Source organism: Lissotriton helveticus, chromosome 3_1 (genome assembly GCF_964261635.1).
Source record: "Lissotriton helveticus chromosome 3_1, aLisHel1.1, whole genome shotgun sequence".
Taxonomy (NCBI): domain Eukaryota; kingdom Metazoa; phylum Chordata; class Amphibia; order Caudata; family Salamandridae; genus Lissotriton; species Lissotriton helveticus.
The window spans coordinates 1,996,933,467-1,997,005,555 of record NC_136061.1 but is presented as its reverse complement, the minus strand read 5'-3'; positions in this window follow the sequence as shown (position 1 = coordinate 1,997,005,555).

Below are 72,089 nucleotides of genomic sequence, written 5' to 3'. Positions count from 1 at the left end.
TGAGTTCTGCCTACCCACAATGGCTTGCCTTGCTCCTAACTTCCCTGCACACAGTCCCTCCCTGCCACCACCACTACATCTTCAGGGGAGAGAAGTTGGGCTAATGGCTAGGGCGATTGACCTAAAATCTGGGGAACCGGGTTTGAGTCTCTGCAATGACGTGCAACATCCTGTGATTCTGGGCAAATTACTTAATCTATCCGAGCCTAACAAAAATGAATGTGTCCTCGTGTAATGCAACTGGTGCTTGTGTAAAGTGCCCTGCTACCCGATACCTTCGGGTCAAGTTCGAGCTATATAAAACTCCGTAAAATTAAAAAATGCTAAAAGTTAAATCCTCCTTGACCTCTTGGCGGCAATTGATACTGTACATCATCCCACCCTTCTCAACACTCTCAAAGTTCGATTTGGATTGGAAGGCACTGTACACAAATGGTTCTGCTCATTCCTTCAAAACAGATCACAGCAAATCAAGCTTAGCCACTTCCTTTCTAAACCTCAACCTGTCTCCCTCGGTGTCCCTCAAGGATCTATCCTATCCCCAACCCTCTTCAATCTCTTCATGGAACCACTCACCATCATTCAATTTCAATTTCAAAAACTTTATTCGGAACATGTAAATCATGTCCATAAAAGTACATACAACAATACAAATAAAAGAAAATACACTTGGTCAATCGCAATCAGTTACAAATACGGTAAGATACATATAACAGGCAAATAACACATTTAAAAATTTTCCAATAAATATGATAAAATAAGAATATTGATGAATATATTTAAAAGATCATGCTTTTCCTATAGCTGATGGCCCTGAGTAAAAAGCTAGCCGTATAAAAACAGATGTCAGGGTGATGCAAGTTAAAAAGTAATTTCATTGCCACTTTAACAGTTCTTGCTCCAAATTTAATAAGTAGAGGTTTTAAAAAGAATTTACGACATTCGCTATACAGGTTGCATATAAACAAAAAGTGCTCTGTGCTTTGTTCTGAAATATTGTCGCACCGACATGGACCAGTAGGGCGCTTCTTAATCTCAGGGAATGCAACCAGTAGGTGGACCGTACCCATCCTCATCCTGGTGAGAACAAACCGATGTTGCCCTTTGGTCACCTGGACGAGGTAAGGGTGTAGGCCCACGGATTCATTCAAATGGTTATAACGTATACAAGTAGAAAGTTTAAGATCATCCGTAGCTCGTCTTTCTGCACAATGATTTAAAAAAGTTAATTTCAGACTCTCCTTGGAGAGATCCGAGGCAGAACAGTGATCTAATGTAACGTTAAGCCCAAATACACTAGAGAAAGAATCAATTGTGTACTTAATCCATGGGATTCTAAGAAAATAGTCTAGGCGTAAACAATCCTCAATAATGGCCCTGTTAAATGAGGTTTCGTCTTTCATCCAGACTGAACGCCACAACATCAAAGGTCTCAACAATAATAGATCATTTATATGATGTAGTCCTAGTTCTTTATGGACCAAACTATTAGCAGTAGAAGTCGGGAGACACAACAATTTTTTCAGAAACATATTCTCTTCAACCTGGAGGGATTCGACCCTGGATACCCCCCATACCCCTGCTCCGTAGAGGGCAGCCGAAAGACACCTGGCTTCAAAAATCTTGAGCATTTCTTTAGGCCTTCTACTACCTAACTTACTTGCGAATGCAAATATTCCATTGGCGCTCCTGATCATTTTGTCGCGCACCACCTTGTGCTCGACGTCCCAGCGACCATTTTTGGAAAAATTAACTCCCAGGTAGCAGAAGTTTTCCACAGACTGCACCACTTGGCCGTCAATGAGATACCTATAGGGTTTTTTAATTTTTACCTTGCTAGCTCCGCACTCCATCACAAATGTCTTGCTTTTATTAATGACCAACTTTCTTTTCTCAATAAAGGCCACAAATTTATCAATCAAAAGCTGTAGACCCCGGGGGGTCCTAGAGAGCAGCACAGCGTCGTCCGCATAGAGTAACACAGGGATGGTACTTGTGTTTACTCTAGGTGCGTCGGCTGGCGCCCTCTGTAAGACCGAGTCTATTTCGTTAATGAACAGAGTGAAGAGCAAGGGTGCCAATACACACCCTTGTCTGATACCTCTCCTGACCTTGAATTTGTCTGTGCATTCGCCCGAGGGCCCATACCGGACACACGAGCTAAGCCTCTCATATAAACGGGCCAGAAAATATATGATTTCCCTCGGTGCTCCCATTTCTAACAAGGTGGTCCATAATATGGCGTGATCCACTAGGTCAAAAGCACTGCTCAGATCAGCGAAACAGAGGTAAAGTGAACCCTTTTTCGCACGGGTATATTTCCCAATCAGTAACTCCAGATTTAAGCATTGTTCAATGCAACCCCTCCCTTTCCTGAACCCATATTGGCAGTCTGTCATTATTTTATTAGACTCAGCCCATTCTTCCAATCGAACGAGGAGTACACGACTCATAATCTTAACCGATGAATCCAACAACGAGATTGGCCGGTAGTTTTTGGCGTTTCCTCGGTCCCCTTTTTTATGAATTGGAACTATTATGGATTCGGACCAGGTACACGGAATAGTATAGCGAACAGCGGCATTAAAAACTTTGGCTAGTACTGGCCCCCAAGTCTCGGGCGCAAATTTATATACATCAACTGGGACACCGTCGGGTCCCTGTGCCTTACCGCCCTTGCTAGCCCTGATACTACTTAGGACCTCCTGTAAGGTGATATCTAAATTAAGTACTGGCCAAGAGCAACTTTCTGGCAACGTTACCGTGTCAGGATTAAAAATGGCAGAAAAATGCTGTACCCATGACTCCTTACCCACGTTTGAGGTTAACGTGGGAAGTTTATCATCTCTTAGAAAAGGGCTATTTACTGCTGCCCAAAAAAGCGTACAGTTATTCGATACAGCCGCCAGATCAAATCGCTCCCAAGCTTCCTCACGTAATTCGGCTTTCCTTTGCCTAAGAGCTAAATTATAATCAGATCTAAGCTTAACCACAACTGTTTTATCTCTAGGTTTTGTGGATAATGCTTTTTTTAATGTTTTCAATGCCACAGTGCATGCGTTATCAAACCATCCCCTGGCATTGTAGTTAGAATTTCCAGCAGACCTAGTAAACTTACTGCTAATAAAAACATTGATTTTTGTAAAATGGGAGATACAGGCCATCATATTTGTATTCTCATCAGTAATAGAAATAATATCATTTAAACAACAGGAGATAATGCAATTTGAGGTTACTTCAGCCTTATCCCCTGCCCACCTTATTCTGAATCCATTCGGCCTATGTACTTCAATGTTTGAAATAGCACTACTATCTGGAATTATACAAGCTTTCCAAAACCTTGTTTCAATAACAAGACAGTTGTGGTCACTAACCATATGATCTACAACCTTGACATCGGAACTAAAATCAGCTAATTCGGAAGACATGCAAATAAAATCAATCACAGTGTTCGCCCCTCGCCCTACAAAGGTTGGCAAACTAACGCCCTTCCCATCCTGTTCAATCTCTAAAATCTCTAAGTCATAAGCGAATAGGAAAGAGTTCAGAGTTTCACCATATGTATTATGTTTGAAGTGCATAACTGGCTCTCCAACACGATTCAAATTACCACACAACCTTTGATTAGAGAGAGGGCAAACAGAAGTATTAAAATCACCAACATATATGTATTCAAAAACCGTATTGGAGATTTTCATCAGTTGTTTGATTGCGACATCAAGTTCTACAATAACCGTATATCTACTGGCATCAAAAACGTTATTGTACATATTAATCAACAAAATGTTTTTACCTGCCTCATCCGCTAACCATAGTAATTGAGAATTATTGCCCACTATAATATGTTCCTTCACCCTGATACGCATTTTCACAGAAATCAGAGTTAGCAAACCTCCTTTGGCCCTCCCTGAAGTAGTTGCCACTGCTGGTAGCTCATAGGCTACAAACCCGTCAAGCCCCTGGAAATTTGAACACCAGGTCTCTTGTAAGCATAAGATATCAAATGTTCTAATTAGTTCTAACCACCCTGGTACATTTAATTTGGAAACCAGTCCTGCTATATTCCAACTGGCAATAAAGCAAGTTGTTGATGATGCCCCCACTAGGGTATTGCGGGATATACCCACAGGCTTAGGCAGTATACCACCAATTGTAATTGGGGACTGATGTAAATCTACTCCTGCAACCACTGCGACAGACTCATGTCTGACCTCTTGTCAATCGCAGTTGTTAAGACCAGACAGGGCATCAAATCTATTATGCAATAGCAGACTAGGTACTAAGGGGGATGCCCAGCGATTATGCAGATTCAGATTGTTAATCAAATTGTTATCCCATCCCAATGCAGGCGTTTTCGGTAGGGTTACATTTTGCTGTTCCCCGTGGAAAAATTTTAATGTTAGGGGAACCACCGTACCTCTTCTACGCTGAGGTGGAAAAATATGTGTTAAAACATTGGGAAGTATATTGGGATGAGCAAATGTTATCGCCACGCAATCCCCTTTAAATCTTTTAGGGCGGTTCCCTATCCAGGGAATACGTTTAACTGTTTTGATATCTTGCGCTAATTGCTGTAAACCACCAGGCGCTAACCTCATATTACCAGAGAGCCAGTGAAGGGCCTTACTACTCAGAGAGCTGGCTGACTCGATGATGCCGTCATCCAACTGGGGTACATTAGCTAACACTAATACAACAGGTGAAGCTTCCTCAATAAATTGGAGAGGGTCTGTACCGTGGGCTTGTGCTTGTGGAATATTAACTGACAACGGGCACCCTTCTACTGTAGTAATATTATGATTAGCTTTGGGGGCCAACGTATGGGCTAGATCAGTCAACACGCCAGATATCCCTTCTACGGCATGATCAACACCCTCTATAGTGTTTTTTGCAGATATTAAAGTATTAAGACTACCTATTTCCTCCGTCAGCTTAGTTTGCAAACCTCCAAGCCTTTTAACTTCCGCCTGAAGCTTATCTATTTTTGAGATCAGAGGTTTTACAATTTCGATAAGTTTACCCTCTACAACCTCAAGCAGTTTAGCAAACAATTCATCCTCTCCTTTATTTCTTACAGTCCCGTCCCCTACTGCCTTTGGGGGAACTCTCGCGGAACCTGGAGATAATGTTCTTTTCCTTTTCGCTCTTGGTCTTTGACCTCCCTGTTTCCGTTGGTTCTTCACACAGGCACGCACAGGTCGAGGTGTGTGCTCAATTAGAGGTGAATCGTCCTCTACAGGACCAGTAACAGTGACAGTGTCTGGGTCAGAATCAATAATGCTATCAAAGTCTACATTCAAAATAACAGGGGATACTAACGTGATCAGTGGCTGACTGTCAGACTCAATCATGGGTGAATCATTAGTTGATACCCTCGTATCCACCATCACAAACGGACTATCCTCAGCTGACATAGGCAAGGTAGGACTTAATCTGCGCAAATCTGGTGACTGGCTTAGCCCTAATGATTCTCTCCTTTGTTCGTTAATTTTCTTTACAGTTTGCACAACATAATTATCCATGGTATTAGCGGGAACAACAGCAGGTTTCTTTTTGGTTGCCATATATATAACACGGTATACAACTGGGGGACTGTGTCTTACTTGTGAATATGTCTCTGTAGAAACAGGGGTTCAGGCCCTGCCCCTGCCTCTTCCTGCCGATGAGGGCCGTAGAGGGCCCGCCCTTTGCCCGGGCTTAGCCCCGGGCGTCCCGCTCGCGTCCCGCGACGCGGGTGTCTGCCCGCCTTTTGACTGTGCTCGCGCTCTCCGTGCGCGTCTCTCTACGCGCCGCCGCGAGGCCTGCCGGGTGTTGTAGTTCCCGGAGCGGCGGCGCGGAGTGCTATGCCCAGATGACTCCTGGCGGTGGCGGCTTACTCCCTGTGTGGCGGTATCGGCGGTTACAGCGTCTGCCAGGTAAGGTGCGGTCTCCCCCGCTTGCCGGTGTCTGCCCGCCTTTTGACTGTGCTCGCGCTCTCCGTGCGCGTCTCTCTACGCGCCGCCGCGAGGCCTGCCGGGTGTTGTAGTTCCCGGAGCGGCGGCGCGGAGTGCTATGCCCAGATGACTCCTGGCGGTGGCGGCTTACTCCCTGTGTGGCGGTATCGGCGGTTACAGCGTCTGCCAGGTAAGGTGCGGTCTCCCCCGCTTGCCGGTGTCTGCCCGCCTTTTGACTGTGCTCGCGCTCTCCGTGCGCGTCTCTCTACGCGCCGCCGCGAGGCCTGCCGGGTGTTGTAGTTCCCGGAGCGGCGGCGCGGAGTGCTATGCCCAGATGACTCCTGGCGGTGGCGGCTTACTCCCTGTGTGGCGGTATCGGCGGTTACAGCGTCTGCCAGGTAAGGTGCGGTCTCCCCCGCTTGCCGGTGTCTGCCCGCCTTTTGACTGTGCTCGCGCTCTCCGTGCGCGTCTCTCTACGCGCCGCCGCGAGGCCTGCCGGGTGTTGTAGTTCCCGGAGCGGCGGCGCGGAGTGCTATGCCCAGATGACTCCTGGCGGTGGCGGCTTACTCCCTGTGTGGCGGTATCGGCGGTTACAGCGTCTGCCAGGTAAGGTGCGGTCTCCCCCGCTTGCCGGTGTCTGCCCGCCTTTTGACTGTGCTCGCGCTCTCCGTGCGCGTCTCTCTACGCGCCGCCGCGAGGCCTGCCGGGTGTTGTAGTTCCCGGAGCGGCGGCGCGGAGTGCTATGCCCAGATGACTCCTGGCGGTGGCGGCTTACTCCCTGTGTGGCGGTATCGGCGGTTACAGCGTCTGCCAGGTAAGGTGCGGTCTCCCCCGCTTGCCGGTGTCTGCCCGCCTTTTGACTGTGCTCGCGCTCTCCGTGCGCGTCTCTCTACGCGCCGCCGCGAGGCCTGCCGGGTGTTGTAGTTCCCGGAGCGGCGGCGCGGAGTGCTATGCCCAGATGACTCCTGGCGGTGGCGGCTTACTCCCTGTGTGGCGGTATCGGCGGTTACAGCGTCTGCCAGGTAAGGTGCGGTCTCCCCCGCTTGCCGGTGTCTGCCCGCCTTTTGACTGTGCTCGCGCTCTCCGTGCGCGTCTCTCTACGCGCCGCCGCGAGGCCTGCCGGGTGTTGTAGTTCCCGGAGCGGCGGCGCGGAGTGCTATGCCCAGATGACTCCTGGCGGTGGCGGCTTACTCCCTGTGTGGCGGTATCGGCGGTTACAGCGTCTGCCAGGTAAGGTGCGGTCTCCCCCGCTTGCCGGTGTCTGCCCGCCTTTTGACTGTGCTCGCGCTCTCCGTGCGCGTCTCTCTACGCGCCGCCGCGAGGCCTGCCGGGTGTTGTAGTTCCCGGAGCGGCGGCGCGGAGTGCTATGCCCAGATGACTCCTGGCGGTGGCGGCTTACTCCCTGTGTGGCGGTATCGGCGGTTACAGCGTCTGCCAGGTAAGGTGCGGTCTCCCCCGCTTGCCGGTGTCTGCCCGCCTTTTGACTGTGCTCGCGCTCTCCGTGCGCGTCTCTCTACGCGCCGCCGCGAGGCCTGCCGGGTGTTGTAGTTCCCGGAGCGGCGGCGCGGAGTGCTATGCCCAGATGACTCCTGGCGGTGGCGGCTTACTCCCTGTGTGGCGGTATCGGCGGTTACAGCGTCTGCCAGGTAAGGTGCGGTCTCACCATCATTCTCAAGCAAGCTAAAATAAGTTACCACCTCTATGCAGACGATACCCAATTATACTACAAGATCAAATCCCACAACGACATCCTTCACCTCAATGACACCCTGACTAGAGTACAAGCCTGGTTCCATCTCAACCATCTCAAACTGAACCCCAAAAAAACTGAAATCATTCTTTTCACCCTCAAAAGCAACACCCATCCCATCCAAATCTGGGTCGATGATATCAAAGCTCTCAATTGCTCCCTCTCCACCTCTAATTCTGTTAAATCCCTAGGCATCAGCATCAACCAGAATCTCAATCTCATCCCCCGCATTAAAAACGCAGCCAAAAGTGCTCTTTTCACCCTTCTCCACCTCAAGAAAATCAAACCTTTCATTCCAGCTGATGATTTCAAAATCATTGTCCAATCGCTTGTCCTCTCCAGGATTGACTATGGTAACGCCACTCTTGCCGGCACCCCTAAAACCCATCTTGCACCGATTAAATCTGTCCTCAATCTTGCTGCCCGACTTATCTCTGACTGCAAAAGATTTGACAACATATCCCCCGTCCTCAAAAATCTTAATTGGCTCCCAATTGAAGGAAGATCCGCTTACAAAACTGCCTGTATCACCCATAAAGCTCTTCACCAAAATACCCCCTCCTACCTTGCAACCAAACTAAAAAAAAGCAGGTTGCTCCCCTGAGAAGCACCAACTCCCTTCTCCGGATCCCACCCAGACTAAAATGTCAAAAAACCCAATCCCGTGCATTCTCTGGTAATGCTCCTACCATTTGGCACACTCTCCCCAAAGACCTTCGCTGCAACCCCTCTTACTCCCTTTTCAAAAAAGAACTCAAAGTACTTCTCCACAACAAATATTGGGGTATCTAACAATACTGTCACTGAGCATGTCCACTCTTTTCTCCTCTCGTATCCCCCCCACCACGTCTGAATGCAACACTATATCCCTTGTGAACTGTTTTGCCTATCTGTAATGTACCTTCCTTTTATTCCCCCCCTTGTAAAATACTTATTGCAATACTGTATCCCATTGCTAATTCTGCACATATTGTTATTCTATCTTATGTTGTCTACCTCTGTTGTAAAGCACTCTGATACTCCAGGGTCCAGCAGCACTATATAAAACCCTTTAAATAAATAAATAAATAAATAAATAAATAAATAAATAAATAAATATCATCTAGGTACCATATTGAATATTTGCAGAATTGTATCCTATTCTCGCATCATCACATGCCATGCTTTCAATCTCACTGCTGAATATAGCCACCCAAACAGATTATAGCTTTATTTTCATTGGCTAATGTGTGCAATGCATGTTCTACTAATGTTATTGCTCTTTAATAAAAAATACACATAGCCTGCCAGACCAGATTGATATTGACGTGACAACCCTAAACCATCACTAGGTTGTCCTTTTGCAAGCACCTCCACCCCTGTTGCCCATGGGCCATCACCTTCATTTGCAGGTCCTGAAACCATTCAGTATTAACTATAGAGTGCTGTGCAATTAATCACAGATTTGATTAGATCGCTATATTTCTTCTATCTGCTGGGCCCGGTCCTTAAGCAGACGGGCCTTCTGACACAAATTATCTATTTTGTTAATAAACATGCTGTTCGGGTCAGTCTAATATTCCCTTCCAATATACCCTTTTATAGACAGATAGATATATATCTATTATTTTGTGATGGCGGTCAAGTCCCCAGACAGCGCGGTCAGTTAGCTCATTCCCTCTCTTGAAACTAGTTTTCTGCGGGGCCTCAGTCAGGCGCGACATCACTTCCTGGTTGCACCAATCAGCGCCTCGCGGATCTGCATGCTCATTTCAATAGCGCTGATGAGGCGGCAAGGTCATAGGATATACAAGTGCTTACTTAGGAACAGACACGAGCATGAGATGGAGGTTAGTTAGGTCCATCAGGACTGTCAATCAATTAATGAAAATTATTGAGCAAGGACACAGTGGGGAAGCGAGCAGAAGAAATTGAAACGACCATGAAGAGTCTGCAGAGGGAAATGACGGGAGTGACAGGGTCTGCCCACGTAGGTGCCAAAGGCAGGCGTTTCACCAGTCGATTCAGTGGCCTGAGAAACCTCGTGTCAGAAATGCGTCATTCCGTGTCAAAGCCTGGTGCGATAAGAGATACAGGGCAAAAGCCTGGTGCGATAAGAGATACAGGGCACAAAGGGGACAGATCACTTAGCCATCAAGAGCATGGGATTCGAAATGTGCAATTTTATTATAAATGCCAGGACTGATGAGGAAAAAATTTATCTGAATTCAGCAAATCTAAAGCTGCAGAACAGCCCAGAATAATACAATCCTAACCGTTTATCAAAGTGCATTATTTGCATACTCCCTAATTTGTAAGGTGATGTCCTATTGTAACTTGATTTTATCATTAAAGTTATCGTCAGTCCTGATAAAGAAACACCCCACCACATAAAACGTAGTTATGCTGCTAATAAATAAATGTTTTATCGGTTCCATAATTCTGAATCGTGAGAGTTGTCCACGTACTTTATATAAAGAAAAAAAACATATAGAGACCTAACATTGTTTTTTTGCTCTGCGTTTGTTTTTAAAGAAACCCTGCATATGTTTATAGGTTGCAAACTTCACACCTTTAAAAGTTAATGCAACAATTCAAATGCAAAATAATAAAATACGTATTTAAAGGGAGTCGACATTTAATTTCGGTTAAAGTAGACATATCTATACACATCACATCTACAATTATTCCACATTAAGCATTAATGTATAATATACCTGAACCTGTTGTAGAAATTCCGAAAATAAGTACCTGCTGGGCTAAGTTCTAAACGTTAAAGGAGGACGCAGTCTCAAAATAGCAAATGACAATTTACAGTGGACTCCTTATTTCATTCTGGACAGTACCAAAGCTTTCAGATAAGTTTTTGAAAACATGTGGAGAACTGGAGCACGCTTAACACTCTCTAATTTTCACATGTACTATTTTCTAGTCCACAAATGAGTGCCTAATTTTGGTATTAGACCTGTGGGTTGATACAGTGACAAGTACCTCCTCGCAAAATTATTTTATGAGCGTTATTGTCTAGCTCATTAATTCACATCTGTGCGTCTGAATTTCAAGTGCATAGGCCTGTACTTTTCTATCTGGAATAACCGCTGTTCCTACATGGTGCCATCTTCATGAACGTCCAAGTCTGCACCCCGTGTGAAGTAGCCCTGCTACTTATCAGTGCAGCGTTAGAGGGCGGAGGTAATGAGCAGGTGCCAGGTGGATCTCTTGGCTTCTTCACGCCTTACAGCAGGCTTGAGTCACCACAGTGCTAGTAGTCACTTGCCCTATCTGGGACATACGAGGAACTTCCCTATGCATTCATTGCTCATTCCCACGAAACTCTATCTCAGAACTAAGTCAGTGAAATTACATATAACAACAATTGAAGGTGGAATCTTACCAACTGAAATCTTACCAACCCTTATCCCGGAATTCGGAATTTAGCATCCAACTCAGGGCAGACTAGCGCTGGTGGTGCGGCCCGGTACGACAATCTTTTTGGCACAACCCCCATGATCTCCTTCATCAAAGATGCCCTCACTAATACCCTCCAACTGTGATCCTCATCGCTCCATAGCCCAGTGGCGGATCCTTCACTAAGGCGGAGGAGTGTTGCCCCACTGTTTTTCATCGGTGTAAGGAAAAATGCAATGATAATAAGTCAATGTTATTATTATTTTATTTTTCCTAGTGCAAGCGTGACAGCTTTGCGAGGCGGGGTGGGGCCACCCACGGCCGGTAGTAGGTGTAACTGCAGGGCGGTGACGTGGGGAGGGGGAAGGGCAGGGTGGGGGGTAGTAATGTATGGATTACGGACTTTAACAGGTAAGTAAACATATAAATAAATAAAACGAATTTCGTTGCATGCACTGCATCACCAAATGCGATGCAGTGCGCACAACGAAATTTGTTTTATTTATTTATATGTTTACTTACCTATTAAAGTCCGTAATCCATACATTACTACCCCCAACCATGCCCCTTTCCACGTCACCGCCCTGCAGTTACACCTACTACCGGCCGTGGCTGGGTGGGGCTGCTCCGCTGGTTATCCATACTAGTACGCAGTATATTTTGAGAGTGGTTTGGAGAAGCGCAAACTCGGGATTTAAAACGTGCCACAGTCGTTGGGGTAGGCTTTACTAATAAGAATGTATTTCCACTCAAACTAACCCTTTCTAACAACATTGGGATAATCAAAGTCTGGGGAAAACCATAATGTCCTAACCTATGCCATGCAGTCTGCATGCAGCTCTTTGATCACAGCTCATCGGACACTGTGGTATAGGAGGATTGTAATTTATGAACTGCAAATAACAACATGATCTCTATGCCAAAAGCAGTAACACCTTGGGCTTTCTATATAATCATACAGCTCTGTGACCGGCATGGTACACATTCTTTTCAGCAGGCATATTAACCCTCTGCACTAGTTTATGTTGAGTCAAACCTGCCACTAATCTCTCTCAAGCAGCAACATTAAGCACCATAGTAATCTTGACATTTGTATTGTTTCTGAAAACTGCTGGACACGCAAGGAACTCTGCAGCAAGTGGTTTTAAACCAAAACGTTATTCCTAAACACAGCTCCTACCACAGCTGTGCTCTAGGTCACACTGCCTAAAGCCGGCCCTCATCCAACTTCTGGTGACCTAGTGTTATTAATTTGGTCCAGCAATATCGTTCTTCAGTTTTAGTCATTCATTGTAGAATCTGTGTACACCTCCAACTCGCAGGTTCTAGCCGCACCAAACCCAAGAATCTTTTTACAGAGCATCACTACAAAACTGAGGTCTTGTCATGCAGTGCTGCACTTTATGCTGAACTACACGCATACTTTCATTCATTAGAGACATGTCTGTACAAATACTGCGTGTTTTGCTTTGTCACCTTCATCTATCCATTAGTCTAATACCATTAAATCTGATGATAGTAAAACTTGTAGGTTTTTTTTTTGTTAACTTGGAACCAGCTGGTTTAAAGTGCTGTCTAAAAAAGCAAGGTATTATTATTATTATTATTTATCTATCATTTGTGTAAAACAGTGACGTCGTCAACTAGGCATCAAAAAATGGAATCAAGAAGGGAATATGGACGATATTGATGGCCATGTCATGTATTTATTTGTTCATCCATTCATGAGAGTTCATGTCTTATTAATGCAAGCCACTGAAATCACACACAATACCCAAAACAAAAAAAGAATCAAATTAGCACCAATGTGATGAGTCAGCTTTCCTTCCACTGCCCTGCATTAATGTCATGATGAATGAGCAAGCAGTACTTGATAACTGCCTGTTGAATGAATGAGTGAAGCAACACTCAATAACAAGACTACATTACATCTCATGACGTCCATTTACTGCTTGCTTAATAGTCGAATTTAAAAAGACTCTTGTAAAATGAGTTGACTATCACTGCCGCATAAATACCAGACCATAATGGAGGATGTTCAAGCAAATACAGTGTAGTGCTCTGTGTCGTCATCACTGTGCACCCATACAGCGCATTTCCTGGGCTAAGAGGTTGAGGATAAGTGTTGATGAATCGTACTGCCCTTTTTTTTTTTTTTTACTTGTGATAACGTTTCATAGGCTTGCAGCTGAAAAGTGAGCATTTATTGAAGCCAGCCACATGCAAGCGTTCTCTTGTAGCCCAGTGCGGCGGGGGCAGGCTGCCCACAGAAGGCGCACTTGAAAGGCGCACTATCACCGCGGTACACCATGCACTGGCATGCGACAGGGGTGTGCGGTTTATCAACACACGAAAGGAGCCATTTATGACTCGATCCACCGGGGAGAATGGCGAACTCAAACATAAGACCCGACGAAAATGGAGCGAGGGAAAAGAATGCGCCAGTATGTTTGTGTGAATGAAAGATAGTGCTCGCAAGGTGGGTGGGGCGCCGGGGGGAAATAAAATGGAAGTCAGAGGCAGAGAGATACTGACACGAAAATCGCTGCAAAGCGTTCGAAATTCTCCAGCTGCCATGCTTTTAATTTGCCACCGTTCTAATTAAAATGCAAATTAAATTTATAATTAGCATCCGCGCTTTCTAAAGAAACCTCCTTGTGTGCGGTGCAAACATATGGGATGATGGCGCTGCGGAACCTTGGCGTAGGAAAGCAAAAGGGTGGACATGGACAAAGGGGAAAGTTTTCGAGACAACACAGAGATTTTTATGTTTCTGGGTGGGATGTTGGCTGCTTACAAAGTGGTTAATGCCCCGTGTGACAAAAACGACTGCTGACTATGAAAGATTGGACTTCGAGTTACTGTCCTGCTGAATCAGGGGTCAGAGGTCACGCTGCGTGTCACTGGTGCTGCATAGAGGGTACCAAGAAAGGCGACAGGGGTCATGGCCTCCAATCAGAGAGTCAAGGCAAACATTAACCACCGCTAGCACCGGATCTTTACTTTTCAAATTGATAAATGCATGAACAGTTAAATACATTTCGAATAACTAGAGAGCGTTACAGGTTTTAGTGGTTTCTCTTGTGTTAAGCAGTCAGTTGTGGAGATATCACTGTGAACAAGTTAACACGAGAGTGGATTTCCTGTTTCCCGACTTTAATGATCATTGAGTCAAATGGAGACTATATATTTTAGCTTCAATGACGTTCTTTAATTCATATGTGATCCATATTAGTTTTGTACTGTGAATGCTGCAGTTTGAAGAGCTCAGGTAAAGAGTCCCTCGGATACAGTTCATAGAAACATCACGAGACACCTTTTTGTCTGCCCTCACTATTTTCAGAGCGGGTTAGTTCATTTATAAAGGACACTAAAAGTACCAACTTGCTTTGAAGCACTGGGTACATTTTAATTGGTTGCACTTTTTACTCTGTGCCTATGAAGAACGTTAGTTATCCACTAAACAACCCATAGAAAAACAGGTTAGAAGACCATTCCCAGCTATGCCACGGGCGCCTCGTGTCATCGTCTGCCAATCAAGCTATCCTATGTCTAGTCCTGACTCCCGACCTCCTCCTCAACATGTTGTGGAAGTCCACGCCTGACACCAATGGGCGTGGCTTTCAAAGGGCCTCTTCATGACGACTTTGCTTGGGCAGTGCTGCTGTCTTACCATGGCATAAAAGAGGGCACCGGCAAGCACAGTTTGAACACATTTTGGATGAGGTAATTTTGTATTCTGGCATTTCAAAGACCTGCATTAATTTTTTTATAAATGACCAAACAATAGGAAATAAAATGAAACATGACATTGGTTCAAAGCCAGCATAGAATAGTCATGTGACACCTAAAACCGCAATCTCTCCTCAGACAGACTGAAATGCCAAGTTATTCTGCCAATTTCTGTGCTCACTGTAGTTTTCTTAGTCACCAGCTCTGACATTTCTCTTACAGGGCTGCAAAGTAAGAACGCCTGTTTACCACAAGGGGAAATCTTTGCGGCATGTTCCCGAGACACAGTTTTATTGGTAGTCCTGATTTGTGTTTTGATCATAATAACCGGGGCACTTTAAAGACCACAATGCATTGGAGCAGGAGCTGATTGCAATCGCTATCCCGTTGTCCTTTCCCCTCTCTGTCTTGGAATTCAATACCAATTGTTCATAAAATATCTAATGACAAAGGCAAACATGTAGGCGTGGTCAGCAAACGTTTATTACACCCCGGAATGCTTTGTGTGATCGAAAACATGCCCCCCTTTGCCAATGAATCTGTAAATCATGCTTACAAGAATCGGGATATTTGCAGATCTGTATTATGCCTTTCTCCAGCCGTAATTCTGTGGACGACCTTGCTTGTCAAAAGGCATGCTAAAAAGGTATGCCTGTGATTTTACAGTGGAAAATATTTATACAAAGCATTTTGTATGTATTTGCACATTTTGTCTGTTACTGTGCCTTAGGAAAGAAGCGCTGTGTTCTGTCCAAGGGCAGGCAATTTCATGTCCTTCAGTGTGAGGTACAGGAGGGGTCTTTTTAAGGGGTGTCACTCTGATAGCTGATTGTTTAGATGGCACTTATTACAGGTCTGAGCTTAACCATCTCTATAAATAGCAATCTTCGCTATTTCCCCGACCAAAGGATGCTGATTTCATTGACATAGGACAGGTGATAGAATAAACCAGTCATGTCATGATTTGATCCTCTGTCATACATGTTAACGATTGCAAATCACTGAGTGTAGCTCACTGAGCTATCTTATCTATACAATGAGGCACGAGACGTGTAGCATACATTAACGAAGTGCCACCTCTCTTATCTGTAGATGATACAGGATGTGTTGGTGAGGTGGGTTTGACATTGATATTGTTGATTCAGAACATTCAAAGTCAGGAGCAGGGCCGGCACTAGGCATGGACAGTATGGGCAGCTGCCCAGGGCCTCGCACTCAGCCCACCAGCATGTGGCCCATGCCAGTGCAACACACCACCAAACCTCTTGTGCCCTTGCCAATCCCATCAAAGGAAGGTGTCTGCTTGCAATTGGGCCTACAGGAGGAGGCCCCCTCTCTGGGCCTCTCAGGGATGGTGTGGGGAGGCCTAGGGGAGGGGGACACTTCATCTTGTGCCAGTTGCAAGGAGATGCATTTTGTCCTGCAATTAGGCCTCCTGTCTGGCTGCCCATTGAGAGACACTGGGGGAGACCCTTTGCTAGCAATTTACCGTCTGCACAGTTTTAACTCTATTCTCACACCTTCAGCCCGATATGAGCTGTGAAAGAGGTGCTTGCAGGTGGCAGAGAGGGGAGCTGCTGCCCAGGAGGAGTCTGCACAAAACATCTTCCTGAGACCTGAAGGTGTCACTTATGTAAATTAGCGGGGCCTCGCACATTCCCCTTCACCCAGGGCCCCAAAAATCCTAGAACCGGCCCTGCTCAGTAGTGTTTCACTACGCCTCAATACTGCTACTGCGGCACCGCCACCCTCCAGGTTCCTCTGTCTCCCCATGTCCTGCTCACCCCTACTATGTCTTTCGCATTCCTGCACTGCATCACTTTGTTTTCCAAATCTCTACCTTGTTCCAATCTAGCTTTTCCAGGTCTGCCCCTCTGCCTCTCATTTGTAAGCTCAGGGGCATCCATGCCGGGCTTCCTTTCTTGGTCAGTTGCTCCTCCTCTTCTTGTACATGTCTGGCTGTGGTTGGGGAGGAGCCTCCTGCCACGTGCTTCAGCCAGCTACTTCTCTGTCTCCTCCCAGATACCTGCCTATTTCCTGTGTTTCCCATGGTCCTCTCCTCTTCCCATCAAATTACAGATTTCCCACCCCCATCATTCAGCCTTTTTCTTTTACCCTCCTCACCAAGCACAACACAGAAACCCCTAGGTCAGTTTTCGACCTTTTCACATTTACAGTATGACATTTAGTAGTGATTGTCTGTAGTGATTTGAAAGCAGCAACAGACACAAACCACCCGCACTAAAACAGTGTAAGACCTGCTCTTCATCCACGTTCCTGAGGCCCTTTACCATCAAGGAGTTCTACCTGCTTTACTTAACAAGGAAGTGAACAGTTTGTTGACCCTTTCTTCCCACTTTATTGTTTTAGTGTAATATGGTTTTTAGGGCTCGCCTGCTGATGCGCTTCAGCGCATAGCTGGCGAAGCTCTATAGGGGCTTATCCAGTGTTTATCCACTGGCGATTCCACTGGCGATTCCTTCAAGTGCATGTGCTTTTTAAGTCATTGCGCTTGCGCAAGCCCTAAAAAGCGCGTGCACAATGCCACCAGCCGCCTGCCTGCCTGCCTCGCATTACCACATCAAAGGCAGCCCTCCGAGCGCATTTCTCACCCCCTAATTATTCACGGCCGGCCGGCAGGCACATCAAAGGCTGCTGCTGCCGTGACTCGCATTTCTCCTCCCTCCTCCCCTATCACTGCCCAGGCCGGCCGTACTTTCTCTTTACAAGGGCGCCCATTCCTGAATCACTTGAAATCTCTCCACATTATTTGCATTTTGTTAATTAAAAAAATTAACTTCAACACAGCGTTGCACATTTTTCTCGACTTCGGAAGGATGAGTCCCAATCTCATTTGTACAAAGTGTTGTAATGGGATTATTGGAGAGTTAGAGAAACGTGCTCACAAGTTACATTTTTATGCATATCATCTGAGTAAATAAACAATAGCATGGTGCCGTTTGCGTCCTTGACTTGATCTGGTTTTTATTTTTATTTTGCTATTATTCTCACAAAGGCTAAGAAGGTCTGCCTACTTTAGTATTAAGTGCTATACGTCGCATAAGCAACAGCTAACCATTCACTCACCCACGCAACGCCACTCACCCATGCAACGCCACTCACCCACGCAACGCCACTCACCCACGCAACGCCACTCACCCACGCAACGCCACTCACCCACGCAACACCACTCACACACGCAACGCCACTCACACACGCAACGCCACTCACACACGCAACGCCACTCACACACGCAACGCCACTCACGCAACGCCACACACGCAACGCCACACACACACGCAACGCCACACACACATGCAACGCCACTCACACATGCAACGCCACTCACACATGCAACGCCACTCACACATGCAACGCCACTCACACATGCAACGCCACTCAACCACGCAACGCCACTCAACCACGCAACGCCACTCACACACGCAACGCCACTCAGCCACGCAACGCCACTCAGCCACGCAACGCCACTCAGCCACGCAACGCCACTCAGCCACGCAACGCCACTCAGCCACGCAACGCCACTCAGCCACGCAACGCCACACACACACGCAACGCCACACACACGCAACGCCACACACACGCAACGCCACACACACACGCAACGCCACTCACACACGCAACGCCACTCACACACGCAACGCCACTCACACACGCAACGCCACACACACACGCAACGCCACTCACACACGCAACGCCACTCACACACGCAACGCCACTCACCCACGCAACGCCACTCACCCACGCAACGCCACTCAACCACGCAACGCCACTCACCCACGCAACGCCACTCACCCACGCAACGCCACTCACCCACGCAACGCCACTCACCCACGCAACGCCACTCAGCCACGCAACGCCACTCAGCCACGCAACGCCACTCAGCCACGCAACGCCACTCAGCCACGCAACGCCACTCAGCCACGCAACGCCACTCAGCCACGCAACGCCACTCAGCCACGCAACGCCACTCAGCCACGCAACGCCACTCAGCCACGCAACGCCACTCAGCCACGCAACGCCACTCAGCCACGCAACGCCACACACACACGCAACGCCACACACACACGCAACGCCACACACACACGCAACGCCACTCACACATGCAACGCCACTCACACATGCAACGCCACTCACACATGCAATGCCACTCAACCACGCAACGCCACTCACCCACGCAACGCCACTCACCCACGCAACGCCACTCACCCACGCAACGCCACTCACCCACGCAACGCCACTCACCCACGCAACGCCACTCACCCACGCAACGCCACTCACCCACGCAACGCCACTCACCCACGCAACGCCACTCACCCACGCAACGCCACACACCCACGCAACGCCACACACCCACGCAACGCCACACACACACGCAACGCCACTCACACACGCAACGCCACTCACCCACGCAACGCCACTCACACACGCAACGCCACTCACCCACGCAACGCCACTCACCCACGCAACGCCACTCACCCACGCAACGCCACTCACCCACGCAACGCCACTCACCCACGCAACGCCACTCACCCACGCAACGCCACTCACCCACGCAACGCCACTCACCCACGCAACGCCACTCACCCACGCAACGCCACTCACCCACGCAACGCCACTCACCCACGCAACGCCACACACACACGCAACGCCGCTCACCCACGCAACGCCGCTCACCCACGCAACGCCGCTCACCCACGCAACGCCGCTCACCCACGCAACGCCGCTCAGCCACGCAACGCCGCTCAGCCACGCAACGCCGCTCATCCACGCAACGCCGCTCACCCACGCAACGCCGCTCACCCACGCAACGCCACTCACCCACGCAACGCCACTCACCCACGCAACGCCACTCACCCACGCAACGCCACACACCCACGCAACGCCACACACCCACGCAACGCCACACACCCACGCAACGCCACACACACACGCAACGCCACTCACACACGCAACGCCACTCACCCACGCAACGCCACTCACACACGCAACGCCACTCACCCACGCAACGCCACTCACCCACGCAACGCCACTCACCCACGCAACGCCACTCACCCACGCAACGCCACTCACCCACGCAACGCCACTCACCCACGCAACGCCACTCACCCACGCAACGCCACTCACCCACGCAACGCCACTCACCCACGCAACGCCACACACCCACGCAACGCCGCTCACCCACGCAACGCCGCTCACCCACGCAACGCCGCTCACCCACGCAACGCCGCTCACCCACGCAACGCCGCTCAGCCACGCAACGCCGCTCAGCCACGCAACGCCGCTCATCCACGCAACGCCGCTCACCCACGCAACGCCGCTCACCCACGCAACGCCACTCACCCACGCAACGACACTCACCCACGCAACGCCACTCATCCATATGCAAAACGAAAAATGTCAAACTCTTCTATTGCGAGACCTATTGCATTTTCAATGCTTGTTTATATCTCTTCCTTATCAGTTTTGCTTCTGAATTGAAATCGTTTTCTTCAGCAATATCAGGATTTTCCTCCCCTTTTTTTGTGTGTGTGGGGGGGAGGGGTCGATCAATTACTCAATATAATATAGTATTTCCCCAAAACAGCATGTTCCAACTCAACAAACTGATTAAGTCTAAGAAACCCTGAATACAATTAAAATATTATATTTTTCCTAAGCGTAGAATCAACTAAAAGATCTAACATTTTCTTAAAAACAGAATCTCATTTTTTTTATAAGATCCCATATACATTGAGTCATTCATATGTATTTTGTTTATACTTGTCATTTAGTGCACTCGGTCAGTGCAGCGCTTCAGTCTGTTTGGCCTGCAGGCAAACCTATTTAAGCTTTTTTGCAAGTTCAAAATATTGAATTAGTTTCATAGTTTACTAAGTAAGAGATAGCAGCTTTCTGTTTTTGGAAACGCGTATCTTTGAAGAAGTTCATTGTTCTTCCCAAAAATACATGAACTGTTACCATGGAGCTCGATATGGTACTGTAATCTAGTGGTAACCATGACAACTCAAGGTGTTACCTGAAAAAAAGAAACACAAGTAGCAGACTGGCTACCATCTGTAGTTAATCATACACAGTGTTGTAAAACACGAAGGCAATTCGACCAATCACATGCTTTTGCTTTTATAGGATCCACCATTTCCAGCTCTTCACTCAAAGAATACTGCCTCGCGCTGCAGGGTTTTAAGAGTCCAATTGCTAAATTCCTAAAGCATTCAAGCAAAGATATATTGTTGCGTGACATCCTTCTACCATTCCCAATTCTGCTGTAACATTGCATAACAAAATTAATTTTCAGGCGTGTTTTTGCAGTATGTTTGCTCCCCTTTGAATTTTTAAAATACCATTTGTTCTATTTACAGACCCACAGCTATATAATAAAATAACATTCAAAGTATTAAATGGCATAAACACGCGATTACATACAATTAATAAAGTTGAAACAAAAAAAAGTTTAATACACAGTTACAATTTCCGGATTACAAATCAGTTTAGCAGTGGCAGGCGGCAGCCACTATAGTGATTTGATGTGCAACAAATGTAGATTTTTAAATCTTCTTGTCCATCTTATGGCACTGGACACTCAAAAAATAACACATACAACACAGTGAATAGGACAATTACGTAAATCACAAGGAGTCAAATCATCTAACCTGTGACATCGGATGTGCTTGAAGGTACAACTGTGTTTTCCTCCATTGTGAAATATTAATATATATATAAATATATATATATATATTTATTTCAATTTCCCTGCTCCCCATGGTACTATCCGTTTTTTAAAGATGAAAATGTTGCCACTTAAAAAAATGATACATTTTTTAATAAAACAAATATGTTTGTGCCAATAATGTATCTATTTGAGACATAACCAATTGATCAATCACAAATACATAATTTTTTCCCAAAACATAACACTTTATAAATGCCTGGAAAAAAAGACACAAACCTTTGATCTGCTGATTAAAAGGTGATGCTATCTCTCAGTTTAGTGATGAAGCGAATCTGAGTATTTAGTAAAGAAATTAACATTAACTGCCAATTGGAAGCAAAAGAAAGCAATAAATATATATAAATAAATAAAGTGCACTTACAAACTGAGATGAATGAATGACTATTACAAAACAATGTAATGTTAGCATTGTTTACACAACAACATTTAGCACAACTGTCTACCTGAAACAAATATTTTACCTTTATGATAACTCACTGTTAGCGTTCTCGGTCTTTCCTCACAATGCATGCAATACATATTCTTGACCAATTGCAAGGCATGATGCCTTCATAGATTAGGCAAGCTGGGATGTAGCAAAAGAAAGAGAAAGATGTTGGCGACGTTAAGAAGTCCAATGCTTCCTAAATTAGAGTCACTTTTTCTAATCTTTGCAAGCTTTTTAAGTGAGAAGACTGCAAAGTTTTCAAGCAACATGCTAGCTGCTGTTCAGGTTGTGAGCAGATTCTCCTCATTGGCTGGAAAATGAGTCCATGCCTCCTCAAAGTCTAACCTCTTGATACCAGTCTGCTCTACTCACTGCAGCACAGAGGTGCAGGATAGTACAGGACATGAAGTGACTACTAGGATGAGCAACTCAAAGCTGATGCCTTGCTCAGTCTGGGATGGTGCAGATAAATTGCATCTTTGAGGACCAGGTGGCTTAAAATTTCCTTCCGCTGATGTTGGGTGAAGTAATTTGAAGTCAGGGAGCTTTGCCTGTCTTCATGATGGTCACCTGGCATCTTGGTTCAGTTTAAATCTATGACTACTTCCTTAGAAGATGACAAGAGAGAAATTGTAACAAATCTGCCTTTTCTGCACAATCACCCTAATGTTTTTTCCTTTTTCCGGGCTCTAAGTCTTGGTGGCTTTAGGACTTTTACGATTACCACTGCTGAACAGTATTAAAGTGCCTGTCCGTAGTCTCTAAAATATGAGCTGCACAATGTGCAAATCCCTCTGTGGCCTTTTTAAACTTTCTTATAAGTCAATTGTAAATGGGGCCTAAAGGGCACCCATGTCAATCAATCAATCAATCATGCCATTTGTATAGCGGACTACTCACCCGGGAGGGTCTCAAGGCGCTTTGGGGGAGGGGTATGCTACTGCTCGAACAGCCAGGTCTTGAGTTGTTTCCTGAAGGCGAGATGGTCCTGGGTCAGCCGAAGGTGGATGGGGAGGGAGTTCCAAGTCTTGGCAGCCAGGTAAGAGAAGGATCTTCCTCCGGCGGTGGCTCTTCGGATGCGTGGTACGGCTGCGAGGGCGAGGCTGGTGGACCGTAGCTGGCGGGTGGGCGTGTAGAAGGTCAGGCGGTCGTTGAGGTACTTGGGGCCCAGGTCGTGGAGAGACTTGTGTGCGTGGGTGAGGAGCCGGAACGTGATCCTCTTGTCGACGGGGAGCCAGTGCAGGCTCCTCAGGTGGCTGGAGATGTGGCTGCGTCGGGGGACATCCAGGATGAGTCGGGCGGAGGCGTTCTGGATGCGCTGGAGTCTTTTCTGTAGCTTGGCTGTGGGTCCGGCGTAGAGGGCGTTTCCGTAGTCCAGTCGGCTGGTGACGAGTGCCTGGGTGACAGTCTTCCTGGTCTCGGTCGGGATCCAGCGGAAGATCTTGCGAAGCATACGCAGGGTGTTGAAGCACGATGAGGAGACGGCGTTGACTTGTCTGGTCATCGAGAGGGAGGGGTCCAGGATGAAGCCCAGGTTGCGTGCGTGGTCGGTTGGCTTGGGTGCGGTGCCCAGGGCTGGGGGCCACCAGGAGTCGTCCCAGGCGGAGGGCGAAGATCCCAGGATGAGGACTTCCGTCTTGTCCGAGTTCAGTTTCAGGCGGCTGTCCTTCATCCACTCGGCGACGCCTTTCATCCCTTCGTGTAGGCAGGTTCTGGCGGTGTCGGGGTCTCTGGTGAGGGAGAGGATCAGCTGGGTGTCGTCGGCGTAAGAGATGATGTTGAGGTTGTGCTGGCGTGCGATGGCTGCGAGAGGTTTCATCTAGATGTTGAAGAGGGTGGGTCTGAGTGAAGATCCTTGCGGGACGCCGCAGATGACTTCGGTGGCCTCGGAGCGAAACGGGGGGAGGCGGACTCTTTGTGTTCTTCCGGCGAGGAACGAGATGATCCACTCCATGGCCTTCTCTTGGATACCGATGTTGCTGAGGCGCTGGACTAGGGTGCGGTGGCAGACCGTGTCGAACGCAGCGGAGAGGTCCAGGAGGATGAGGGCCACTGTTTCCCCCTTGTCGAGCAGGGTCCGGATGTCGTCGGTGGCTGCGATGAGGGCGGTCTCGGTGCTGTGGTTGGCTCTGAAGCCGGACTGCGAGGGGTTGAGGGATCCGTTCGTCTCGAGGAAGGCGGTCAGCTGTCTGTTGACGATCTTCTCGATGACTTTAGCAGGAAAAGGGAGGAGCGAGATGGGGCGGAAGTTTTTGAGATCGATGGGGTCCGCTGTAGGTTTCTTCAGGAGGGCGCTGATCTCGGCATGCTTCCATCTCTCCGGGAAGGTGGCGGTGTTGAAGGAGGCGTTGATGATGTTCCGGAGTTGGGGTGCGATGGTGGAGTCGGCCTTGTTGAAGACGTGGTGTGGGCAGGGGTTGGTCGGTGATCCGGAGTGGATGGTGTTCATCGTGCGGGCTGTGTCTTCGGTGGTCACCGTGGTCCAGGTGCGAAGGGTGGCGGTGGGGGGCATTGGTTCGACGGTTGGATGCATGTCATGGAAATTTATATCTAACTAAAAAAGAGAGAGGGGAAGGGTGGCTAGGAGCCAATAAATGTCCAGTATACAGGCCCTGAAATCGTTAATATGACGAAATGGAGAGGTACTGTTCGTATCAGCAAAGGAAGGTAAGGTGGGACTGAGAAGTAGGAATCCTATGATTACTTCTTGGTGCCCTCACACCTCCCTTGGGATGTCATGCTCCTTTATCGGGCATGCTCAGGTCTGGCGCTGCAATGCCCTACAGGCCCGACGAAGATTCGCTTAGGCGAAGATCTTTTTATTGGTTTCCCGTAAGGTGAAAGCAATGTATGTAAGGGCGTCAAGAGTATGTGAGGCTGGAGTGAAATGTGTGTAGTTAAGTAAGTGTGGAATGTTAAAACTGGCTAAGAGATACCCTATTTAGAATGTAATATGTTATCTCTCTTGGCAGGGTTAAAAAATGGTGAAAAAGTTAGGGTTTTTGTTGGCAAATGATGTAGCCCAGTAGTCTAAAACAGTGAGACGTGAAACATGCCGACCTGACCACACTCAGGGTTTTAGACTACTAGAGTTCATCATTTGCGTACAGCATGGATACTCACAAACATTTTCTGAGGGGCCAAAAAGTAGGGTCTGTGGGGAGCCCGAGGGCCGCATTGATGATAGCAGGATGGGAGTGGGGCTTTTTGGGTGGTTAAATGTTGCAGGATACTTTATTAGATTATTTTCCTTTACTTCAGTTAGCTTGTAAATAAAGCATCCCCATATATTTAACATCTTTCTGAATGTTAGTGCTCTCTGAAATAAACAAAAGCCCAGTGCTTATGTTATCTCTGGGGCTGCATGTGAAGACCAGGAGGGCCGCAGGCAGCCCCCAGGCCAGACTTTGAGTATCACTGGCGTATAGTATCCCTATGTTGAATTGTATTTTAAAATGACCCACATGACTCCATTTTGTGTTGCCATTCTCTCGGCAACCTGGTGAAGAATTGCTTTCCACGTCCCTGTTGAAACTTGCACAATCCCCCCTGCTCCTTGTGGTCGAGCCGATTCCGAGAAGCTGCCTGTGTGCCTCACCCCCCCCAATTGTGCCAGAGACTCAGCCACATCCTGTCCATTGTTGGTAACTCAGCCTGTCACGAGCAACTCCTGTGCCCCGTGACCACACCAACTGATCGAGGAAGCACGAGGCTGTGCCCCGTGACCATACCAACTGATAGAGGAAGAACGAGGCTGTGCCCCATGACTCATGTTGCCCCATGACTACACCAATTGGGCAAGGAAGCACAAGGCTGTGTACATTGTGCAATCAGAGACAGATGTCCCCTGGCCACGATTGCGCCACATAAGACTGACAAAGAACTTGTCTGATGAGGAACATGTCAAAATGAGGAACTTTGTATTGTGCAAATGGGCGTGGCTAGCGCTATAAATATGTGCGCGCTGCCGAGTAAAGCAGCAGTCTCCGTAGAATTGTCTTTGTACCATTCTCGGACCCTGTCCTTAGCTCGAGCTAATAGATAACTTACTTCCCTCCACGGCTGGTTGTCCTGGTCTCTTTGGTAATGTATGATTCAAGCAAGAAGAACCCGTAGATTCTAGGTGTCCCCTGCACCACTGGCTTTGACTCTCCTAGTGGGGAGGGGTTTCCAAAAAGCCGATTCTAAATTGTGGCGCCCAATGTGGGGCGTCTTCGGTGGTCGTCATCGAGCCTGGTGGTCGTGAGGAGTCCGTGATAGAATTCTAAGGGAGGCGCGCCACTACATCGGCTGAAAATTGTCTTTGTGGGCCCGAAGTCTCCGATTGCGTGATTTTTCCCTCCAGTGGGCTACTCGACTGCGGCCCCGACTGACACCCCAGTTCTGGTTCCTAGTTTTGGGAGATTAGGACCTTTGTGACACCTGCCGTGTGATGGAAGATTAATGGTCAGGTAAGAGTGGGAGTGGCCCACTTCTTTGGTGAATTGTATTTTGGTTTTGGGTATTGTTCGACTTTTTCAAAATCCGAAGCCAAAGGGTAAGTACAGTTGTATGCTGTAAACATTAGATTTTACCCTTTGATGTTTGGAACCAGGATACACGTCTAGAGATGCCTGGATTTAATAAGTGTTGTTATTGTACACAGAACTCCTCATTGGAGGAATCTTGTCCGATTCGTCCTTTGGGGACCCCTAATCATGAAGTGTATGCTAAACATGGTGTTGGCCCGATTATGTTTTGCTCACTTTGACATAAACATACAAAGGGTAGTGCTGAGTTACAATGGCCAATATATGGTAGTTTTGAACCTCCTGTACTAGATAATTTAGTGGAAAAGTTGTTTCAAAGAAAAGCTAGACATGCGATGTTTGATTCCTTTACGGTTTGGCGCAAGGAATCCAAACAGAAAGAAATGAAACTCAAAAAGAGTGAAGCTAACGTAATGCATATGAGTGTGATTCAGAAAGCCCAGGATCATGATAGTCTGAGAATAGAAGCGGGTATAATAATACATCATAGATTACATCGAATGCAGGTAGATGGATGTTACATTACAAAGAAGGTTCCTGAAAAGGCCTAGGACAAGGAAGATGACCCTCTCATGTCCTCCATATTGAGCACCCCTCCACCTTATACCCCCGCCATGTATCCGGCCCTTGATCCCGCACAATTGACTCCTGCTTCTGCTCCAGTTTTTGCCCCTGCCCATGCCCTGGTTTGTCCGATTCCTCAGCCACTTGTTCCCACGCCCCGACTGTTTAGGCCACTGTACCAATGCAAGTCTACCCTTACCTTCCCCTTGTTGCACCTTCCACTGGTCCTATACCTCTCCAACCTAACATGCCTTCAACTCCCGTAGCACCCAATCCATTTCTTGTTGACAGTCATCCTACACCTTCCCCCAGTACAGGGCTGTTAGCGAATGCTTGGTCAGTGGTCCGTGATTATATCCCTTATGTAACTCCACATAGACCACCTACTCCTAGACGACGCACTTTGCGCAGACTGATAGGTAATACACAGGAACAACTCGCTATGGGTCAACAAGCTCGTAGGTGGATGGAAAATAACTCTTTGTACACCGCTCAGGATATATGGATGACAATGGATCAGTGGACACGCATCCAACAGATTGACATTTTTTGTGAAATGTGTGACATACTGATCCAAATGTGGGAGGATTTTGTAGAATCAGGTCCACCCCCAGGTCTGTCTGACCTTCGCCATAAGGTTGAAAAAGGGGACATACAGGGCCCAGCACTATTATGCAATCTAATCACGCTGGTAGCCTACAGAGACTCCTTATCTGGTGTTACGTTAAATAAGGGTTTTTCAATGAGGGAGGTACAGCCTGTTTGGAGAGACCGCGTTGTTGGCATAGATGGAAACCCTGACACACCGGCAGGTTTTAGACAAATGTGGGTCCATGTCCCTTGGAAAAGGTCTGACGTCCTTCAACTTAAAAGCTAATTGCCTAACCCACATAAAAATCCAGCAGGTTATTACAAGGAATTAACTCAGACACTCCAATCTTGCGTGATGACTTTAGCAGATATAGATATGTTAATGGAACAGGTAGTACCGACTGAAGTATCGTCTAAAATACGCCATAATAATCAGGCAGAATTTGGCCATACGTGGAAAGAATTTGAGGAAGCTGACTGGGCTCGAACTGATGGTGAGAAACCTGATCCTATGATCTTAGCCCTTCCGGTCCAGATACTTACCGCCATGAAAAAGATGTTGACACCTCCCCGTATTAATTGAGACAGATTAGCTGCTTGCAGGCAAAAGAAAGATGAAAGTGTCTCTGACTTTTTCACATGATTCGAAAGCACATTCACCGACTATAGTGGACAGGACATGACTTCAGAAGGGGGACAGCGACTGTTTGTGGATAAATTTGTGTCCAATCTGTTACCAGAGCTTGGGACTAAGCTTAAAATGTCAGAAAGTGCATGGCCCATCTCCACCCCACCTGGCATTTTGACAATGACCCAGTACTATGAGAATAGGGAGAATGAAGAGCGAGATAGAATGGATAAAAAGACTGAAGACTTTAAGACAAAGGTCTTACTCCAACAAGCATTCCTGACCCCGACCCAAAACAGAGGTGCCCCTAAGTTTCAACAAATAGCTCAGAGACCTGCCCCTGTGACTCCTCGCCGGCTGCTGGGACCCAACCAGTGCGCTTATTGTCGCCAGGAGGGTCATTGGCGCGATGAGTGTCCCTTGTTGGCTCACAACAACTCTGCCCCTGCTGACCGCTTCACAGGCCAATGTCCCCAGAGAAGACGAGGGCAAGGCGGGCCTAGAACACACTTACAGGACAGGTACCCCCTTATGCAAGAGAATAGATTTGATACCGCTAATTATGAAGACCACAATTATTTTACTGAGGATTATGAGCCTGAAGAAGGGACGGGGTTCCTGTCCCACTAGGATTGCCAAAGACAAGAGAAGACACCCGTGTCTATTCCTGTTGACCAGAAGGGACTGTATGTCCATGTTACAACACTGGGCTCTACGGAAAAATATTTGGTCGACACTGGTGCAACCAAAAGTTCTATTGCTAGGACTATAGTGCCTGGGGCCCCCTTGTCTGGCGCAAATAACATTTCTGTGGGGTTTTCTGGTACCCCAGTATTTAGCCCCGTTTCACAACCACTGGAACTAACGATAGGACCCTACACAGTTGATTCCCCTTTGGTTTTGACTTCCACATGTGGCGAAAATTTGTTGGGTTTAGATCTGTTAAAAAGATTACATGCCACCATATACTGTTCTCCTGATGGGGTTTACATCACTATGGGTCCCCCTACCACACATCCAGTATATTTAGCCTCCTCGGATCCAATTCCCCAGGAACTTCAGAATGTCCCTCCTGCTCTTTGAGCCCAAGGTGATACTGATGTCAGCCTTTTGTCCATACCCCCCTTTTCTGTTACCCTGAAGGAAAATGCTCACCCTCCCCAACTTCCCCAATACAAAATACCCAAAGAAGGGGAAAGGGCATTACTCCAGATCATTTCTGAACTTGTCGACAAGGGTGTGGTTGAAGAGACAAGAGGAAATGTGTGCAATAGCCCAATTTTGCCTGTCCTAAAACGCACCGATCCTTCCAAGCCTCCTGTTTATCATTTTGTCATTGATTTGCGCGAAATAAACAACATCGTAGTTCCCCAGTTTCCTGTGGTCCCAGATATCACCACCCTACTTACTATGGTTCCCCCGTCTGCATGTTTTTTCTCTGTCATCGACTTAAAAAATGCCTTTTTTAGTATACCGGTCGATGAACAGAGTAGGGATCTTTTTGGATTCTCATTAGCAGGACGAAGTTTCCGGTTCTGCAGAGCTCCACAAGGATATACAGAGAGCCCTTCCATTTATAGTCAGGCCCTCAAGGGCCAACTTGATTCCCTGTCCCTACCCCAAGGTACCGCATTACTCCAGTATGTTGATGATTTGCTTATAGCGGCAGACACTGAGGAATTATGTAAAAAGCTACAATGAAATTGCTCCTGCATCTAGCACAGTTCAATCACAAAGTTTCCCTCTCCAAACTCCAATATTGTCGACATGAGGTGACCTACTTAGGTTATCTCCTGTCGAAGGAGGGACGCCTCATCTCCCCTGAACGAATACAATCAGTAAAATGCCCCCACCAAAAACGCAGAAAGAGGTCCGAGCTTTTATTGGTACCACTTCCTACTGCCACTGGTGGATACCCAATTTTTCTTTACTCATTAAACCTTTATTGACCCTCACACTTAAAGATGTTCCCCACCCACTCCCTTGGACAAATGAGTGCCAGCATGCATTTGAAGAACTGAAAACAGCCTTGTGTTCGGCCCCGGTGCTAGGCAGCCCTAGTTATCAGAAGCCCTTCACTCTTTTTGTACACAAGCATAATGGTTGCGCATTATCAGTGCTAACACAGTGTTTTGGTGACAGACAACACCCCTGTGCATATTTTTCTGCAGTTCTAGACCCCATGGCCCGCGCACTACTCAGTAGCTTGAGAGCAGCAGCTGTAGCTTCCATATCCATTCGCCAATCTGCTGGCCTGGTCCTTGATACTGCATTTACAGTTATGGTTCCTCACGCAGTTGACAATTTATTAAAACTCAACATCTTACTAGTGCATGTTTGTCCGGATATGAATTGACTCTCTTAGCCAGTAATATCACCATCCGCCGCTGCACTACACTAAATCCAGCCACATTGTTACCCTTTGTTGATGGTGACACTAATTCTGATCCGCATGATTGTGTCCTTCGGACGGAAGAAGAGACTAAAGGCCGTGTGGATTTGACTGACACACCCCTCACTGACCCTGATGGTACCCTGTATGTGGATGGTTCTTGCTTCAAACTTCCTGATGGTAGCACAACTGCTGCCTATGCTATCTCCACGTTACAGACAGTAGTGGAAAGTGAGAGAATACCTTACCAATCAGCACAGGCCGCCGAGTTGGTAGCACTGATAATAGCGTGTGAACTGAGTACGGGGATGGCCATCAACATCTACACTGACAGCCAGTACGCCTTTGGCGTGGCCATAATTTTGGGCGAACCGGTTGAGAGGGGATTTTTACTTCTCACGGTACTAAAATACAGCATGGTCATCTGGTCAGCAGGCTGTTAGAAGCATTGACTCTTCCTTCAAAGATAGCTGTGGTTAAATGTAGCGCCCACAAGAAAGTGACTGATGACATAGGAAGGGGTAATGCATTTGCTGACCAGACTGCAAAGGAAACAGCTAGAGATGTCTCTACCCATATGTATGTAGCTGGTCCCTCAAACTGGGTACCGTAGAAGGGGATGCATGAGGATACTATTGAGAATGTGAAGGAAATACAGGTAGAGGCGACTAGAGAGGAAAAGGCTCTATGGGAAGAGCGAACAGGCCTATTAAATGAGAATGGCTGTTGGATGAATCTGTCTGAGCAACAGCGATGGTTGTTACCCATGCCTATGTTTTGCCAGTGGTCACTATGGCTCATGGCCCAGCTCACATTAGTACAAAAGGTATTTGCAAATTGCTAGCTCCGGTATGGCAAAACAAACACATCCCAAAATATGCTGAGAGGTTAGACAGGAATTGCATGATTTGTTTGATGCATAACCCGGGAAAAGGCACACCAACATCTGCTGGGAATTGTGCACCCCCATCTTACCCCATCGTGCTCCAAATAGATTACATATAGATGGAAAGATGCAACAATCTCCGATATGTCCTGGTAGTTGTGTGTGCCTTTAGTAAGTGGATCGAGGCCTACCCCCTTAAGGACAACAATGCTATAAGCACTGCCAAAATACTGTTGAAGGAATTTTTTCCCACATTTGGGATGCCCAGAATTATCTGGAGCGACAACGGAAGCCACTTTACAGGAGAAATAATTTAAAAAGTGTGTGTAGGGATGGGGATCAGACAAAAATTTCATGCCGCCAATCACCCCCAGTCAGCGGGTTTGGTTGAGTGCCACAATGGAACACTGAAATTGAAGATGGCAAAAATCCAGGCTGACACAGGACTATCTTGGCCAGACGCCCTGCCCCTTGCCCTCCTATCAACTAGAGCCACGGCACATTCTCGTACCGGACTATCTCCGTATGAAATAGTGTTTGGTCGGCCAGCAAATGTTTGGGGAGTACCCCGCCCAAATAAATATTCTGATATTGAATACCCATTGTTGATTGATTACTTACATGAATTGACCACTAACCTACGTCTCATTCATCGTCAGGTACAATATATCCTGCCACCCAAACCCGTGGGCCCTGGTCACACCATCCAGCCAGGTGACTGGGTCTGCATCCGCAATTTCCAGAGAACAAAGAACTTGGAGCCGAGGTGGAAGCCGCCCCAGCAAGTGTTGCTGGCTACCAGGTCTGGAGTGAAAGTGGCAGGGAGAAAAAACTGGGTTCACGGAGTGTACTGCAAGAAGGTGCCTCTACCACTACCATACAAATGGTGGGTCAAGGAAGGCCTGGGAGACGACGAATGTGAGGAAGTCCCGCACTTTGTACCCTTCAGTGACACCAACCTTGCCTGGGCTTCATCTGAACGAGAGGACAACGACATCCTGCAATCTGCTGTTCCTCCGCATCTGAGGTTGCCGGACACTCAAGAGCCAGAGTCTTTTTTTCCTGATCAAACAACAACCAGGTCCACCCGGTACAACCTCAGACCCAGAAAAAAGGACTAAAGAGACAAAGGTCTCTGCCCTCTGCTTGACATGGTCCGACAAATGACTGCAGGGCTGTGATACACCGGCGCATTTGAACGGAGCCGGAACAGCGGACCGGAGCGTGCCAATAGGACTGCTGGAATCACTGACCGGTGAAGCAACCACCAATCACAGGCAGCAACTAGGGAAGACCAAGTGAAGCAGACGGTGACCAAAATGAATGCTGGGTGGGTTTAAAAATTGAAACTGTGTTTTTTTACCATACCCTCCCTTGAATTCAATACACGTATACATGTATGTATTTTGACATTGACTGTGTTAAGATGGCGGACGTTTTTCAAACGATCCTGCTGAGTTAACCCGTCGTCGCTGTTGTTATCTCAGTGACACGGCAATGTTTAAAAATGGTGTTTGATTGTCAACTGACGTAACACTGACGAAGGAGTATATCTGAAACGCGTCTGTTTTTCATACCATCTGCTGAATAAAACAACATTGATGGATGCTTCCTGTGTGCCAGAATTTCTGTTCTGAACTGACAGAATTGGTAGCGTGAATCTATTTTGCGGCAAGCACCGCCGTGTTCGGGCACCCGCCTGAGAGTGCCGAGTTAAAGGTGCATGTTGGAGCGGTCATTTTCATAACGTGGCACCGTCGTAGCAGTGAAGGAGCCCGTGGAATCAAGAGGTTACAACACCCGCCACAATTCGGGAGGAGTCTCGAGCAGTGGATTTATACAGTGGCTTTCCTCGAAACAAGAATTGCAACAACACGGGGCTGCGACAAGGCGTGTGAAGCTACATCGACACAGTGAGTGAACATCCTCACTTCTCAGCAAAAGTTTGATATGTATGACGAGTCAGAATGCCGTGAGGCGGCGCTTGACATTTTTAAAAAGAAACCAGCAGCAGCAGGACCAGTGGTGTCTGCCACAGGGAGCAATGGTCGTTATCAATTACATCAACAATTTACGAAACTCGAGAGGCTATGCGAAAGGGAGATAGGAAAGTGGTGGGAGGCTACCTCCCTCCAGAACTACATGGATGTGGATAGGGTACCTCGAGGTCTTCGGATCTATACCGTACCCGCGTATGAGAACCCAGACCCACGTTTGTTGCAACAATGGGCGGAATATATTGCTGCGACCTGTAAAGGGATGCTTGACATCCTGGTCAAATTCGCATGGAGTGATAGAGCCACCGCCCTCGAGGAAATCGGCATACTCGAACAGGAGATCTCAAAGGAGGCCGATATCAGTAAGCTTGAACAATTCAGAGAAGAAATGAAATCACAACTGAAGAAATACGAATTGAAGATTCGTCAACGCAAACAAGAAAAGTTCGAGAGGGATGAGCGCGATTACGCGAAGGGAAGAATCTTAACTATTGCCCGCAAATTTGATGGCCCTCGGAAAGAGATGAATAAGAAAAAACCTTCGTAGCCTGCAGTGAGGGTGGAAACCTCGGAGTCCGAAGTTACCGAGGGCGAACAATCGGGAGAAGAAACCGTGACCCCGGCAACGGAGAAAACGAAGACTCCTTTTCCTTTGGAGTTCAATCTGATCAGACGAACATGGCTCCGTGGTGGCAAAAGCAACCCCCAGAAAACGAAGACGAACAAGGAGAGGAGGCAGGAAGCGGAAAAGGCAGAGGAAAAGCGGTGCAGCGAGTGACTCGCAGCAACAGGGGCAACAGGTGGTAGAGTCAGAGGACAATCTTACCCTCATCAATCTGACCCCCAACGAGCTCTCACCCGCACAAGAAAAAACATTGCAATTAGGACTGACGTTCTGCCCCGATGACAAATTTGAATTCACTCACACCAGAATTGACTTGTTTAAGTTCACTCGGAAGATGAAATTGCACAAATTCCATAAAATTAAACCATCAATCGCAGAAGTTAGGAGATTGAAATCGAAATCTTCAGTGAAGGACATTGACATCCTTGCCATCCATGATCTGAGTATGGTGGAACTGCTGGAGGACTTACGCACAGAGAACCAATGTGTAGGGCAATCACAAGGGGATGTAGCTGTGAGATCAAGAAAAAACGTCATTGATCAGGAGGCACCTGTGACTTCTTTCAAGCCTCCTTCCCAGTTCAATCCTCACTTACTCTACGATGCCTTCGATACTTTCTCAGATGCAGTCCTGAAAGATCTTAGCAAACTGAGATACAGCAAGAATGCTAGGTTGCCTCAACATCAGAACCTAACAAAGGAACAGAAGAATATCCTGAGTTCCATCAGCAAGGATGAGAACATCATCTGTAAACCCTCAGATAAGGGGGGTAACATCGTCCTCCTAACAAGAGAACAATATTGCCGCAAATCTTTGCGACAACTTAATGATGGAAGATACTACGAGAGGACGACAAAAGAACAATACCTTGAAAGTATTTCTTCTTATCACGATTTGATCAATAAATGGAGAACCCATTCCATGCTCGAGTCGAGACAGATGAATTCCTGTTTTTGACAAACTGTGAAACTATGATTCCGACCTTCTATCAACTTCCCAAAGTGCACAAAAGTTTAGTGGACCCACCTGGAAGGCCCATTGTTTCATCTAAAGGAGGACTGACTGAAAATCTCTCCAGATATATAGATTCATTCCTCTTCCAGTTGGTCATTGAACTTGACTCTTACGTCAAAGACACTAAGGACTTTATTGTCCAAATAAACAGTATTGACTGGGATCCTGTATTTATATTAATCACTCTTGACATCACGAGTGTATATACTTGCATAGATCACTCACAGGGCATCCAAGCTATAAGCTGTTTCCTGAAAAAGAGGTCACTGAAATTTGCAGAACATAACATCATGTTACTGGAGCTTATCAATTTCTGTCTGCATAACAATATTTTCCTGTTCCAGGGAGACTTGTTCAGACAGATTTCAGGGACGGCGATGGGCACCTGCTTTGCCCCCAGCTATGTGAACTTGTCCGTAGGGTGGTGGGAGGAGCAGGTGGCCCTTGCCGGAACACATGCCAGGTGGGTTGAAAATGTGGCCGTGTGGCGTCGATATATCGACAACCTTTTCCTGATTTGGAAGGGCTCTTCCAGTCAGGCTGAGGAGTTCATTAATGATCTAAATAGGAACACCTTGAACCTGAAATTCACACACGAGATGAGTACCACTGCAGTCAATTACCTAGACCTAAGAGTATTCGTGAGGGAGGGGGCCCTAAGTACAGAACTTTATAGAAAGCCCACTGCTGGGAATTCTACCCTGCACGCACAGAGCAGTCACCCTCCAAATCTGATCAAAAGTATCCCTTACGGAGAACTTCTCCGACTTAAACGGAATTGTACTCATGATTCAGATTTTGAGAAGGCAGCAGCTGACTGCTTATCCAGATTTAAGATCAGAGGGTATGAACAAGGGCTATTGACATCTGCTTATAAGAAAGATCAGGCCAAACCACGGGCAGGACTTTTGACGGACAAGCAGGGAGTTGTAGCAAGAGACAATACGAACAAGAAGGATCATAAGGCTCAGTTTCGGATGATTACCGGCTACTCGGAGGATGCACATAATGTGAGACGCATCTTCAGATATAACTGGCATATCCTGCAGACTGACCCTGTAATATCGAAGTCCTTAAAAGACAGCCTAGTACAGAGTCATTTGCCACCCATGGCGCCAAGAACAGGAACACTTAAGGACAGGAGGGGCTTTTTCCCTTGTGGGAAATGTAAGGTCTGTGCCACGAGCTAAAAGAACCCTGAGCTACACGATCCCAGGCTGTAGGAAACCCAAAATGATTAGCAAATTCATCTCCTGTCTCACTCCATTTGTGGTGTACTGTTTGGTATGTCCCTGTGGACTTGAGTACATAGGGAGTACCGTCCACAATGTGAAGGTCAGAATCTTGGAACATCAATGGGCCATAGTAAATAAGGGCGAGAACTACCCCGTAGCACGGCATTTTGCCTTGAAACATCAAAGCAACAGAGAGCTGCTCAAATACTATGGCATTGATCATGTTCCAATAAACCCAAGAGGAGGAAACAGGCTACAGAGACTGAGGAGATTAGGATCTCGCTATATCATAGATCTACAAACTAAAGCACCTAATGGGTTAAACAGTACCGAGGAATTAACAGTTCATTTGGGATAGCCATACATGACCCATTCTTCACTGAATTTGTATATGGTCACGACACATTGAATGATGTAATTATGATATTGCAATGCTCCTTTTTTATTCTCCCGTCTAAATCTTTTTGTATTGTAAGTTAATTGGTGGGGGGGTTATATAATAACAACACTGATATTTTCCATCACATAGGTATACTTACGGTCATTTGGTTATGCCGATACACGGCTATATTCTATCGTCCACCTACGGGGCATCTGGATGTATAATATCTGAGTGGAGATTTCTCTCTCATGATATTTTTAAAGTAACTTTATTTACACCCGGCTCCGACAATATGTGGACCTGTGCCGATCCACGGCGAGATTTTTACAATGTCCGTTTATGTTTACCACTTTGGGTGGGTTTAAAAAGTGAAACTGTATTTTTTTTACCATACTCTCCCTTGAATTCAATACACATATACATGTATGTATTTTGACATTGTTAAGATGGAGGACGTTTTACAAACGATCCTGCTGAGTTAACCCGTCATCGCTGTTGTTATCTCAGTGACGCGGGAATGTTTAAAAATGGTGTTTGATTGTCAACTGATGTAACACTGACGAAGGAGTATATCCGAAACGCGTCTGTTTTTCATACCATCTGCGGAATAAAACAACATTGATGGATGCTTCCTGTGTGCCCGAATTTCTGTTCTGAACTGACAGAATTGGTAGCGTAAATCTATTTCGCGGCAAGCACCGCCGCGTTCGGGCACACGCCTGGGAGTGCCGGGTTAAAAATGCATGTTGGAGCGGTCATATATATATATATATATATATATATATCCAACAAAAGCGCAGGAACCCTTTTGGGAGCAACCACACACGAACTCGATCATGAACTCCTTTATTTCAGGTACTTGCCAGCAAGCCTTCAATGATGCGGTTTCTTAAGAAATAAAACGCCAAATGCATTTCGAGAGCAAGGGCTCTCTTCGTCAGTGGCAAAGTTAATTCAGCTGCTGAAGCTCACCCCTCAAGTAATACGTCCCCGCCTTCTGGGCGTTAAGCAAAACAGTGGCGCTTCTGGGATCTGGAGTCCTTTAATGAAGGTTGGGTAAGTTTCAGTGAAATGGATGCAAATAATTCACAGTGGATATTAAGGCACGACTTCATTGTTAGCCTGCCCCGCTTTTCAGTAGCTGATGGAGTGTTCAATGAGCTACCCCTGCAAAGCCCCAAGATGTTCGTGTCCAAACGCTCCTCCATGATGAGGAGCTGGCTCCGCATCAGCAGCAGGTCACTCCCACGACCAGGCGGCCGTCATAAATCCAACAAAAGCGCAGGAACCCTTTTGGGAGCAACCGCACACAAACTCGATCATGAACTCCTTTATTTCAGGCACTTGCCAGCAAGCCTTCAATGATGCGGTTTCTTAAGAAATAAAACGCCAAATGCATTTCGAGAGCAAGGGCTCTCTTCGTCAGTGGCAAAGTTAATTCAGCTGCTGAAGCTCACCCCTCAAGTAATACGTCCCCACCTTCTGGGCGTTAAGCAAAACAGTGGCGCTTCTGGGATCTGGAGTCCTTTAATGAAGGTTGGGTAAGTTTCAGTGAAATTGATGCAAATAATTCACAGTGGATATTAAGGCACGACTTCATTGTTAGCCTGCCCCGGTTTTCAGTAGCTGATGGAGTGTTCAAGGAGCTACCCCTGCAAAGCCGCAAGACGTTTGTGTCCAAACGCTCCTCCATGATGAGGAGCTGGCTCCGCATCAGCAGCAGGTCACTCCCACGACTGGGCGGCCGTCATAAATCCAACAAAAGCGCAGGAACCCTTTTGGGAGCAACCACACACAAACTCGATCATGAACTCCTTTATTTCAGGTACTTGCCAGCAAGCCTTCAATGATGCGGTTTCTTAAGAAATAAAACGCCAAATGCATTTCGAGAGCAAGGGCTCTCTTCGTCAGTGACAAAGGTAATTCAGCTGCTGAAGCTCACCCCTCAAGTAATACGTCCCCACCTTCTGGGCGTTAAGCAAAACAGTGGCGCTTCTGGGATCTGGAGTCCTTTAATGAAGGTTGGGTAAGTTTCAGTGAAATGGATGCAAATAATTCACAGTGGATATTAAGGCACGACTTCATTGTTAGCCTGCCCCGCTTTTCAGAAGCTGATGGAGTGTTCAAGGAGCTACCCCTGCAAAGCCGCAAGATGTTCGTGTCCAAAGGCTCCTCCATGATGAGGAGCTGGCTCCGCATCAGCAGCAGGTCACTCCCACCACCGGGCGGCCGTCATAAATCCAACAAAAGCGCAGGAACCCTTTTGGGAGCAACCACACACGAACTCGATCATGAACTCCTTTATTTCAGGTACTTGCCAGCAAGCCTTCAATGATGCGGTTTCTTAAGAAATAAAACGCCAAATGCATTTCGAGAGCAAGGGCTCTCTTCGTCAGTGGCGAAGTTAATTCAGCTGCTGAAGCTCACCCCTCAAGTAATACGTCCCCGCCTTCTGGGCGTTAAGCAAAACAGTGGCGCTTCTGGGATCTGGAGTCCTTTAATGAAGGTTGGGTAAGTTTCAGTGAAATGGATGCAAATAATTCACAGTGGATATTAAGGCACGACTTCATTGTTAGCCTGCCCCGCTTTTCAGTAGCTGATGGAGTGTTCAAGGAGCTACCCCTGCAAAGCCCCAAGACGTTCGTGTCCAAACGCTCCTCCATGATGAGGAGCTGGCTCCGCATCAGCAGCAGGTCACTCCCACGACTGGGCGGCCGTCATAAATCCAACAAAAGCGCAGGAACCCTTTTGGGAGCAGCCACACTCGAACTCGATCATGAACTCCTTTATTTCAGGTACTTGCCAGCAAGCCTTCAATGATGCGGTTTCTTAAGAAATAAAACGCCAAATGCATTTCGAGAGCAAGGGCTCTCTTCGTCAGTGGCAAAGTTAATTCAGCTGCTGAAACTCACCCCTCAAGTAATACGTCCCCACCTTGTGGGCGTTAAGCAAAACAGTGGCGCTTCTGGGATCTGGAGTCCTTTAATGAAGGTTGGGTACGTTTCAGTGAAATGGATGCAAATAATTCACAGTGGATATTAAGGCACAACTTCATTGTTAGCCTGCCCCGCTTTTCAGTAGCTGATGGAGTGTTCAAGGAGCTACCCCTGCAAAGCCCCAAGACGTTTGAGTCCAAACGCTCCTCCATGATGAGGAGCTGGCTCCGCATCAGCAGCAGGTCACTCCCACGACCGGGCGGCCGTCATGAATCCAACAAAAGCGCAGGAACCCTTTTGGGAGCAACCACACACAAACTCGATCATGAACTCCTTTATTTCAGGTACTTGCCAGCAAGCCTTCAATGATGCGGTTTCTTAAGAAATAAAGCGCCAAATGCATTTCGAGAGCAAGGGCTCTCTTCGTCAGTGGCAAAGTTAATTCAGCTGCTGAAGCTCACCCCTCAAGTAATACGTCCCCGCCTTCTGGGCGTTAAGCAAAACAGTGGCGCTTCTGGGATCTGGAGTCCTTTAATGAAGGTTGGGTAAGTTTCAGTGAAATGGATGCAACTAATTCACAGTGGATATTAAGGCACAACTTCATTGTTAGCCTGCCCCGCTTTTCAGTAGCTGATTGAGTGTTCAAGGAGCTACCCCTGCAAAGCCCCAAGACGTTCGTGTCCAAACGCTTCTCCATGATGAGGAGCTGGCTCCGCATCAGCAGCAGGTCACTCCCACGAACGGGCGGCCGTCATAAATCCAACAAAAGCGCAGGAACCCTTTTGGGAGCAACCACACACAAACTCGATCATGAACTCCTTTATTTCAGGTACTTGCCAGCAAGCCTTCAATGATGCGGTTTCTTAAGAAATAAAACGCCAAATGCATTTCGAGATCAAGGGCTCTCTTCGTCAGTGGCAAAGTTAATTCAGCTGCTGAAGCTCACCCCTCAAGTAATACGTCCCCGCCTTCTGGGCGTTAAGCAAAACAGTGGCGCTTCTGGGATCTGGAGTCCTTTAATGAAGGTTGGGTAAGTTTCAGTGAAATGGATGCAAATAATTCACAGTGGATATTAAGGCACGACTTCATTGTTAGCCTGCCCCGCTTTTCAGTAGCTGATGGAGTGTTCAAGGAGCTACCCCTGCAAAGCCCCAAGACGTTCGTGTCCAAACGCTCGTCCATGATGAGGAGCTGGCTCCGCATCAGCAGCAGGTCACTCCCACGACCGGGCGGCCGTCATAAATCCAACAAAAGCGCAGGAACCCTTTTGGGAGCAACCATACTCAAACTCGATCATGAACTCCTTTATTTCAGGTACTTGCCAGCAAGCCTTCAATGATGCAGTTTCTTAAGAAATAAAACGCCAAATGCATTTCGAGAGCAAGGGCTCTCTTCGTCAGTGGCAAAGTTAATTCAGCTGCTGAAGCTCACCCCTCAAGTAATACGTCCCCACCTTCTGGGCGTTAAGCAAAACAGTGGCGCTTCTGGGATCTGGAGTCCTTTAATGAAGGTTGGGTAAGTTTCAGTGAAATGGATGCAAATAATTCAAAGTGGATATTAAGGCACGACTTCATTGTTAGCCTGCCCCGCTTTTCAGTAGCTGATGGAGTGTTCAAGGAGCTACCCCTGCAAAGCCCCAAGACGTTCGTGTCCAAACGCTCCTCCATGATGAGGAGCTGGCTCCGCATCAGCAGCAGGTCACTCCCACGACTGGGCGGCCGTCATAAATCCAACAAAAGCGCAGGAACCCTTTTGGGAGCAACCACACACGAACTCGATCATGAACTCCTTTATTTCAGGTACTTGACAGCAAGGCTTCAATGATGCGGTTTCTTAAGAAATAAAACGCCAAATGCATTTCGAGAGCAAGGGCTCTCTTCGTCATTGGCAAAGTTAATTCAGCTGCTGAAGCTCACCCCTCAAGTAATACGTCCCCGCCTTCTGGGCGTTAAGCAAAACAGTGGCGCTTCTGGGATCTGGAGTCCTTTAATGAAGGTTGGGTAAGTTTCAGTGAAATGGATGCAAATTATTCACAGTGGATATTAAGGCACAACTTCATTGTTAGCCTGCCCCGCTTTTCAGTAGCTGATGGAGTGTTCAAGGAGCTACAGTGGCGCTTCTGGGATCTGGAGTCCTTTAATGAAGGTTGGGTAAGTTTCAGTGAAATGGATGCAAATAATTCACAGTGGATATTAAGGCACGACTTCATTGTTAGCCTGTCCCGCTTTTCAGTAGCTGATGGAGTGTTCAAGGAGCTACCCCTGCAAAGCCCCAAGACGTTTTGTCCAAACCTCCTCCATGATGTGGAGCTGGCTCCGCATCAGCAGCAGGTCACTCTCACGACCGGGCGGCCGTCATAAATCCAACAAAAGCGCAGGAACCCTTTTGGGAGCAACCACACACGAACTCGATCATGAACTCCTTTATTTCAGGTACTTGCCAGCAAGCCTTCAATGATGCGGTTTCTTAAGAAATAAAACGCCAAATGCATTTCGAGAGCAAGGGCTCTCCTCGTCAGTGGCAAAGTTAATTCAGCTGCTGAAGCTCACCCCTCAAGTAATACGTCCCCGCCTTCTGGGCGTTAAGCAAAACAGTGGCGCTTCTGGGATCTGGAGTCCTTTAATGAAGGTTGGGTAAGTTTCAGTGAAATGGATGCAAATAATTCACAGTGGATATTAAGGCACAACTTCATTGTTAGCCTGCCCCGCTTTTCAGTAGCTGATGGAGTGTTCAAGGAGCTACCCCTGCAAAGCCGCAAGACGTTCGTGTCCAAACGCTCCTCCATGATGAGGAGCTGGCTCCGCATCAGCAGCAGGTCACTCCCACGACCGGGCGGCCGTCATAAATCCAACAAAAGCGCAGGAACCCTTTTGGGAGCAACCACACACGAACTCGATCATGAATTCCTTTATTTCAGGTACTTGCCAGCAAGCCTTCAATGATGCGGTTTCTTAAGAAATAAAACGCCAAATGCATTTCGAGAGCAAGGGCTCTCTTCGTCAGTGGCAAAGTTAATTCAGCTGCTGAAGCTCACCCCTCAAGTAATGCGTCCCCGCCTTCTGGGCGTTAAGCAAAACAGTGGCGCTTCTGGGATCTGGAGTCCTTTAATGAAGGTTGGGTAAGTTTCAGTGAAATGGATGCAAATAATTCACAGTGGATATTAAGGCACGACTTAATTGTTAGCCTGCCCCGCTTTTCAGTAGCTGATGGAGTGTTCAAGGAGCTACCCCTGCAAAGCCCCAAGACGCTTGTGTCCAAACGCTCCTCCATGATGAGGAGCTGGCTCCGCATCAGCAGCAGGTCCCTCCCACGACCGGGCGGCCGTCATAAATCCAACAAAAGCGCAGGAACCCTTTTGGGAGCAACCACACACAAACTCGATCATGAACTCCTTTATTTCAGGTACTTGCCAGCAAGCCTTCAATGATGCGGTTTCTTAAGAAATAAAACGCCAAATGCATTTCGAGATCAAGGGCTCTCTTCGTCAGTGGCAAAGTTAATTCAGCTGCTGAAGCTCACCCCTCAAGTAATACGTCCCCGCCTTCTGGGCGTTAAGCAAAACAGTGGCGCTTCTGGGATCTGGAGTCCTTTAATGAAGGTTGGGTAAGTTTCAGTGAAATGGATGCAAATAATTCACAGTGGATATTAAGGCACAACTTCATTGTTAGCCTGCCCCGCTTTTCAGTAGCTGATTGAGTGTTCAAGGAGCTACCCCTGCAAAGCCCCAAGACGTTTGTGTCCAAACGCTTCTCCATGATGAGGAGCTGGCTCCGCATCAGCAGCAGGTCACTCCCACGACCGGGCGGCCGTCATAAATCCAACAAAAGCGCAGGAACCCTTTTGGGAGCAACCACACTCGAACTCGATCATGAACTCCTTTATTTCAGGTACTTGCCAGCAAGCCTTCACTGATGCGGTTTCTTAAGAAATAAAACGCCAAATGCATTTCGAGAGCAAGGGCTCTCTTCGTCAGTGGCATAGTTAATTCAGCTGCTGAAGCTCACCCCTCAAGTAATACGTCCCCACCTTCTGGGCGTTAAGCAAAACAGTGGCGCTTCTGGGATCTGGAGTCCTTTAATGAAGGTTGGGTAAGTTTCAGTGAAATTGATGCAAATAATTCACAGTGGATATTAAGGCACGACTTCATTGTTAGCCTGCCCCGGTTTTCAGTAGCTGATGGAGTGTTCAAGGAGCTACCCCTGCAAAGCCGCAAGACGTTTGTGTCCAAACGCTCCTCCATGATGAGGAGCTGGCTCCGCATCAGCAGCAGGTCACTCCCACGACTGGGCGGCCGTCATAAATCCAACAAAAGCGCAGGAACCCTTTTGGGAGCAACCACACACAAACTCGATCATGAACTCCTTTATTTCAGGTACTTGCCAGCAAGCCTTCAATGATGCGGTTTCTTAAGAAATAAAACGCCAAATGCATTTCGAGAGCAAGGGCTCTCTTCGTCAGTGACAAAGTTAATTCAGCTGCTGAAGCTCACCCCTCAAGTAATACGTCCCCACCTTCTGGGCGTTAAGCAAAACAGTGGCGCTTCTGGGATCTGGAGTCCTTTAATGAAGGTTGGGTAAGTTTCAGTGAAATGGATGCAAATAATTCACAGTGGATATTAAGGCACGACTTCATTGTTAGCCTGCCCCGCTTTTCAGAAGCTGATGGAGTGTTCAAGGAGCTACCCCTGCAAAGCCGCAAGATGTTCGTGTCCAAAGGCTCCTCCATGATGAGGAGCTGGCTCCGCATCAGCAGCAGGTCACTCCCACCACCGGGCGGCCGTCATAAATCCAACAAAAGCGCAGGAACCCTTTTGGGAGCAACCACACACGAACTCGATCATGAACTCCTTTATTTCAGGTACTTGCCAGCAAGCCTTCAATGATGCGGTTTCTTAAGAAATAAAACGCCAAATGCATTTCGAGAGCAAGGGCTCTCTTCGTCAGTGGCGAAGTTAATTCAGCTGCTGAAGCTCACCCCTCAAGTAATACGTCCCCGCCTTCTGGGCGTTAAGCAAAACAGTGGCGCTTCTGGGATCTGGAGTCCTTTAATGAAGGTTGGGTAAGTTTCAGTGAAATGGATGCAAATAATTCACAGTGGATATTAAGGCACGACTTCATTGTTAGCCTGCCCCGCTTTTCAGTAGCTGATGGAGTGTTCAAGGAGCTACCCCTGCAAAGCCCCAAGACGTTCGTGTCCAAACGCTCCTCCATGATGAGGAGCTGGCTCCGCATCAGCAGCAGGTCACTCCCACGACTGGGCGGCCGTCATAAATCCAACAAAAGCGCAGGAACCCTTTTGGGAGCAGCCACACTCGAACTCGATCATGAACTCCTTTATTTCAGGTACTTGCCAGCAAGCCTTCAATGATGCGGTTTCTTAAGAAATAAAACGCCAAATGCATTTCGAGAGCAAGGGCTCTCTTCGTCAGTGGCAAAGTTAATTCAGCTGCTGAAACTCACCCCTCAAGTAATACGTCCCCACCTTCTGGGCGTTAAGCAAAACAGTGGCGCTTCTGGGATCTGGAGTCCTTTAATGAAGGTTGGGTACGTTTCAGTGAAATGGATGCAAATAATTCACAGTGGATATTAAGGCACAACTTCATTGTTAGCCTGCCCCGCTTTTCAGTAGCTGATGGAGTGTTCAAGGAGCTACCCCTGCAAAGCCCCAAGACGTTTGAGTCCAAACGCTCCTCCATGATGAGGAGCTGGCTCCGCATCAGCAGCAGGTCACTCCCACGACCGGGCGGCCGTCATGAATCCAACAAAAGCGCAGGAACCCTTTTGGGAGCAACCACACACAAACTCGATCATGAACTCCTTTATTTCAGGTACTTGCCAGCAAGCCTTCAATGATGCGGTTTCTTAAGAAATAAAGCGCCAAATGCATTTCGAGAGCAAGGGCTCTCTTCGTCAGTGGCAAAGTTAATTCAGCTGCTGAAGCTCACCCCTCAAGTAATACGTCCCCGCCTTCTGGGCGTTAAGCAAAACAGTGGCGCTTCTGGGATCTGGAGTCCTTTAATGAAGGTTGGGTAAGTTTCAGTGAAATGGATGCAACTAATTCACAGTGGATATTAAGGCACAACTTCATTGTTAGCCTGCCCCGCTTTTCAGTAGCTGATTGAGTGTTCAAGGAGCTACCCCTGCAAAGCCCCAAGACGTTCGTGTCCAAACGCTTCTCCATGATGAGGAGCTGGCTCCGCATCAGCAGCAGGTCACTCCCACGAACGGGCGGCCGTCATAAATCCAACAAAAGCGCAGGAACCCTTTTGGGAGCAACCACACACAAACTCGATCATGAACTCCTTTATTTCAGGTACTTGCCAGCAAGCCTTCAATGATGCGGTTTCTTAAGAAATAAAACGCCAAATGCATTTCGAGATCAAGGGCTCTCTTCGTCAGTGGCAAAGTTAATTCAGCTGCTGAAGCTCACCCCTCAAGTAATACGTCCCCGCCTTCTGGGCGTTAAGCAAAACAGTGGCGCTTCTGGGATCTGGAGTCCTTTAATGAAGGTTGGGTAAGTTTCAGTGAAATGGATGCAAATAATTCACAGTGGATATTAAGGCACGACTTCATTGTTAGCCTGCCCCGCTTTTCAGTAGCTGATGGAGTGTTCAAGGAGCTACCCCTGCAAAGCCCCAAGACGTTCGTGTCCAAACGCTCGTCCATGATGAGGAGCTGGCTCCGCATCAGCAGCAGGTCACTCCCACGACCGGGCGGCCGTCATAAATCCAACAAAAGCGCAGGAACCCTTTTGGGAGCAACCATACTCAAACTCGATCATGAACTCCTTTATTTCAGGTACTTGCCAGCAAGCCTTCAATGATGCAGTTTCTTAAGAAATAAAACGCCAAATGCATTTCGAGAGCAAGGGCTCTCTTCGTCAGTGGCAACGTTAATTCAGCTGCTGAAGCTCACCCCTCAAGTAATACGTCCCCACCTTCTGGGCGTTAAGCAAAACAGTGGCGCTTCTGGGATCTGGAGTCCTTTAATGAAGGTTGGGTAAGTTTCAGTGAAATGGATGCAAATAATTCAAAGTGGATATTAAGGCACGACTTCATTGTTAGCCTGCCCCGCTTTTCAGTAGCTGATGGAGTGTTCAAGGAGCTACCCCTGCAAAGCCCCAAGACGTTCGTGTCCAAACGCTCCTCCATGATGAGGAGCTGGCTCCGCATCAGCAGCAGGTCACTCCCACGACTGGGCGGCCGTCATAAATCCAACAAAAGCGCAGGAACCCTTTTGGGAGCAACCACACACGAACTCGATCATGAACTCCTTTATTTCAGGTACTTGACAGCAAGGCTTCAATGATGCGGTTTCTTAAGAAATAAAACGCCAAATGCATTTCGAGAGCAAGGGCTCTCTTCGTCATTGGCAAAGTTAATTCAGCTGCTGAAGCTCACCCCTCAAGTAATACGTCCCCGCCTTCTGGGCGTTAAGCAAAACAGTGGCGCTTCTGGGATCTGGAGTCCTTTAATGAAGGTTGGGTAAGTTTCAGTGAAATGGATGCAAATTATTCACAGTGGATATTAAGGCACAACTTCATTGTTAGCCTGCCCCGCTTTTCAGTAGCTGATGGAGTGTTCAAGGAGCTACAGTGGCGCTTCTGGGATCTGGAGTCCTTTAATGAAGGTTGGGTAAGTTTCAGTGAAATGGATGCAAATAATTCACAGTGGATATTAAGGCACGACTTCATTGTTAGCCTGTCCCGCTTTTCAGTAGCTGATGGAGTGTTCAAGGAGCTACCCCTGCAAAGCCCCAAGACGTTTTGTCCAAACCTCCTCCATGATGTGGAGCTGGCTCCGCATCAGCAGCAGGTCACTCTCACGACCGGGCGGCCGTCATAAATCCAACAAAAGCGCAGGAACCCTTTTGGGAGCAACCACACACGAACTCGATCATGAACTCCTTTATTTCAGGTACTTGCCAGCAAGCCTTCAATGATGCGGTTTCTTAAGAAATAAAACGCCAAATGCATTTCGAGAGCAAGGGCTCTCCTCGTCAGTGGCAAAGTTAATTCAGCTGCTGAAGCTCACCCCTCAAGTAATACGTCCCCGCCTTCTGGGCGTTAAGCAAAACAGTGGCGCTTCTGGGATCTGGAGTCCTTTAATGAAGGTTGGGTAAGTTTCAGTGAAATGGATGCAAATAATTCACAGTGGATATTAAGGCACAACTTCATTGTTAGCCTGCCCCGCTTTTCAGTAGCTGATGGAGTGTTCAAGGAGCTACCCCTGCAAAGCCGCAAGACGTTCGTGTCCAAACGCTCGTCCATGATGAGGAGCTGGCTCCGCATCAGCAGCAGGTCACTCCCACGACCGGGCGGCCGTCATAAATCCAACAAAAGCGCAGGAACCCTTTTGGGAGCAACCATACTCAAACTCGATCATGAACTCCTTTATTTCAGGTACTTGCCAGCAAGCCTTCAATGATGCAGTTTCTTAAGAAATAAAACGCCAAATGCATTTCGAGAGCAAGGGCTCTCTTCGTCAGTGGCAACGTTAATTCAGCTGCTGAAGCTCACCCCTCAAGTAATACGTCCCCACCTTCTGGGCGTTAAGCAAAACAGTGGCGCTTCTGGGATCTGGAGTCCTTTAATGAAGGTTGGGTAAGTTTCAGTGAAATGGATGCAAATAATTCAAAGTGGATATTAAGGCACGACTTCATTGTTAGCCTGCCCCGCTTTTCAGTAGCTGATGGAGTGTTCAAGGAGCTACCCCTGCAAAGCCCCAAGACGTTCGTGTCCAAACGCTCCTCCATGATGAGGAGCTGGCTCCGCATCAGCAGCAGGTCACTCCCACGACTGGGCGGCCGTCATAAATCCAACAAAAGCGCAGGAACCCTTTTGGGAGCAACCACACACGAACTCGATCATGAACTCCTTTATTTCAGGTACTTGACAGCAAGGCTTCAATGATGCGGTTTCTTAAGAAATAAAACGCCAAATGCATTTCGAGAGCAAGGGCTCTCTTCGTCATTGGCAAAGTTAATTCAGCTGCTGAAGCTCACCCCTCAAGTAATACGTCCCCGCCTTCTGGGCGTTAAGCAAAACAGTGGCGCTTCTGGGATCTGGAGTCCTTTAATGAAGGTTGGGTAAGTTTCAGTGAAATGGATGCAAATTATTCACAGTGGATATTAAGGCACAACTTCATTGTTAGCCTGCCCCGCTTTTCAGTAGCTGATGGAGTGTTCAAGGAGCTACAGTGGCGCTTCTGGGATCTGGAGTCCTTTAATGAAGGTTGGGTAAGTTTCAGTGAAATGGATGCAAATAATTCACAGTGGATATTAAGGCACGACTTCATTGTTAGCCTGTCCCGCTTTTCAGTAGCTGATGGAGTGTTCAAGGAGCTACCCCTGCAAAGCCCCAAGACGTTTTGTCCAAACCTCCTCCATGATGTGGAGCTGGCTCCGCATCAGCAGCAGGTCACTCTCACGACCGGGCGGCCGTCATAAATCCAACAAAAGCGCAGGAACCCTTTTGGGAGCAACCACACACGAACTCGATCATGAACTCCTTTATTTCAGGTACTTGCCAGCAAGCCTTCAATGATGCGGTTTCTTAAGAAATAAAACGCCAAATGCATTTCGAGAGCAAGGGCTCTCCTCGTCAGTGGCAAAGTTAATTCAGCTGCTGAAGCTCACCCCTCAAGTAATACGTCCCCGCCTTCTGGGCGTTAAGCAAAACAGTGGCGCTTCTGGGATCTGGAGTCCTTTAATGAAGGTTGGGTAAGTTTCAGTGAAATGGATGCAAATAATTCACAGTGGATATTAAGGCACAACTTCATTGTTAGCCTGCCCCGCTTTTCAGTAGCTGATGGAGTGTTCAAGGAGCTACCCCTGCAAAGCCGCAAGACGTTCGTGTCCAAACGCTCCTCCATGATGAGGAGCTGGCTCCGCATCAGCAGCAGGTCACTCCCACGACCGGGCGGCCGTCATAAATCCAACAAAAGCGCAGGAACCCTTTTGGGAGCAACCACACACGAACTCGATCATGAATTCCTTTATTTCAGGTACTTGCCAGCAAGCCTTCAATGATGCGGTTTCTTAAGAAATAAAACGCCAAATGCATTTCGAGAGCAAGGGCTCTCTTCGTCAGTGGCAAAGTTAATTCAGCTGCTGAAGCTCACCCCTCAAGTAATGCGTCCCCGCCTTCTGGGCGTTAAGCAAAACAGTGGCGCTTCTGGGATCTGGAGTCCTTTAATGAAGGTTGGGTAAGTTTCAGTGAAATGGATGCAAATAATTCACAGTGGATATTAAGGCACGACTTAATTGTTAGCCTGCCCCGCTTTTCAGTAGCTGATGGAGTGTTCAAGGAGCTACCCCTGCAAAGCCCCAAGACGCTTGTGTCCAAACGCTCCTCCATGATGAGGAGCTGGCTCCGCATCAGCAGCAGGTCCCTCCCACGACCGGGCGGCCGTCATAAATCCAACAAAAGCGCAGGAACCCTTTTGGGAGCAACCACACACAAACTCGATCATGAACTCCTTTATTTCAGGTACTTGCCAGCAAGCCTTCAATGATGCGGTTTCTTAAGAAATAAAACGCCAAATGCATTTCGAGATCAAGGGCTCTCTTCGTCAGTGGCAAAGTTAATTCAGCTGCTGAAGCTCACCCCTCAAGTAATACGTCCCCGCCTTCTGGGCGTTAAGCAAAACAGTGGCGCTTCTGGGATCTGGAGTCCTTTAATGAAGGTTGGGTAAGTTTCAGTGAAATGGATGCAAATAATTCACAGTGGATATTAAGGCACAACTTCATTGTTAGCCTGCCCCGCTTTTCAGTAGCTGATTGAGTGTTCAAGGAGCTACCCCTGCAAAGCCCCAAGACGTTCGTGTCCAAACGCTTCTCCATGATGAGGAGCTGGCTCCGCATCAGCAGCAGGTCACTCCCACGACCGGGCGGCCGTCATAAATCCAACAAAAGCGCAGGAACCCTTTTGGGAGCAACCACACTCGAACTCGATCATGAACTCCTTTATTTCAGGTACTTGCCAGCAAGCCTTCACTGATGCGGTTTCTTAAGAAATAAAACGCCAAATGCATTTCGAGAGCAAGGGCTCTCTTCGTCAGTGGCATAGTTAATTCAGCTGCTGAAGCTCACCCCTCAAGTAATACGTCCCCACCTTCTGGGCGTTAAGCAAAACAGTGGCGCTTCTGGGATCTGGAGTCCTTTAATGAAGGTTGGGTAAGTTTCAGTGAAATGGATGCAAATAATTCACAGTGGATATTAAGGCACGACTTAATTGTTAGCCTGCCCCGCTTTTCAGTAGCTGATGGAGTGTTCAAGGAGCTACCCCTGCAAAGCCCCAAGACGCTTGTGTCCAAACGCTCCTCCATGATGAGGAGCTGGCTCCGCATCAGCAGCAGGTCCCTCCCACGACCGGGCGGCCGTCATAAATCCAACAAAAGCGCAGGAACCCTTTTGGGAGCAACCACACACAAACTCGATCATGAACTCCTTTATTTCAGGTACTTGCCAGCAAGCCTTCAATGATGCGGTTTCTTAAGAAATAAAACGCCAAATGCATTTCGAGATCAAGGGCTCTCTTCGTCAGTGGCAAAGTTAATTCAGCTGCTGAAGCTCACCCCTCAAGTAATACGTCCCCGCCTTCTGGGCGTTAAGCAAAACAGTGGCGCTTCTGGGATCTGGAGTCCTTTAATGAAGGTTGGGTAAGTTTCAGTGAAATGGATGCAAATAATTCAAAGTGGATATTAAGGCACGACTTCATTGTTAGCCTGCCCCGCTTTTCAGTAGCTGATGGAGTGTTCAAGGAGCTACCCCTGCAAAGCCCCAAGACGTTCGTGTCCAAACGCTCCTCCATGATGAGGAGCTGGCTCCGCATCAGCAGCAGGTCACTCCCACGACTGGGCGGCCGTCATAAATCCAACAAAAGCGCAGGAACCCTTTTGGGAGCAACCACACACGAACTCGATCATGAACTCCTTTATTTCAGGTACTTGACAGCAAGGCTTCAATGATGCGGTTTCTTAAGAAATAAAACGCCAAATGCATTTCGAGAGCAAGGGCTCTCTTCGTCATTGGCAAAGTTAATTCAGCTGCTGAAGCTCACCCCTCAAGTAATACGTCCCCGCCTTCTGGGCGTTAAGCAAAACAGTGGCGCTTCTGGGATCTGGAGTCCTTTAATGAAGGTTGGGTAAGTTTCAGTGAAATGGATGCAAATTATTCACAGTGGATATTAAGGCACAACTTCATTGTTAGCCTGCCCCGCTTTTCAGTAGCTGATGGAGTGTTCAAGGAGCTACAGTGGCGCTTCTGGGATCTGGAGTCCTTTAATGAAGGTTGGGTAAGTTTCAGTGAAATGGATGCAAATAATTCACAGTGGATATTAAGGCACGACTTCATTGTTAGCCTGTCCCGCTTTTCAGTAGCTGATGGAGTGTTCAAGGAGCTACCCCTGCAAAGCCCCAAGACGTTTTGTCCAAACCTCCTCCATGATGTGGAGCTGGCTCCGCATCAGCAGCAGGTCACTCTCACGACCGGGCGGCCGTCATAAATCCAACAAAAGCGCAGGAACCCTTTTGGGAGCAACCACACACGAACTCGATCATGAACTCCTTTATTTCAGGTACTTGCCAGCAAGCCTTCAATGATGCGGTTTCTTAAGAAATAAAACGCCAAATGCATTTCGAGAGCAAGGGCTCTCCTCGTCAGTGGCAAAGTTAATTCAGCTGCTGAAGCTCACCCCTCAAGTAATACGTCCCCGCCTTCTGGGCGTTAAGCAAAACAGTGGCGCTTCTGGGATCTGGAGTCCTTTAATGAAGGTTGGGTAAGTTTCAGTGAAATGGATGCAAATAATTCACAGTGGATATTAAGGCACAACTTCATTGTTAGCCTGCCCCGCTTTTCAGTAGCTGATGGAGTGTTCAAGGAGCTACCCCTGCAAAGCCGCAAGACGTTCGTGTCCAAACGCTCCTCCATGATGAGGAGCTGGCTCCGCATCAGCAGCAGGTCACTCCCACGACCGGGCGGCCGTCATAAATCCAACAAAAGCGCAGGAACCCTTTTGGGAGCAACCACACACGAACTCGATCATGAATTCCTTTATTTCAGGTACTTGCCAGCAAGCCTTCAATGATGCGGTTTCTTAAGAAATAAAACGCCAAATGCATTTCGAGAGCAAGGGCTCTCTTCGTCAGTGGCAAAGTTAATTCAGCTGCTGAAGCTCACCCCTCAAGTAATGCGTCCCCGCCTTCTGGGCGTTAAGCAAAACAGTGGCGCTTCTGGGATCTGGAGTCCTTTAATGAAGGTTGGGTAAGTTTCAGTGAAATGGATGCAAATAATTCACAGTGGATATTAAGGCACGACTTAATTGTTAGCCTGCCCCGCTTTTCAGTAGCTGATGGAGTGTTCAAGGAGCTACCCCTGCAAAGCCCCAAGACGCTTGTGTCCAAACGCTCCTCCATGATGAGGAGCTGGCTCCGCATCAGCAGCAGGTCCCTCCCACGACCGGGCGGCCGTCATAAATCCAACAAAAGCGCAGGAACCCTTTTGGGAGCAACCACACACAAACTCGATCATGAACTCCTTTATTTCAGGTACTTGCCAGCAAGCCTTCAATGATGCGGTTTCTTAAGAAATAAAACGCCAAATGCATTTCGAGATCAAGGGCTCTCTTCGTCAGTGGCAAAGTTAATTCAGCTGCTGAAGCTCACCCCTCAAGTAATACGTCCCCGCCTTCTGGGCGTTAAGCAAAACAGTGGCGCTTCTGGGATCTGGAGTCCTTTAATGAAGGTTGGGTAAGTTTCAGTGAAATGGATGCAAATAATTCACAGTGGATATTAAGGCACAACTTCATTGTTAGCCTGCCCCGCTTTTCAGTAGCTGATTGAGTGTTCAAGGAGCTACCCCTGCAAAGCCCCAAGACGTTCGTGTCCAAACGCTTCTCCATGATGAGGAGCTGGCTCCGCATCAGCAGCAGGTCACTCCCACGACCGGGCGGCCGTCATAAATCCAACAAAAGCGCAGGAACCCTTTTGGGAGCAACCACACTCGAACTCGATCATGAACTCCTTTATTTCAGGTACTTGCCAGCAAGCCTTCACTGATGCGGTTTCTTAAGAAATAAAACGGCAAATGCATTTCGAGAGCAAGGGCTCTCTTCGTCAGTGGCATAGTTAATTCAGCTGCTGAAGCTCACCCCTCAAGTAATACGTCCCCACCTTCTGGGCGTTAAGCAAAACAGTGGCGCTTCTGGGATCTGGAGTCCTTTAATGAAGGTTGGGTAAGTTTCAGTGAAATGGATGCAAATAATTCACAGTGGATATTAAGGCACAACTTCATTGTTAGCCTGCCCCGCTTTTCAGTAGCTGATGGAGTGTTCAAGGAGCTACCCCTGCAAAGCCCCAAGACGTTTGTGTCCAAACGCTCCTCCATGATGAGGAGCTGGCTCCGCATCAGCAGCAGGTCACTCCCACGACCGGGCGGCCGTCATAAATCCAACAAAAGCGCAGGAACCCTTTTGGGAGCAACCACACTCGAACTCGATCATGAACTCCTTTATTTCAGGTACTTGCCAGCAAGCCTTCAATGATGCGGTTTCTTAAGAAATAAAACGCCAAATGCATTTCGAGAGCAAGGGCTCTCTTCGTCAGTGGCATAGTTAATTCAGCTGCTGAAGCTCACCCCTCAAGTAATACGTCCCCACCTTCTGGGCGTTAAGCAAAACAGTGGCGCTTCTGGGATCTTGAGTCCTTTAATGAAGGTTGGGTAAGTTTCAGTGAAATGGATGCAAATAATTCACAGTGGATATTAAGGCACAACTTCATTGTTAGCCTGCCCCGCTTTTCAGTAGCTGATGGAGTGTTCAAGGAGCTACCCCTGCAAAGCCGCAAGACGTTCGTGTCCAAATGCTCCTCCATGATGAGGAGCTGGCTCCGCATCAGCAGCAGGTCACTCCCACGACCGGGCGGCCGTCATAAATCCAACAAAAGTGCAGGAACCCTTTTGGGAGCAACCACACACGAACTCGATCATGAATTCCTTTATTTCAGGTACTTGCCAGCAAGCCTTCAATGATGCGGTTTCTTAAGAAATAAAACGCCAAATGCATTTCGAGAGCAAGGGCTCTCTTCGTCAGTGGCAAAGTTAATTCAGCTGCTGAAGCTCACCCCTCAAGTAATACGTCCCCGCCTTCTGGGCGTTAAGCAAAACAGTGGCGCTTCTGGGATCTGGAGTCCTTTAATGAAGGTTGGGTAAGTTTCAGTGAAATGGATGCAAATAATTCACAGTGGATATTAAGGCACGACTTAATTGTTAGCCTGCCCCGCTTTTCAGTAGCTGATGGAGTGTTCAAGGAGCTACCCCTGCAAAGCTCCAAGACGTTCATGTCCAAACGCTCCTCCATGATGAGGAGCTGGCTCCGCATCAGCAGCAGGTCACTCCCACGACCGGGCGGCCGTCATAAATCCAACAAAAGCGCAGGAACCCTTTTGGGAGCAACCACACACAAACTCGATCATGAACTCCTTTATTTCAGGTACTTGCCAGCAAGCCTTCAATGATACGGTTTCTTAAGAAATAAAACGCCAAATGCATTTCGAGATCAAGGGCTCTCTTCGTCAGTGGCAAAGTTAATTCAGCTGCTGAAGCTCACCCCTCAAGTAATACGTCCCCGCCTTCTGGGCGTTAAGCAAAACAGTGGCGCTTCTGGGATCTGGAGTCCTTTAATGAAGGTTGGGTAAGTTTCAGTGAAATGGATGCAAATAATTCACAGTGGATATTAAGGCACAACTTCATTGTTAGCCTGCCCCGCTTTTCAGTAGCTGATTGAGTGTTCAAGGAGCTACCCCTGCAAAGCCCCAAGACGTTCGTGTCCAAACGCTTCTCCATGATGAGGAGCTGGCTCCGCATCAGCAGCAGGTCACTCCCACGACCGGGCGGCCGTCATAAATCCAACAAAAGCGCAGGAACCCTTTTGGGAGCAACCACACTCGATCTCGATCATGAACTCCTTTATTTCAGGTACTTGCCAGCAAGCCTTCAATGATGCGGTTTCTTAAGAAATAAAACGCCAAATGCATTTCGAGAGCAAGGGCTCTCTTCGTCAGTGGCATAGTTAATTCAGCTGCTGAAGCTCACCCCTCAAGTAATACGTCCCCACCTTCTGGGCGTTAAGCAAAACAGTGGCGCTTCTGGGATATGGAGTCCTTTAATGAAGGTTGGGTAAGTTTCAGTGAAATGGATGCAAATAATTCACAGTGGATATTAAGGCACAACTTCATTGTTAGCCTGCCCCGCTTTTCAGTTGCTGATGGAGTGTTCAAGGAGCTACCCCTGCAAAGCCCCAAGACGTTCGTGTCCAAACGCTCCTCCATGATGAGGAGCTGGCTCCGCATCAGCAGCAGGTCACTCCCACGACCGGGCGGCCGTCATAAATCCAACAAAAGCGCAGGAACCCTTTTGGGAGCAACCACACACGAACTCGACCATGAACTCCTTTATTTCAGGTACTTGCCAGCAAGCCTTCAATGATTTGGTTTCTTAAGAAATAAAACGCCAAATGCATTTCGAGAGCAAGGGCTCTCTTCGTCAGTGGCAAAGTTAATTCAGCTGCTGAAGCTCACCCCTCAAGTAATACGTCCCCGCCTTCTGGGCGTTAAGCAAAACAGTGGCGCTTCTGGGATCTGGAGTCCTTTAATGAAGGTTGGGTAAGTTTCAGTGAAATGGATGAAAATAATTCACAGTGGATATTAAGGCACGACTTCATTGTTAGCCTGCCCCGCTTTCAGTAGCTGATGGAGTGTTCAAGGAGCTACCCCTGCAAAGCCCCAAGACGTTCGTGTCCAAACGCTCCTCCATGATGAGGAGTTGGCTCCGCATCAGCAGCAGGTCACTCCCACGACCGGGCGGCCGTCATAAATCCAACAAAAGCGCAGGAACCCTTTTGGGAGCAACCACACACAAACTCGATCATGAACTCCTTTATTTCAGGTACTTGCCAGCAAGCCTTCAATGATGCTGTTTCTTAAGAAATAAAACGCCAAATGCATTTCGAGATCAAAGGCTCTCTTCGTCAGTGGCAAAGTTAATTCAGCTGCTGAAGCTCACCCCTCAAGTAATACGTCCCCGCCTTCTGGGCGTTAAGCAAAACAGTGGCGCTTCTGGGATCTGGAGTCCTTTAATGAAGGTTGGGTAAGTTTCAGTGAAATGGATGCAAATAATTCACAGTGGATATTAAGGCACAACTTCATTGTTAGCCTGCCCCGCTTTTCAGTAGCTGATGGAGTGTTCAAGGAGCTACCCCTGCAAAGCCCCAAGACGTTCGTGTCCAAACGCTCCTCCATGATGAGGAGCTGGCTCCGCATCAGCAGCAGGTCACTCCCACGACAGGGCGGCCGTCATAAATCCAACAAAAGCGCAGGAACCCTTTTGGGAGCAACCACACACGAACTCGATCATGAACTCCTTTATTTCAGGTACTTGCCAGCAAGCCTTCAATGATGCGGTTTCTTAAGAAATAAAACGCCAAATGCATTTCGAGAGCAAGGGCTGTCTTCGTCATTGGCAAAGTTAATTCAGCTGCTGAAGCTCACCCCTCAAGTAATACGTCCCCGCCTTCTGGGCGTTAAGCAAAACAGTGGCGCTTCTGGGATCTGGAGTCCTTTAATGAAGGTTGGGTAAGTTTCAGTGAAATGGATGCAAATAATTCACAGTGGATATTAAGGCACAACTTCATTGTTAGCCTGCCCCGCTTTTCAGTAGCTGATGGAGTGTTCAAGGAGCTACCCCTGCAAAGCCCCAAGACGTTCATGTCCAAACGCTCATCCATGATGAGGAGCTGGCTCTGCATCAGCAACAGGTCACTCCCACGACCAGGCGGCCGTCATAAATCCAACAAAAGCGCAGGAACCCTTTTGGGAGCAACCACACACGAACTTGATCATGAACTCCTTTATTTCAGGTACTTGCCAGCAAGCCTTCAATGGTGCGGTTTCTTAAGAAATAAAACGGCAAATGCATTTCGAGAGCAAGGGATCTCTTCGTCAGTGGCAAAGTTAATTCAGCTGCTGAAGCTCACTCCTCAAGTAATACGTCCCCGCCTTCTGGGCGTTAATCAAAACAGTGGCGCTTCTGGGATATATATATATATTTATGTGACCGCTCCAACATGCACCTTTAACCCGGCACTCCCAGGCGGGTGCCAGAACGCGGCGGTGCTTGCCGCGAAATAGACCGTATATATATATATGCCACGGGCAGCATTTGTGTTTTAACCCTCCCGAGTGTGGCCTCCCAAACAGGGCAACTTGTGTGTTTGAATAATTGACCGGCTGGTCCGGTCGCTGGGAAGCCCCGCCGCTGGCAAGGCGGATCGTCGCTGCTCAGCAACTAGAGCAGCGATACGAACGAGAGGGGCCTGAGCTGCCTGTACATATTGGACTTGTGCCAGCGCCTCTTCATGCCACTCCAACCCACTGGGGCAAACATTTTTACAAATTGGATTCCTTAGACGCCCACTGGGGCTACACCCGCAATGGTCTTTGGGCAGGCACTACATCAACCAGAATGCCTTGCATCAGCCCACTTGGGCGGGACTCATCAAATGTGAATAAATGCAGGTGTGTAAACAGAAGTCTTGTTTTCCATTTGTGCAGCCATTGAGAAAGGGCGGCAGTCACGCCCGAAACGCGTCTGGCAAGCGAAAGGGGTTGGCATGGAGCAGACTGTCACAGAGCCACGGGCAGCATTTGTGTTTTAACCCTCCCGAGTGTGGCCTCCCAAACAGGGCAACTTGTGTGTTTGAATAATTGAGCGGCTGGTCCGGTCGCTGGGAAGCCCCGCCGCTGGCAAGGCGGATCGTCGCTGCTCAGCAACTAGAGCAGCGATACGAACGAGAGGGGCCTGAGCTGCCTGTACATATTGGACTTGTGTCAGCGCCTCTTCATGCCACTCCAACCCACTGGGGCAAACATTTTTACAAATTGGATTCCTTAGACGCCCACTGGGGCTACACCCGCAATGGTCTTTGGGCAGGCACTACATCAACCAGAATGCCTTGCATCAGCCCACTTGGGCGGGACTCATCAAATGTGAATAAATGCAGGTGTGTAAACAGAAGTCTTGTTTTCCATTTGTGCAGCCATTGAGAAAGGGCGGCAGTCACGCCCGAAACGCGTCTGGCAAGCGAAAGGGGTTGGCGTGGAGCAGACTGTCACAGAGCCACGGGCAGCATTTGTGTTTTAACCCTCCCGAGTGTGGCCTCCCAAACAGGGCAACTTGTGTGTTTGAATAATTGAGCGGCTGGTCCGGTCGCTGGGAAGCCCCGCCGCTGGCAAGGCGGATCGTCGCTGCTCAGCAACAAGAGCAGCGATACGAACGAGAGGGGCCTGAGCTGTCTGTACATATTGGACTTGTGCCAGCGCCTCTTCATGCCACTCCAACCCACTGGGGCAAACATTTTTACAAATTGGATTCCTTAGACGCCCACTGGGGCTACACCCGCAATGGTCTTTGGGCAGGCACTACATCAACCAGAATGACTTGCATCAGCCCACTTGGGCGGGACTCATCAAATGTGAATAAATGCAGGTGTGTAAACAGAAGTCTTGTTTTCCATTAGTGCAGCCATTGAGAAAGGGCGGCAGTCACGCCCGAAACACGTCTGGCAAGCGAAAGGGATTGGCGTGGAGCAGACTGTCACAGAGCCACGGGCAGCATTTGTGTTTTAACCCTCCCGAGTGTGGCCTCCCAAACAGGGCAACTTGTGTGTTTGAATAATTGAGCGGCTGGTCCGGTCGCTGGGAAGCCCCGCCGCTGGCAAGGCGGATCGTCGACGCTCAGCAACTAGAGCAGCGATACGAACGAGAGGGGCCTGAGCTGCCTGTACATATTGGACTTGTGCCAGCGCCTCTTCATGCCACTCCAACCCACTGGGGCAAACATTTTTACAAATTGGATTCCTTAGACGCCCACTGAGGCTACACCCGCAATGGTCTTTGGGCAGGCACTACATCAACCGGAATGCCTTGCATCAGCCCACTTGGGCGGGACTCATCAAATGTGAATAAATGCAGGTGTGTAAACAGAAGTCTTGTTTTCCATTTGTGCAGCCATTGAGAAAGGGCGGCAGTCACGCCCGAAACGCGTCTGGCAAGCGAAAGGGGTTGGCGTGGAGCAGACTGTCACAGAGCCACGGGCAGCATTTGTGTTTTAACCCTCCCGAGTGTGGCCTCCCAAACAGGGCAACATGTGTGTTTGAATAATTGAGCGGCTGGTCCGGTCGCTGGGAAGCCCCGCCGCTGGCAAGGCGGATCGTCGCTGCTCAGCAACTAGAGCAGCGATACGAGCGAGAGGGGCCTGAGCTGCCTGTACATATTGGACTTGTGCCAGCGCCTCTTCATGCCACTCCAACCCACTGGGGCAAACATTTTTACAAATTGGATTCCTTAGACGCCCACTGGGGCTACACCCGCAATGGTCTTTGGGCAGGCACTACATCAACCAGAATGCCTTGCATCAGCCCACTTGGGCGGGACTCATCAAATGTGAATAAATGCAGGTGTGTAAACAGAAGTCTTGTTTTCCATTTGTGCAGCCATTGAGAAAGGGCGGCAATCACGCCCGAAACGCGCCTGGCAAGCGAAAGGGGTTGGCGTGGAGCACACTGTCACAGAGCCACGGGCAGCATTTGTGTTTTAACCCTCCCGAGTGTGGCCTCCCAAACAGGGCAACTTGTGTGTTTGAATAATTGAGCGGCTGGTCCGGTCGCTGGGAAGCCCCGCAGCTGGCAAGGCGGATCGTCGCTGCTCAGCAACTAGAGCAGTGATACGAACGAGAGGGGCCTGAGCTGCCTGTACATATTGGACTTGTGCCAGCGCCTCTTCATGCCACTCCAACCCACTGGGGCAAACATTTTTACAAATTGGATTCCTTAGACGCCCACTGGGGCTACACCCGCAATGGTCTTTGGGCAGGCACTACATCAACCAGAATGCCTTGCATCAGCCCACTTGGGCGGGACTCATCAAATGTGAATAAATGCAGGTTTGTAAACAGAAGTCTTGTTTTCCATTTGTGCAGCCATTGAGAAAGGGCGGCAGTCACGCCCGAAACGCGTCTGGCAAGCGAAAGGGGTTGGCGTGGAGCAGACTGTCACAGAGCCACGGGCAGCATTTGTGTTTTAACCCTCCCGAGTGTCGCCTCCCAAACAGGGCAACTTGTGTGTTTGAATATATATATATATATATATATATACATATATATATATATATATATATATATATATATATATATATATATATATATATATATATATATATATATATATATTCACTGAAAAAACCATAGGTTATAGACCATATATAGTTAGGAATTAGCATTTACAAAACCTTGAAAATTCACTGAAAAAACCATAGGTTATAGACCATATATAGTTAGGAATTAGCATTTAGAAAACCTTATTTTTCTCACACAAAACCATTGAAATTCCATATATAGTTAGTTGCACTAACTATATATCGCGCACCCGCAATCCACTGCTGATGATGTCACATATTACATCATTCATGACATGGTCAGTGACATCACTGATGACATCACTGATGACATCTCAAATGACATCACTGATGACATCATCTAGTGTCTGTGTGTTTTTGTAAAGTTTAAATACGTTTTACATATTGAAGAATGAGTGGATGTATGGAAGACTGAGTGTGTGTGTGGCTGGCTGGGAGGTGTGTGACTCTGTGCATATCAATGTGTACTTGTATCAGTGATTGTATAAGAGAGTAAGTATGTGTTAGTATATGTGTGAAAAGTATGATGTTCTGTGTTTAACTATAGATGAGGAAATCGAAGTGTGATTGATTCTTCACAGGACTGACTAGGTGTATGAGTGCATATGATAGTGTTGTAATAATGAGTGACTGTATGTATGAGTGATTGTATGGGTGAATGAGTGAATGTGTGTGTAGACGTAGGAATCAGTGAGTGCGTATGTAGTAACTGGTATTGGTGTGTCATGATTTCATCAGTGATGTCATTTGAGATGTCATCAGTGATGTCATTTGAGATGTCATTAGTGATGTCATCAGTGATGTCACTGAAGTATGGTGTTCTGTGTTTAACTGTATAGATGAGGAAATGGAAGTGTGATTGATTCTTTACAGGACTGACTTGGTATGTGAGTAACTCCATGGATGAGTGGCAGTGTGTGACTGTCTGCATAGGTGTATGAGTGCATATGATAGTGTTGTAATAATGAGTGACTGTATGTATGAGTGATTATATGGGTGAATGAGTGAATGTGTGTGTAGACGTAGGAATCAGTGATTGCGTATGTAGTAACTGGTATTGGTGTGTCATGATGTCATCAGTGATGTCATTTGAGATGTCATCAGTGATGTCATCAGTGATGTCATTTGAGATGTCATCAGTGATGTCATCAGTGATGTCACTGACCATGTCATGAATGATGTAATATGTGACATCATCAGCAGTGGATTGCGGGTGCGCGATATATAGTTAGTGCAACTAACTATATATGGAATTTCAATGGTTTTGTGTGAGTAAAATAAGGTTTTCTAAATGCTAATTCCTAACTATATAGAGTTTTTCAGTGAATTTTCAAGGTTTTGTAAATGCTAATTCCTAACTATATATGGTCTATAACCTATGGTTTTTTCAGTGAATTTCATTGTTTTTTTAACAGATAATATCTGTAGCTGTAAAATGTATTCTTCTTTAAATCCAAAAATATATTTTATATGTTTATTAATAATTTTTTTTTTTTATATTTTTTTTTCTTCGTTCCCGCTTCGCGAATCGGGAAGCTTCCCGTTAGCTGACCTTGATGCCGCGAAATAGACCGCGAGCCGGTAAACGTTTCTTTACCGCAACTGCCGCGTTAGAAAACAACATCGTGACGCCTTCCGTCCGCATGACGTTTCGCGTTGTCGCGTGATACGTCATATGACGTGCTACGTTAGCGAACTGGTACGCTTACCGAGGCGCAAAGCGCAGGTTTCTAGAAGCAAACCGGGAGGCGGTGCAAAGCGCGTAACGTAAACACAGCAGGTCATGTGACTTGGTAATAACACTTTTCATTGGTTCATTTCACTTTTGGTTTCCTAATGATGTAAGACTAGGTCATATAATCTAAAATGAACACTTTTCATTGGTTGAGAACTATTGTTTTTCCCAAATGATGAAAATCCCTCCTTCTTTCCTCACTCTGACTTTCATCATTGTGAGAGAAAGACCCTTTGTTACCAGTGAGCAATGGCTTCTTTAGTAGCTTCAGCTGGTGCTTACCCACCACCTCCACCACATCCAAGGAAGAGTGGACCACCTGCTGAAGTTATAATTCAGCAAGAAGAGGAAGAGGAGGAAGAGCAGGAAGAGAGGCAGTTTTTGCCTGAGGAGCCCAGGACGTCTCACCGGAAAGAAAACTTCATTTGGCAATTTTTTTAAATTCCCAAAGGTCAGAAAAAAGTAAATGCAAGATACGTAACTTGCCTTATATGTCCAGATAGACTGTCCAGAGGGACCGACAAAAAATACAGTTTCGGAAACTACACAATGCATCGCCATATGACTAGGTGGCATCCTAACAACTACAGTGCTGCACAGTTTCGTAACGACCTAGATAATCTCCCTATTATGGCCAGAAGATCTGTTGTACCGGAAGTAACGGGACCAGAGGGCAGGGAGATGGTGCCAAATATACAAATGAGATTTGGTGAAGTAAAACAAGTCTGCGTACATTGCAGTGGATTCATTTGCTACAGAGAAAGTAGCATCACTCTGATCAACAGAGCTATTGACTATCATATGCAAGTTTGTACGAAACGCCCCAAATAATAAATTCTTTTTTTTTTTTGTTGCTCCTGTTGAGCCCTTTACAATGAATCGTTTTCGTTGCCCCCTCCGAAAAAAAACCCCAAAAAATATAAAACTGTTCAGAAAAATTCAAAAAAAGTAAAAAAATGTTCAGAAAAATAATAAAAAAAATATAAAACAACAAAAACAATTAAAAAAAAAGTTCTTTTCAGAACTACCTCCCCGTTATTAAAAAATTGGTACAATATTTGGAACTGTGCCAACCTCTATTTCTCTTAGTTCGCTTCCCAGTTCGCTCGCCGGTACGCGAACCGGAAGCGAACCAAAACATTTTTAAAAAAAAAAAAAGAACAGTAAGTATAAGGGAAGGAAACAGACAGTTATGTTAAAAGAAAGACAGCTATAGGGGAGTAAACTAGAGATACTATTACCCGTAATCCACTGCTGATGATGTCACATATTACATCATTCATGACATGCTCAGTGACATCATCAGCAGAGGATTGCGGGTAACAGTATCCCTAGTTTATTCCCTATAGCTGTCTTTCTTTTAACATAACTGTCTGTTTCCTTCCCTTATACTTACTGTTCTTTTTAAAAAAAATGTTTTAGATCAGTCAGAAACAGTGAAAGTAATGAAATATAAAAGACAACGTAGAATATGAGCACTGTATGCAACAACTTTGACACTTACAGAAGCCTCACCTTCTCCATGCCTCCTACACAGTTCTACATGTACATCATAAATGCAAACAGAACAGAATTAATTATACATGTTAAATGGTTTATTTTTGCTGTTCTCAGAATGTATCAAATTTCACTAAAACAGTGACTTGAAGGTATTCATCATATAACAGCGGGGAAAAAAAACACAATCAAAATGATTGTGTTTAAAAAACCCATACAACATAACAAATCAGAATTCAGAACTCCTTAAAGTTAACTTACTTTCCATGACGGCCAAGGATGTCCTATGAACAGCTTACACTCTTTTGTGCTGTTATTACTTTCAACCCGCCACTTTCTGAAAGAAAACCTCCATCGTTTTCAAAAACATGTTACATACAATAAATGACTTCTCGCTCTCTACCACACGTTTCCACAAGGCCAAATCGTGTCTGAGCCATTTATAACTCTTAGAATTCTTTTAAGCCAATCCCGTCATGTTGTATTTCCGCAACTTTCACAATTAAAATGTTGAAGATCATTTTCACAATCCTGGACTAGTAATATCTTCCCCTTCTTGCTCAATCATGTTCTACATTTCCTATCACACTGATACTGCTTACTATGAAGCAGACTTACACTACCTTTATGACTAGTACAATTATTTAATTCTCTACATCACTTTTAATCACAAAGCAATGTAAAACAGTAGACAGCATTGCAGACTTACATTCCCTCTACTCCATGTTTTGATTGGCTGTTTCAATTAGCTTATAAAAAGAAACAGTTTTTCTGAACTCATTCAAAGTGCACGTATTTCTCCATGACGTCCAGTGTTATGGTAAGAAGTTATGTCTCTGTACTACACTTATCCTCAAGGCCAAATCGTGTAGGAGCCATTAGAACTTCTTGAAATTCCTCAGAGCACATCCCGAGATTCTTTCCCTAAAATTTTGGTTTTAAAAACACCAGGTAAGAGTTTTTAAGGTCATACGGCAATTTTTTTTTGAAAATTAAAACAGAATCATTGCAGAATGACCAGCCATTTCTACACTTTAAATAAGCTGTGTAATGTCCTGATGTTATTGAAGGACCATCATGATATATAATTGCTACAGTTACAAAAGTCCTTCCTGATATTGACAACTGTGAAGCCACAAAATTTTTAATTAAAGTTGTCAATTTTGTTCCATCAGGCCTACATCGTTGGAACATTAAAATGACATACTGGCCATATGTTCGTATAAATAATGTGGACATCATTTCAGATTTACATTGGCTACACTCCATGTTGTGATCAGCTGCTTTTACTAGCTTATTAAAAGAGACTGATTTACTGTCTGGCAAAGTTAAATATATAAATCTTTCTGAGTCTACACTAGTAGTACTTGATACCCAACAGTTCTCGCAGTTATGCTGCCATTGATAAGAAAGCCCAAACAGGTGATCTACATCTACACCTTCATCATGCAATACATCAAGCATATACATTAAAAACTCCTGACAATCTTGCTGACTATTTTGAGAGAATTGTGTTTGGCCTGAACATCTGTCTAACAGATTTCGAATTTCAGACACACTTTCTATGTTTGTTCTATCAGTGCAACATTTCTCTAACACAGAATTTAACAAACTGCAAAATCTTTGATAAGAATTGACCACAATCTCTTCTTTTACATTTTCTAGAGAAAACAAAACATTAACCACTACATTAGCATAGCAGTTGACACCAGAACTGTTTTCAAATTGAAAACCAACAACATCTTCAACAGAATCCTTTTTGTTTCTGCTTATAATTTCAGGTTCATCGACTTTTCGTCTTTTTGCTACAACCTCCCCAGTATTGGTCACATTTCTTCGTTTCCGGCCTACCACACGTTTCTCAAACAAAGGATACTGAGGCAAATGTGGCGCATACTCTCTTCTTAACCTATTGTATTCCTTAACACAATCTAGATCCGCACAAATGTTTGTGACATCACACTCAATCAAGTACAATCCCGATAAAGTTCTAACTTGTGACAATGCCACATATGCCATACCCTCCTTGAACACAGAACTGCCAATATTCACCAATGCACAGTCTACACTTAAACCTTGCGATTTATGGATTGTCACCGCATATGCCAAGCAAACAGGAAACTGCTTACGACGAACATATAAGTCTTTTACAAGCAAAAATCTAGCAGAACAACAACCAATTAGCTGTACTTCCTCAATGCCATCAAATTTAATTTTTAAAAATTCAATTCCATCTCTATTTCTGTATTTCACAAAATCAACAACATTACCCATTGATCCATTTACCAGACCTCTTTCAACATGTAAATTCCTTCTTAAAATTATACGGCAGTTCAAGCACACATTCAGAGTCTTTTCAAAACCTGCAGTTTTAGATATACTCTTCTCTAATGAATCCAATTTTGTTTTCAGATTCTCAGACAAAATAATTGTTGATCCCATATGCTCTACTCTGTCAATAGCTTCCAGTTTCACAATCTCTTGCTTTTCTAAATGCAACATTTTGTTGTTGAATTTGGCACATTCTGCAAGAGTTGGCATCAAACATATTCCAGATTTTTTCTCAGTAATTTTCTGAAAAATATTCTCAGGCACAACATCTTCGTCTGGATATAAATTTGTCAGTAATCGTGCATGTAAAGCTTCTTTCCCATGCTCGGTCACTTTTCCAATTCTAACATCTTGTAGAATAGTCTTGTAAACTTCATCCTTTGCCTGACGCATATTTTCATGCAGTTCAGCATAATTGAAGTTTAACCATATATTGACGTTGCCAATGCTCCCTAAGCACTTCCTGGTATCTTCATGCGTGAGCATTTTGAACACAGGTTGCCCTTTCACTGGTGTCAGCTGCAGAAGATCTCCGAAAACAATGATGTGTTTGCCACCAAATAACACATCATACTCTGTTTTGAGAACTTCTTGCATTCTCAAATGCACAAAGGCAAGCATGACATTGGAAACCATGCTTACTTCGTCAATGATAAGAAGTTTCATTTTCCTCAAGACTCTTGAAACTTCAAAACAAGCATCTCCAGATAGCTTGTGATATTCTAATTTGTTGTCATGCTCCACTGGCAGCATCAGTAAACGATGTAAAGTAATCCCTTTAATGTTATGTGCTGCCAGTCCAGTTGGAGCGGTGACAACACAAGACAGCGATGACTCTGTCCTTTCCTGCAAATAACATGAAATTGCTTTAATAAGGAAACTTTTTCCAGTTCCCGCTTCTCCACTCACGTACAGTCGGACAGGCTTCAACGACGTACATGAGCACTCTTTCTTGTCATGACTTAATCCATGATCAATTTGCATGGTAAGTTCGTCATATATTTTCCTCTGCTCAACTTTGAGTTGTCTTTCCAACTCTTCTAAGTTAACCGCATCCTCCTGAGCATGTGCCATGGCTCTTTCCACTTCATTCATAGCAGTGGCAGCTTCATTTTCGATAAGAGGTCCTCCTAGTGGATCCTGACTCAATGAAGCAGAACTCTGACTGTCCTGAGAACTGTCTCTGGCAATCTCGGCTGCAATCGTTGCTTCCTGCTCAATTTCCACATTCAACATTTCTACATATTTGGGAAAAGCAGGACATTCTATGGTCTCCTTGGCAGCATTGAATGAGTCTTCGTAACAAAGGAAATCTCCAAGCAGTTCCTCTTCTGCACGCCAAGGCTTAAAAAGTTGCAAAAGTGCTAAATAGAAAAACTCCTTTTTTTCAGGAGATTCGCCACTCAATTTTCGATGGTTTATCAAGTGGCATTTTCTTTTCTTGACCAGACATCCCTCTCTTCCTATTACAGCATACACTCCTTTCTCAGTATCTTCTTTGATGTTCCTCTTGAATATGTAATTTTGCAGAACCTCATACAGACAAACATTCTCGAGGTGACTGCTTCGATTTGGATAATATGTATCCAACATGTTGGTCTTCAAAATGTCGGTACTGTTTGGCTCCTTTTCCGCCAAATACTCAATTTCCCGCACAGGTTTGAGAACTCGATTACGCGTTGCAGCAAGACCAACACTCGCCCAAACGATACTCCTGGACTTGGCATAGAGACTTGCTGAAGACAACCGGTCAGAACATTCGTAAGCTCCGATTTCTCGATGCGACAACATCTTCAGACTGAAACTGTACAACTTCTTGCTGAGGCTCTTTTCATGGGAAATGTCCTCCCACATATCCTTCAATTCTGTCTTCTCTTTTTTGGTGATGTAAAATGTCACATACCGAGCCACAGCCATACAGTTATCAGCCACAAACTGTATATCCATGTTAGCATTCCACATGGACAAAATCACCGGGTTGTAGTCGTTGATGTACTTAGACTCTTCGTTCCTCTTCAAATTGTATGTGTTTTTAGGTGATTTCTTCATCACATTATGTCGCAGCGAAGACATCAAACTGTTCACTCTTCCTTTAGAAATCACCGGTCGTGGACAGCCGAAACGACATTTGGTGTAGAACTTGTCTTTATTCCGGAATTTACGACGACAGTACTTTCCACATCGATGGCTTTGGAAACGTAGAACTTTTTCTCTTAGGCTTTTTTTCTCCTTTGCGTTTGGAACAGCACACGTAGAATACTGTTCTATGAAACTCATCACTGAGTCTTCTGCATCCGTTCCAAATTTAGGTGCATCCTTGATCCACAGCAACATATGTATATGAGGAGCACCTCTTGCTTGGTACTCCTTCCTCCAGAAGAAATCCAACACCTCTCCAAGAGGTGGATTCTTCTTATTCATGATGAAAGACATCATACCTTCAAATCTATGATTGAAGTACCTACATACATTGACTGGATCCAAAGAGCACAGTTCTCCGGGTGTCTTGAATTCGATGTTTTCTACGTTAGCATTTGCCTCTCGTAGAAATTCAAGTAAGTCTTCCCAGCCATACTCAGCACAGCTCAAAGTGAGGAACCATGTGGGAGTTCCTAAGTTCCTCAGCATACATTTTAAATCACCATGACGACGGTACCAGTACTCATTAGTACCACGCTGACACGCCATGAGATTAATCAGGTGAGAATCCAAAATACTGTCTTGGACATTGACTTTATCCATAAAGTCACTTGCCGAGATGTTTTGCATGTGTATACCACTTTTCAAGATGTGGTTCACTGCATATGACAGTCCAGACAGATCGCTTTCAAACAGGAGATGAAACAAATAAGGAATGCATTGTCGAAACCTAGGATCTCCTGCATACAATCGCAAAGTCCGGTATTCAGAAGCAGGAATTTGATGAGGTCGCTCATCATATCTTCCTCCCTGACCTGTTGGAAAAAGCTGTGGGAAACACCGAGCTTCCAAACTTTCCTCCCAAACACTAATGGGACTCCCTTTCGCTTGTTTCATTTGAAACAACTCAATAGCATTCCCCATGACTTCCTTGGAATGCAAAGGATGAACACTATAATGTTCATATATTTCTTCACTAGTACAGGGTTCTACTTTCTCAATTTGACCAGCACACAAATCGCTATCCTCTTCCTCACTTACTTCCTCTTCTGCAACATATACATTTTTATAGTATTTATTATATTTTTTCAAATACAATGTTGCCCTTTTGACTTTCCTAACATCTACTAAATCTTGCCATATTTTCTTATTCTTTGTCGGAACCCCATTAACTAAGATAACAAGAGGTTCCTCTTCCACTTTTTCTACTCCAATTGTGTTAATGTTTTTCTTCAAATCTAGAGGCAAATAAACAACTCTTCCCTTTAATCCTCTCTGTAAATCTGATGGAGGCAATTTCCCTGTCTTTGGCTCCATTCTTACAATAGCCTGAAAGGGATGGATACTTTGAATCAAAATAGATTCATAAGTATTTAAATCCTTCAATTCAGAAGGAATCTCAACCAATTCCAGATTATTATGAACTGCTCTAGCAGGCATCTGGTTTTGATTTAATTTGTTACAACAATAAGTACACACACGTTGATCCAATCCCAAATCAAAACAATTTTCTACCATCAAGTATGTTGTAAAATCCTTCCATTCACTATTATTTTCCCTTTCACTTTTTCCATATAAATCCACTAACTTAGTCTGATTCTTATAATAAGTGCGTCGACAACACACACAAGTGAAATTTGGCCTCTCACTTGATTTCACCTCAAACGTCGCAATTTCCCTCTGGAAATTATCTGTACTGGAAACCTGTACACTATCTTCCACATTACTCTCTTCTTCTTGGTAAATTTTAACATTCTCCTCTTTACTTCCAAAGTAACAAAACTCAATTTCTTCACATATATTCTTCACATCTATTTCAGAACCATGCAAAAGAGCAGCGCATAATTGTTTAAGCATAATTGCTGGACTCTTAGCATAATACAACATTCTAACTAATTTCCTCACTTTTTTATGATGCACTGCTAGCATCCTGAAATGATGAAAAACACTCTGGCATACTCTCCTGGAAAGACAAGCCAGTGAATGACCATGCAAACCTATCACTTCTCTCACTCTGCAAGGATCTAATTCTTGCAACAACTTCATTTTCTGCTTCAAACTTTTCTTAATAAATGACCGTATAAAATCACAAAGCAAATTGATGGAATCCTGTCGTACACTGCAAATACTACTACACTTCCAGGTGTACACAGGACCCTTAGGACGTCTCCCTAAAACCTCATTACCTAACACCTCTTCTATCTCTGTTGTCACAAGTTTTTCTTTTTCAACTGGACAACCATCTTTCACTTCATAAGCTCGACCACTGGTGTCAACTGCATGCACCAAATCATTATCCTGGAAATAACTCTCCTCATTAAAAAATGCCTCAGAGCTTGAACTATGCATCCATTCTCCAGAAAAAACTTCACAAAAATTACTACGATTAACTATTCTCTTCCATCTACTATTTCTTTTGAAATCATAAATTGCCTTGTTTAGCTTCCTAATTCTATTGATTGTCAAAATAAATAACTTACGTTTAATTTCAAATGCCTGATCAATAACTTTCTCAACTATTTTTTTTCTCTTATAAAAAAACACTTTCTGTTGACCTTTCTTAATATTTTTTAACAAATTGCCAATTATCCTGTTGCGGAACATTCGTTTACGAATGTCCCTAAACTGTTGTTTCCTTCTACTTTCATGCATAGAGTTATCTCTTACTCTAGCAGTAACATTTTTCATTGGCCTTTCCTTACCGTTTGAATTGCTTCTCCTTTTCTGGACTGAAACATTTTCTGTAGTAATATTTTTTTTACTACAGATATTTCTTATGAATGTTTTTCTACTCTTACCCGGTGCTTTCTTGGTGACTTGACAAATCTTTTTGTTAGAGGACTGCTGCTTTTTTTCATTCACCTGCTGTCTTTGACGTTTTGCAGCCTTTCTCACTCTTTCTTTGGTTGGCATACTGAAATCTTGAAATGATCTGCAGTTGAATCTGTGGTAAAATATAATAAAAAATGTTATTAACCACTATTACCCAACAGTAAATTAATAACAGTCATCAAAAACTTAACACATTACTTAACATTTTTACATAGAACATTTTTTTGTACATGGCAAATTTAGAATACAGAAATAGCAGAAAAGAAATGGAATTTATATTCATTTTACCTGTGCTGTTTTATATATGAATCTGATCTAATTTTATGACCATATTTTAATATTTTATTGAAGACACTACACATAACCTGTTTTTGAAGGTGTCTTTATTTTTAAATTAAACGGTTTAAATATTTACTTTTTATTTATTATAAATTTATAAAATAAATGTTTATAGTTCCATAGGCTCAAGCACGTCAGCTTCCCATCCTATGTCATACAATTCTGACAAATCTGCATCCTCATCACGTTCTTCTTCATCCTCAGGATTGAAA